The sequence below is a fragment of the Tachysurus vachellii genome, chromosome 5 (assembly GCF_030014155.1).
Source record: "Tachysurus vachellii isolate PV-2020 chromosome 5, HZAU_Pvac_v1, whole genome shotgun sequence".
In the NCBI taxonomy this organism is placed as follows: Eukaryota; Metazoa; Chordata; class Actinopteri; order Siluriformes; family Bagridae; genus Tachysurus; species Tachysurus vachellii.
Genome location: NC_083464.1, coordinates 19,651,908 through 19,703,551, shown reverse-complemented (window position 1 = coordinate 19,703,551; position 51,644 = coordinate 19,651,908). Strand labels below are relative to the sequence as shown.

General features: G+C 36.8%; 6 protein-coding genes across 7 annotated transcripts; 1 reads left to right on the top strand and 5 right to left on the bottom strand.

Annotated features, from left to right (window-relative positions):
• Positions 1-4,984: 4,984 nt before the first annotated feature.
• isg20l2 (interferon stimulated exonuclease gene 20-like 2) lies at positions 4,985-7,489 on the bottom strand. Its single transcript, XM_060870257.1, has 4 exons — positions 7,374-7,489; positions 5,985-6,732; positions 5,665-5,865; positions 4,985-5,300 (listed from the first exon to the last, which is right to left on the bottom strand). The coding sequence occupies exons 2-4, from the start codon at positions 6,588-6,590 to the stop codon at positions 5,193-5,195; spliced, it is 915 nt and encodes a 304-aa protein (XP_060726240.1). The 5' UTR covers positions 6,591-6,732; positions 7,374-7,489; the 3' UTR covers positions 4,985-5,192.
• A 64-nt stretch (positions 7,490-7,553) lies between these two features.
• On the top strand, positions 7,554-13,526 carry mettl25b (methyltransferase like 25B). The gene is made up of 8 exons (XM_060870256.1): positions 7,554-7,770; positions 7,942-8,060; positions 9,061-9,271; positions 9,354-9,416; positions 10,194-10,328; positions 10,423-11,294; positions 12,069-12,253; positions 12,428-13,526. Exons 1-8 carry the CDS (start codon positions 7,669-7,671, stop codon positions 12,619-12,621), a joined length of 1,881 nt encoding a protein of 626 aa, XP_060726239.1. The 5' UTR covers positions 7,554-7,668; the 3' UTR covers positions 12,622-13,526.
• Positions 13,527-13,923: 397 nt separating this feature from the next.
• Positions 13,924-15,640, bottom strand: LOC132845314 (protein S100-A1-like). Its single transcript, XM_060869260.1, has 3 exons — positions 15,517-15,640; positions 14,313-14,471; positions 13,924-14,126 (listed from the first exon to the last, which is right to left on the bottom strand). The coding sequence occupies exons 1-3, from the start codon at positions 15,583-15,585 to the stop codon at positions 13,977-13,979; spliced, it is 378 nt and encodes a 125-aa protein (XP_060725243.1). The 5' UTR covers positions 15,586-15,640; the 3' UTR covers positions 13,924-13,976.
• A 1,550-nt stretch (positions 15,641-17,190) lies between these two features.
• On the bottom strand, positions 17,191-18,919 carry s100a1 (S100 calcium binding protein A1). Its single transcript, XM_060869259.1, has 3 exons — positions 18,787-18,919; positions 17,504-17,661; positions 17,191-17,399 (listed from the first exon to the last, which is right to left on the bottom strand). Exons 2-3 carry the CDS (start codon positions 17,642-17,644, stop codon positions 17,250-17,252), a joined length of 291 nt encoding a protein of 96 aa, XP_060725242.1. The 5' UTR covers positions 17,645-17,661; positions 18,787-18,919; the 3' UTR covers positions 17,191-17,249.
• Positions 18,920-22,539: 3,620 nt separating this feature from the next.
• Positions 22,540-28,437, bottom strand: tlr18 (toll-like receptor 18). The gene is made up of 4 exons (XM_060870249.1): positions 28,359-28,437; positions 26,028-27,010; positions 24,732-25,908; positions 22,540-24,464 (listed from the first exon to the last, which is right to left on the bottom strand). Exons 2-4 carry the CDS (start codon positions 27,002-27,004, stop codon positions 24,033-24,035), a joined length of 2,586 nt encoding a protein of 861 aa, XP_060726232.1. The 5' UTR covers positions 27,005-27,010; positions 28,359-28,437; the 3' UTR covers positions 22,540-24,032.
• Positions 28,438-31,075: 2,638 nt separating this feature from the next.
• On the bottom strand, positions 31,076-41,851 carry si:ch211-113g11.6 (uncharacterized protein LOC559008 homolog). Of its 2 annotated transcripts, none has more exons than XM_060870250.1 (15): positions 41,757-41,851; positions 41,532-41,668; positions 39,488-39,627; positions 39,209-39,268; positions 38,812-38,907; positions 38,119-38,224; positions 37,825-37,932; positions 35,313-35,452; positions 34,860-35,035; positions 34,578-34,686; positions 34,191-34,392; positions 33,740-33,855; positions 33,366-33,538; positions 33,213-33,268; positions 31,076-32,752 (listed from the first exon to the last, which is right to left on the bottom strand). In XM_060870250.1, the coding sequence occupies exons 2-15, from the start codon at positions 41,611-41,613 to the stop codon at positions 32,406-32,408; spliced, it is 1,911 nt and encodes a 636-aa protein (XP_060726233.1). In that variant the 5' UTR covers positions 41,614-41,668; positions 41,757-41,851; the 3' UTR covers positions 31,076-32,405. The 2 variants fall into 2 exon arrangements, with proteins under 2 accessions (XP_060726233.1, XP_060726234.1); XM_060870251.1 differs by having other exon boundaries at positions 41,532-41,617; positions 41,757-41,820.
• Between the last annotated feature and the right edge of the window lie 9,793 nt (positions 41,852-51,644).

Sequence of the window (51,644 nt, the reverse complement as noted above, 5' to 3'; positions counted from 1 at the left end):
GATACTGACCCTCAGTCAAGAGATAACAGGACATCTTTACATCACACTGCTCATTACAAAACGATTTAACGTAAAGCAAAAATACTGACCTTACACTTCATACACTGGGATTCCTGCATCCGCTTTTTTGTGAGTGCCTTTCTTACGTGACACATTATCACACTTGCGTGAATGGAAATAACTACACGCAAGACATGAACTATTTAGAAGAACATGTTGGTAAAACACCTGTCTGGAAGCTCCCGTGTCATTACTGTGGTGGAAATTTCTAATCTAAAGATGTTTATAAGGCCTTGTCCTTCTACGCTTTTACCTTGTATCTGTAGTAACCAGAGACTGACATTGTCATCGGTTGTTTTCTTAAGATTATGACAAGGGCAGTAGGGTCTGGAGACGAGTTGTCGGGAATTAGGCATAAACAACTTCCAGTAAATCTTCTAGTAGGCCTTCTAGCAGACCTTGGCCTGGTCCAGATTAGCTTGATCAGGAGATGAGCAAGCGGTGATTTTGAGCAAATGATTGATGATGTTTTGCTTTTACATATCTTCTTTACTTGAGTTCTGTCTATAAAACCTTGATGTAATCAATGATGGTGGCCCTTCATCTCTCATGCTATATGCAGAGTGTTGGGTCCTGCTGCGCTGCTGAGCACAATAAATTGTGAAACCTTTTTTTACTCTTGCCTGTGTCTACCATTGTGATACTTTATACTTTAAATCTCTCATACCTCAGAACTTCCACGACATTACCTGGTCATTACTCTGGGTCATGAAGGGTGTCAAGTCTTGTTAAGGGGCAAATAGCATAGAATATTAGGGGCAATCCCACAAAAGCATAAAGAGTGTAAATCCTTCTGAGCAAGCATTCATTACATTAATGGCCCCTGTAGATCACCTAAAATCAATTAAACCGTTTTGGAAAAAAGAAAGAAACAAAACCAAGCCCCAACATTACAACAAAACAAATATTCCTACTTAAATCTCTGCCATTTCAAAGTATTTTATTTGTCATATGCACAGATTGACAAGGATATTGTCTGAGGTTAATTGCCATATGAATACACATACACATAAATGACAACAATCACCAAATACATTCAAAATACTTACCAAAACTGGTCGGTTAAAGACTGGAAAATCCACAGGTGACCAACTGCCCAGTGTTTCTTGAGCCTGTGCCCACTATAGCCTCAGATTCTTGACATGTCAGACAGGAGTACACCCTGATGTGGTCTTATTTTGTTTGCTGTGTTGTGCATTCTGGGATGTTTTACTGCTTTTGTGCCTGCAGCAATCCTGGGGACCCAGGAGCTGTGAAGTGGAAACGCCAACATTTGTGCCACCATGCTAATTGCAGTCCTTTTGAACAACTGCAAGTTTGACACTTAAGTTTCCTGTTGAGCTACAAAAACATGACCATGACAAAAAACAAGCAAACAAACAAACAGAAAAATAGAGCCCCTTGCCATTTCGTTTATTTGTCATGGGCTATTTAAAATTACTTGCCAGTACAACGTTATATAAAGTAGTCTCAAATCCTGCCAATGTCTTAACATAAGGTAAATACATGAGAAAATCAGTCATTGTTAGAGAAGCACACAAACCCTGACTATTACATCTACATGAGAGAAGCATGCACACATCTACATCTTCCTGTCCACCTACCCTGCCAAGCATTAAAAAATGTTACAAATCAACAGACATCTTAGGCATTAGGTAAGCCTATAATCCAATGATCTGTATGTAATTCACATTCATCCTGATGCCCAGCTGCTGACTCGTTTGAGATTCATGTCTGCAAATGTGGAAAAAAGAAATCCATTCGTGATTCATGTCAGTGGCAATAGAGGAACTGAGGTATCTAGTGGCAAATAGAATGAATGAGACAGCAGGGCGAATCTGCCTGGCTGCAGCTGGGTCATCCCAAAGAGAAGGAGGAGGGTGAATACAGCTTTGTATCCTTAATCTTGCAGCCTGAATATCAGACACTAGTGGAATTTAACATATAGGTTAAGCAGTGTTAGACAGGAAGGCTAACAGGACAGGGAAGCTTCCTTGCCAGCAGTGCCCTTAATCAGGCTAAGCAGCCAGGTGCATACTCTAAGGGGATCACAACCTCTACACTTTGAGGCTGGAAAAAGCTGAGTAATTTTTCATAAAGAAGTCGTCCAGCTGTATAAGCAGAGTGCTTCTGAATACATAAGAGGTGAAAGCAATTGCTGTTCAAGAGTAGCTGGTTAAGTCCATGGTTAAGATCTTGGGATATTTTCTTTACAAAGTTAGTTGTTTTACACCTGAGATTTCTCTGGGCTCTTCAGTCTCCTTTCACTTCCAAACAACATGCATGTATGCAGGATTGTCTAGAGTAGATTGCTCCTAGGTGTGTATATGTGTGCATGGTGTGCTATGATGGACTGGCATCAAATCCAGAGTGTATTCCTGACACAGTGATCCTAGGACAGGCTCCAGATCCATCATCACCCTGACCATGGAAAATGCAACTGCTTAATTATTGATTATAATTGTTGTTGCTAAAGTGTTTCACTGCTGCAGATGGAAAAAGAGGGACTCCTTACATCTAAATTGACAACTGACCACAAATGATACTGGGCCTGTAATTTGAGTGATTGTTACTACAATTTAAACACATCACTTCTTGTGTAGATAAACTATGTATTTCACTTTCACTGAAAGGTTCCTATTGTATTTTAATATACATTATAGTGAGAGATTGACTTTAATATTTGGAAAAACAATCTCCAGCATACTTTAGAGTTGGCATTATACATTGAGGTAGTGTGTTTGCCAGGCACCGATTAAACCCAGACTTGTACGGAAGACTGTTGCAGAGTGAAGCACTAGACCATTCATCACAGCAAAGAAATTCTATCCAATAAATCAGTGGCAATAATTTACACCACTCTGGCTCACATTTGGAATTGTACATGTTGATTTTAGGCTTCTGGGCAGCTGCTTAGCCATGGAAACCAACCTTGTTTAACTTCAGATGAACAGTTATTGCACTGATGCTGCTTGCACAAGCCACTCGGAACACAGTACTGATTGTTTCAGCTGAGGTCAGGCAAATTTTTTAGACTTTGTATTTTGTAACTGCTACCCTGCTCTGGACCACAATGTGGCTAAGTTGCTGTAACTCATAATAGACATTCATTATCTTTTATTGTTCACCATTTGCCACACTATAATAGCCCCATGAAATTACCAAGCTCCCCATTTTAATATTGATTTTAAAGTTTTTTTTTAAATCATGTCTAAAATTGTACACAATGCTATCATGCAGGGGTATACAGTAAATTATGATCTTAAATCAGTATTTACCATTAAGACATCCACTGTAATGTACATCCTGCACTGTATTTGATGAAAGACTCGTCACCAAGTGGAAATTCTGTTATATATGGTACACATGTTGGTGAAAAGTATTAACTTAAAAGACTTGGCATAAAAAAGTGTAGTTTTAAAACCAAAACACATCCTTAAATCAATTCTGAAGTAAATGTCAAACCTACCAGTGGTGTGCATATGAATGCTCTCACTCTCACTCATTTTCTACCGCTTATCTGAACTACCTCGGGTCACGGGGAGCCTGTGCCTATCTCAGGCGTCATTGGGCATCAAGGCAGGATACACCCTGGACGGAGTGCCATCCCATCGCAGGGCACACACACACACACACTCTCATTCACACACTATGGACAATTTTTCCAGAGATGCCAATCAACCTACCATGCATGTCTTTGGACCGAAGGAGGAAACCGGAGTATCTGGAGGAAACCCCCCGAGGCACAAGGAGAACATGCACACTCCACACACACAAGGCAGAGGCGGGAATCGAACCCCCAACCCTGGAGGTGTGAGGCAAACATGCTAACCACTAAGCCACCGTGCCCCGACACATATGAATGCTTAAAAACTATATTATTTAGGAGGCAACAAAGTCTAGCATTCATATACTAACAATCTCTGCAAAATTACTAATTAGGTAAAATTTTGTTAATTTCAGACAGATACCAAAGTCACACATCTGCACACCATTCGGGTTAGTGCACAGTTAAAAATAGGTAGTTAAGTGGTAACCTTTCCATCAGCACCCACTGTTTCCAAACCACTACTAGGAAAGTATGAACTTCCATCAAGTGCTTTGCTTTAGCACACCACATGCACAGTTCTGTCTGCCATCACCTTCCCCCAGATGTTTTCCAGGCAAAATCATTTGATTTCTCTAAAGGAAATATGAGACAATCTTCAGACATTCATTAGACAAACTTAGTGATATTAAATATATGATCCAGTTGTTCCCTCTTAATAGCTTGGCAAATAAAACTTACAATTTAGTGTAATGTGTGTTAAACAAAAATGCTGAACAGCCTTTTCTTTGAGACCACCCTCTTAAATAGATGGTCAATAGCTGACTCAGAATTCTATTTGCCAACTGTGAGGAACAGTTTAGCAACCACATTCTACACAAGCTAACTGTTATCCAAATATCAAAGCAGAAATGACAGTGATACATGATATGGAATGAAATATTAAGTGATGTATGAGTAGGATTTGAGGACAAGAAAGCTGCATGAATGATCCATTGAAGGATTGGTGACTGAGGTGTCTTGGGATATAGTTTCCTCCTCTTGTGCAGAATTTATGAGAGCTAGAAAAATGCAAACCAAGTCTTAAAAAAAAAAAAAACGGATGGAGAGGGTGTGGAGACAAACCCACCCAGACGTTTCCAAACATGCCATCTGACACGTTGCAGTCCTGCTTTCTCACCACCACCCCATTTCCAGATGTGCTAACAATGTTTCCATACCTGACCCCCCCAAACCACAACCAGACACCAACTGTATGCATGCGTTAATGTATTTTCCACAACTAGATTTAGCAAATCTTGAATGCTGACTGAAAACAATGCTCAACAGATCTTTACTCATTGTAGTTTACTGTTTTTTTTGTTTTGTTTTTTAAATAACAAATTCAACATGTGGATTAACAAATAGAAAAAGCCTTATAAACAACAAACATTTTAAGTGTGGAAGCATAAAAATGTTTAAATTTGGTTAGACAGCCTTTTTTTGCTTTTTTTTAATAATTAAAACTAGACAGCTTAAAGGCTTAAAACTCATTTTTAAAACATTGAACTTTAATTAAGAAAAACACTTGGCAGTTTTTTTTCCTTTAGAAAGTAGTTGAAGCCAAAGTCCTTTCCCATTCCACTGCTACTGTTTTATATAGCTCCATGGTGGCTTTTGCGTCTTCTACTGAAGAATGGCCCTTCTTTCCAGTCTGAGGACAAAAGAGAGGGTTTTTTTTAGTTAAAGCCTCAAAAGATAGGAATAAAAAGTAATTTTATATCAAATCTATACATTCAGCTGAATAAAGAGTTTTACCATTCCAGGTTAGCTACTGTAAATCTGCATCATTCACTTGGACTTAGGATAAGAACATCTGCATTTCATGAACTAGTGATAAAGGATAAAGTGGCACATGGAAAACTAGCAACACTACATAGACCCAACAGTAGCAAGGGTAGCAAATCTGAACAGACATGAAGCTGAAAGTGATTTAATTATAACTATTCCCCAAATATTTGCAAATCATCCTGATTATTTGTCAGGAATTCTGTTGATTTATTTAATATCCGACGAACCTGTATTTTCTTGTTTAACAGAAGCTTTGTCAGGGTCTTCAGGGAGGCAGGTTGGTTTTCAGGCAGACCTGCTTTCTGATTCAGAATGGGAATTCGTGAGGTGTCTCGCAATAAGTGGACAGGATGGGAATATTTCAAAACCTTAAAATCATTCTGAATAGCATGGCCCACAACCACTTTCCCAGTGAGGATGTTTAAAATCTGTAAGCAAATATTTATTTAGAATTACTTTTCTGCAGCTTAACAATTTAGGTGAAATGCACTGCATGTTGCCAATTATGATACAATTAAGAAAATATAACAAAGCTTTACTTCTTTACCTCTCTCTGGGCTTGTTCGAAGGGTGTTGCTTTATGAAGATCTTGCCATCTTATTCCACTCCACCGAGTGCGAAGATCTGTGACTGGATTAACCGGCTTGATGAATTTGTCATAAATTACATCCCCATCATAGGAGACTATGCTGCAGCGGGCCAGTTCACTGCAATGACCTTTGAGACCTGTCCCTACCATCTCACAGTCAAGGGCGACATATTTCAACGGGTTGAGCAACTCTGAGCTGGATCCTGTTTTAGATGTTGACTTTAAAGGCACTGAAAATTCCTTGATGGTTGCAGAGTTTCCATGGTGGGCCTGCATGGTAGTGGAGGGATTTGTGGACAATTCTGGCTTTAGAGTAGTAAATTTGGGGAAAACAGCACTGGCTTGTGCATGGTCCTTTCTTTTCCTTTCTTTTTGCAATTTCTCTCTTTTGTCTTTTCCTTTTTGCCTGTTATTTCTGTTTTGCTTGTTATTCAGAAACCCCTTATGTTCCAGGTAGCGCCTCTTTCTAAGAAATTGTTGGTGTCTGGCATTACCACTGGGTTTCTCTTGGCTCTCGTTATAGCCAGGGCCACTGAAGTTCAAGTTAAGAGTAAGTTCGGACATAGTTGAACAAAGAGCAAAATTCCACAGGAATAACTGCAGTGTTTTGAGAAGTTCTGTTCATTACAGGGTAGAGATGTTATATCCAGCTGTGACGCTTATCTGAACTGCTTATTTAGCCCTTGCATGTGGATGTCCTGTGCATCTTGAAAGGAAAGAGCGATACAATATTGATAAGAAGTTAATAAGTAGTTCATGTGAACATTAATATATTGTCGTTGTATTACTCGCTTGTCTTTTACCAAAAGTATATTCATTTGTTGATTTTGACCTGCTTTCTATTTCTGCTGCCTCTATCTATTCTCTTTAACCACCCACTTAAAAACAATTACTTATCTTGTAAATCACTGATTTTGTTCTACTTGTTAGACTAAATATTGTATATTATAACTAAGTTAACTTAAAAGCCTTAAAAGTGTCAGGTGTTACATCAGAACTGAACAATTCGACAGAACTCCATCACAATAAGTATTGATTTATTAGACAGTAAGTAATTACATAATGAATACTTTGGTAAAAGTTGAATGAAACATCAACACGTTTTTAGTTCTTGGCCCTTTATAAACCATAGAGTTAACTAGCTAGTTTTAAAGAGATAAAGTAAGAGAGTTAAATAAACAAAGTATAAACAGAACAAACTAAATTAGCTAATGGTAATTTTCTAGATAACAAATCTTTCGATTGCACTCTGTGTGTTTAACTCCCATGCTTCTGCTAAACGATTTACCTCACTTTTTATGTTTTACAATAAAATAAACACATAAAATTTAGCTATTTTAAATGTACCTTTCTTTCCATGTGCTCGAGTCGGGCTAAAGTACACTTCCGGGTTGGAGGGCAGGCTTCTCTATAGGCCGAATCCCAAATAAGCCTTTACTCTTGATATAAGTGCACTACATGTCTTGTATAAAGCATAGCCTTCTACACACTATGTAGTGCACATGATTGAGCCACTAGGTCACTATATCGGATTGAACCGTGGTTTTAGCAACTCGAGCTATGGTTCTCGGATATTAAACTAGATTCTTGATGTAAACTCCGTTCATTAAAAAGCAATAGAAGAAGAAGAGAAGAAGTGGAAATGTTTTCAGTTACACTTTCAGAGCAGCAGCAGAAAGTCTTAGCAAAGAGCCTTGTATCGTTCCTCTCGAGATATAAACACATATCCGACTCTTACATTATTGTAATTATCAATCAATTTATAACCAGTCTTATTAAAATCATTTTGAACAAAATATTATTGCTAAATGTAGCTCCAGTGTTAGAGCTATGTGGGATGTTGGCATTACAGGGATTAAGCTTTATAATTCCTCCAGTGTTTGGAACATTGTTTAACAGTATTATTTATTCTCAGGAGTTTTTCAGTGAGAATCTGTGGGAAACTTTACCTGAAGGATGGCAGAAAGCCTTGAGAGATTTATCACCACCTCAGGTAGCAGACCTGCTTCTGCACAGAGAGCCCCAGAACAGGGTGTAAGTATAAACTGGTATAAACCGGTATATACATATATGGCAGATGTAGTAGTCCCTGTCTAAAAAGGGGCATCAGTTTATGGACATCAGTATTGGCATCCACATTAACAGACTTCGGTCTGGTCCAGATTATGCACTTCTGTGTGAACAAGTGCAACAGCGCCACCAATGGGATTTTTGCAGAATTGTGTATTATCGGGATGCTGCACTCTTATGAGTAGTGATGTTGCGCATGCGCAGTCCAGCCTGTATTACGTTGTAATGTATACAAACTATCCTGTCTATGCATGGCATTTCTGTAGACGTGCAAACAACATTTAAAGATAAACACAGTTACAAGATGGTAGTATTGTGTACTACCAGTACACTATTGTGTACTTGGTTTGTGTCCTCACCAACCACACACGGTGGTGTTAGTGCTACTCACTATTTTCCTTTCTAGCACTTAATATCTCAAATGCATGCACATTGGCTGGCCTGATTTCTTTCTTGCCCAGATTGTAATTCACAGCTGTGTAAGGTGATTATACAGAATGAAATGTCATGTCATGAGTCCGTATGCTGACCGTGACACATCCTCAGAATTTATTGAGAAGACACATGCAAATTAGAGTCTTTCATGAATGAGGTGGATTATTTCATAGATTATTTTTTCCCCCTAAAATGCCTTTGTATATCTAAATGCATTCTTTATTTTTTGGTTTAAACAAAAATATTTTTAATATTTTGCCCTACCTCATTCCTAATTATGCTATGGATGAGATCTCATGACATAATGCATTGAGCATTAATAATTACTTCACTGCGGAGCTATTAATAGATATTATAGACAGATTTTATCCATTTGTTCTAATGCCGTGATCACAGAGTATAAAACATTTTTTGTAGTATATTCCGACTCAACTTCATAATAAAATAGCACGTTAAAGTAGTCCCTTAATAGAAAGAAAACATGTTATTGCTGCAATATTGTGTTTCATAACATTTTGATATTTTTAAGCTACCCTTCTGTCTGGCCTCTGTCATTGCTGGCACTAAGAGCCACAGCTCACACACTGGCATTTCCTCGGATGTCTTCAGCCCACCAGTCCAAGGACACAGTAAAGCTAGATGAATTTCCCTCGAACAGCAGTCAAAGCTCTCTGCTTGGCCATATCTTCCGCAAACACGTGAAACCCAAGAAACAACATGAGATTCGTAAACTTGGCATGGTACGTAATTTGATAATATGTCTTTATTTATTCATTATTATTCCATGAACAGCTAAAATTATTTTTCTCCAATTTATTTCAGTTGGTTAAACAGCTGTGTGACCAGACTCAGTGTAGCAGTGTGGTTGATGTTGGGTCTGGGCAGGTAAATCTTCACTTTACTTTGGTTTATACTGAAAAAAATGTGGATGCTCACCAAATATCTGGGGCATGGTTCAACACCTTATTGATAAGAGAGGTCAGAGGAAATTGTTAGGTGGGTCTGAACTGCCAGGAAGGATATAGTTATTCTATATCTAAGCTGTAAACTGTCCAGTTTAGGAACAACCTCATCTAAAAGCATTATGGTGCAGTTAAAATTTATTGCCAGTTTATACATCAAGTATTTCTGGTCCACTAATTTGACTGGACAAGCTGAGTTCTGAAATATCTGAGTGCTGACATTTAGTATGATACAATTCGTACATTTTGATGTTTGCATCATTATTTGTTTGTGTTTGCTACATAAAATTACAATTCTAGCAATAAATTATTACTTTGAAATCATATGCTAACATCAGTCTGTCCCTCTTTCATGTGGCTTTGTTACAAACTATTTTTGTTGACAGAGCAAAAATAAACAAAATATTTGCATATTGCATCTCAAGTGCCACTTACTTTTTTTTTTATAGAACTGTTGTATCAAAGTAATATCAAACTCACAGTTGCACTGTTGTTCTATATATCACAGCCAATGTGCTTGTGCGACATTAAGTGAAACAAAGCAATCCATAAGAATAAAACGTTCCAAAAAAACAACAACAAACAAACTATGTAGTAGAAATTAGTAAATAAGGTGTGAAAGCAGCCCTATAATTTGTTGTTTTGATTCTGTTATACTTTTGGACTGTTAACAACTATTAAGTGTCTTATTTCATCATAGGGCCATTTGACCCGTTTCCTGTCATTTGGACTTGGCCTGGATGTTACTGCTGTTGAGGCTGATCCCAGTCTAGTTTCCATGGCCTCTAAATTTGATGAACAGCTCCTGTTGACAATGGCCAAAGAGAGTCGTAAGGTATTGTTTTAACCTTCGCATTATGTTTCATCTATAATTAAACAAAGGGAAATAAGTACTGAGTAACTGCGTTTACAATTTTTCACTTTTTCAGACAGGCATCAGTCACACATCACTTGATCCTGTACCCCGGCATGTGGTTGGCTGGATTAACCCCAGAGACACCTGGGAGTCTTTCCTTCAGCAGTTGGGGGAGAGGAAGAAAAACAGTGAGAGTTACCCAGCCAAAGCAGGATCATGTAAAAAGAGACCGCGGGTATCGATGACATCAGACAAGGAACGTGAGCTTGAAACGGAGCTTGTTTGTGGAAGCCAGCACTTGTGCACAGGGGATTGCAGCTTGGTAGAAAATGTTGATGAGAATCCTGCTAGGTCTACTCTTCAGCAACATGAAAAGGAAAACAATGACTGTGTAGCTCGGTCAGACACTGTTATGGCAGAATTTCACCTACAAACTGGTTTTGGATGGAATTCATCCACGCATCCTGAGGTCTGTTCTAGTGTTAAAGAACCAGTGTGTTCAGATTTTGTACTGACTGGACTTCATGCTTGTGGTGACCTTAGTGCTACTCTTCTTCGCCATTTTGCTAACTGCCCCCATGTTCAAGGAATCACCTCTGTAGCCTGCTGCTATATGAAAATCACTACCGAGGAGAACCCTACACCTCCTGGAGTCATCATCCCATCTCTGTCTGATAACACAAATGAAGTATCACAAGCAGAATATGGCTACCCGATGAGTGATTGGGTGAGAAGGTTGCCCGGACATGAGCTATCTTATAAGGCTCGTGAGGGAGCATGCCATGCAATCGAGGACTATGTCCATAGGTTGAGAGATGAAAGCTCATTGCTGAAAACGCACTGCTACCGAGCTGCTCTGGAGAGCATAATCAGAGCAGAGAGGCCTCAGCTACGCAGAGCAGGCATCCAGACCATTAAAAAGGCCCATATGCTGTCATTCGCCGAGTCAGTATCATTCCATCTTTAAATCCTTAAAAATTAATGGGATTGTGTAAGTCAAGCAGAATTGATCTTGTTCTGTAACCTTTCTTCAAGATCAGTTCAGGCTAGATCAGCTCCTACACAACATGAAGAACTAATACACCGATGAAAAGTGATCAAACATTCTGTTTGCTTCTCTGCTTTGGTCAGAACCCACATGTTTAGACAGTGTAGTCCAGCCCATGGAGCTAACAGTTATGATGTAGACACTAGAAATGTTTACACACCCACTTTCTAATTATTTTTTTATTTCTAAGATAGAAATAAATCTTTTTACTCAGTGAGGAGTTTTTTTTTACTCAGTGAGCTTTAACTTCAGACATGCCAGCTTCTAGGCAATTCTCACTCACTCATTTTCTACCGCTTATCCGAACTACGGGTCACGGGGAGCCTGTGCCTATCTCAGGCGTCATCGGGCATCAAGGCAGGATACACCCTGGACGGAGTGCTTCTAGGCAATTGATTTCTAAAATGACAATATCAAAAGTGTCCTTTTACAACCGTCATCCTTGGAGTGATTTTATTGTTCTTCAGAGTTAAAAGGACCACCAAGTTTGTACAACAAATCCAGAAACCTGTAATATTACTAAAATAATCGTAGGCTAAATATATTTTTTATTGTAAAGAGTACAGTTAAGTTCAATCATATTTTGTCTCTGAGACACTGTGCTATATTTTTGGTCTAAGGTTTTTTTATCCTTTGAGACAACAGAGCTTATTGCTTACTTGTTTTTATAGGTATGCCCGTCTGGGGCTCACCCGTGTTGGCTTGCCTGCTGACCTCACATTTGACCCTGTAAGTGTGGAAGGCCTGCTGGAGCAACAGGGCAGAGTGGTGGTATATTTCAGCCTGGCTTTGTTGCTGGCTCCAGTTGTGGAGACTTTGGTCCTCCTCGACAGAATGCTTTTTCTACAGGAGAGAGGTGAGCATTTGGGAAAGACAGGGGCTTTAGCTAACTAGTCCAGTATATTTCTTTCTCAAATAATTGTTTACAATATTAATTGTCTATCATCATCTAATCATCAAAAAACCTGAATTAATTTCTTCAGTGGTATAAATGCAGTTTTATAGATAATGTGAAAATTAATATTCACAGGTTTTCAAAGCCATCTGATTCCACTGTTTGATCCAGCACTTTCACCACGAAACCTTGTGCTGGTGGCAGTGAAACCAAAAAAAGATGGAGAAGAGGTCATACAGCAGAACAGTTCACACCAGTCATCTGCAATCACTACTCCAGAATCCCCAAAATGTCCAAGACTGAATTTGCTTAAAGGGAAAGTGCACTGATGGATCTTGTGTGTTTATTAGTGACATTGTTTTGCCAAAATGCAGCCTTCTGAAATTTAAATCACTTTTTTAAACCTGATGACAAGTATTTTCTGCTGAGTAGTGCTGACATTTTATGTTTTTATCTGCTTTATTGACCAAAAGTCCAAGAGTTTGGGAATAAGACCAAATCTTGTCTTGAAAGGTGAAATCTCTCTAAATGTATGCCCATTGTCTGTTATGTCTAAATTGCATCTGAAGAGTGATTTTATTTTGATATAGCTTTTTAAAACACATTGTTGTCGCTGTCATTTTCTTAGCGATTATCTAGGACAATAATCTTGCGGGGAAAAAAAATAAAAATCCTCTTTGCCCTACAGAGGAACTGTATAGTCTCTAACAGCTTTTTCAGTTACCAGAGTGAATGTGTTGTACAAGTTGTTTTACATTAATGCCTCTGATTAATTACCAGGCTTGATACACAATTAACATATTGTGAGTACTTAAACCATTATCTGTGTATTCAGTTACGTAAGAGCTGCTGAGTGGTTGGCCTTTGACTAGCAGGCCTTGCCTGAGACCTAAAAGTATTAATGAAGGTATCAGAGCTCAGGATCTCTGGTACGTCTCATAAAACATTTAGAATGGCACAGATATGAACCTACTATAGCATTTTATGCAGAAATCAAAAATAGAAACAGCTTGACTGAAGTAGTGAAAGACTATATTTATTGAACTGTTTCCTCTTCCAATTTCTGAAGAATAAAAAAACTAATTTATTGTTCTCACTTATGCATGGAAGTGTGTCATAAGCAGCAGTATACTTCAACTCCAGGCACTGGCTCATTACAGGTGATTTGTATTATATGTTGTACAGTATGTGTAGCCAGGTGAATGTACTTTTTTTTTTTTTTTTTTTATTAAAAGCAGCGTTTCATCAGAAAAATGGCTACAGATATTTCATTTCCCTGATCATACACATTATATACATACACATGTTTGATATAATTACCCACTACTGATTGACATTCCAACAGTAGTTGGTGAAGAAAAACTATCTAGATACCCATCGGCTTTTCAGCATGTTAGGAGTACATGCTGCATCTCAGATTAAAGCTTTAAAAATGATATGATTTAACAAGTCAATTTAATTCTTAAGTAAAATCTAAATATCAGCCCACAGTTTTACAATTATATGTTACTAGTTGTGAAACAAAGCTTTAAAATGCAGAAAAGGAAGATTAAGCCTAATGCTGAAAAAAATGTACAAGTCATCAAATACATTTTAATTTTTTTTATAAGTAAAGAACACTCAAGTATGATACATCACATATGTTTCTGTGCAGGAGAGAAAGTCCACATGACCTGATCAGGCATCAGTTTTTCATACACTCAACAAAGAAATCATTGCATGCCACAGTAAGTGCTGCCACCAGAATTACAAATTCGTGGAAGTCCACCTCTCCATCTCGGTTCTGATCAAGATCATTTATTATCTTCTCCACAACCAGTGGATCTTTGCTTGCCTAGAAAGAAAGTATGTGAGAGTCAAACATGGAATCGGAGACAATCTAGATTTATATATGATTTAAATATTAAGAAACAATTTGAAAAGGATTTATCAAAAGGATGAAACATTTGGTTCACAAATAGCCTAAACTATTTGGTTAGTATGTTTCAGTGTAATTAAATTCTTTGGGAAATTAACTCACAGCCAAGAAAACACTTAGTTCTCCTTGGAGAAGACTCTTCAGCTCAGCTTTACTCAGTTTGTATTTGTCCCCTTCCTTGGACGAATATGCGTGGAACACTTTGATAAGGGTCTCCATTGCATTTTCCAACTGAGATGCCATGTTTTCTACTGTCAAGATCTGTATAAAACAAAGGTTAAAGGGATTTGGCTAATTCTGTAGCCAAATCAATGCACCATGCAGTTGTATGTGATGCTTTAGGACAAGGAATAGGTTTGGTCTGCCATATCTTAATCTTTTATGCAGTTGTCACCTATGGCCAAAAAAAAAACCCCAAATAAGCAAACAAATAAATAAATAAACCAGAGAAGCAAAATCATGCTTAGTTTTGCATTTGTTCAGAAATTATATAAAAAGAGACAACCATATTAGGCTGCTTTACAAATGGAACAGCTTTTCTTTGAAAGTGAGCCTAAATCTGCTTTATTAAATTCATGGATCATTCATGTATCAAAATACAAACCACAAAACATGTTTAACTAGCATAATATAATCAAATTCAAGTCAAATGTCAAGTCCAAATAACTGATGTTCAGTGGAGATATGAATCAGTAATGAACTTTTTTGTATATAGTTTAAAAGTTTAAGATTAACAAAGAAAAAAATTCATAAACATTTTATGAACAAATTGTGCTCCTGTGTAAGTGATCTAAAAGCCAGAAATCAAATAAAGACAAAAGAAAAAGATATCCAAGTTGGTACAGCCTAATTTAAACAAACAAACAAACAAACAATATAAGTTAAAGCTTTCCCCATTAACATCTATACATGGATCTTAACATTTATTAGTAATGGTGGTTTTATTAGTAAAACCATCAAAACATAATTATTTAACTGTATTATTTAAGCCACACTAAATTTATTTAGAAAAATGTCTCAGTTGTGCATTTTGCTGTCTAGACCACATTATTTTTAAGTAATGGACAACCAGCATTATTGTGCAGTTTACTGTAGTTTTTATTTTAAAAAAAAATGCTAGAAAGACAATGCCAAATCCTTATAATGAATGCTATGCAAATGTATTTGCAATTAAATTTAACTAATTAACTTCCACTAACTACTTTTTTCTATGATTCTAACCCATTACAAACTGGTTACCTTACATCTCTGAGTGTTATCTGGTCTATTGAGTTACACTAACAAATTGAGAAATTTGTTATCTTACCGAGAAAGGGAAAGCCGCAGTTGACACCTGAGGAGATTCACTGTCTCTTCTTTCTAGCATCTCATGCATTAAATGGCAGCAGCTTACAGTGTACCTCTGCCTTGGCTCCTTATAGGACGAAGCTCCTCCTACTGCCAGGAACAATTAAAAAATTAGAAGGGCTACAATCCTCTATGCTAAATATTTATGCTAAATTGTATAAGTAGAACTTGGCTAGAGTGAAGATTTAATCCTCGAACATGGTCATATATCAGACATTATTATAAATAGTAATAAATTGTAAAAGGCTCAGAAACTTATTGCTGTGCTAAATAGCATGCACAATGCTGAAAATGGATCGGGGGCTTTCCAAAATCATGTTCTACCTGAACATAGGCAATTAGAACTGCTACCCATTTAAGGGCTTGTTTAGATGTGAGGCACCACATAGACTTGTCTTTGTACAGTACCTGACCTCAGGTCACCTCATTTTTTCTCACACGTGTTGAGCTAGCTGAAAATTCTCCAGAAGGTGGAGCTATTACCACTCAAGCAGATTTTTTATGCCTTCAGTGTTATTGGAAAACCAGAACACAAATATACACCAGTTGGTATATATATATATATATATATATATATATATCAATTTATACATATTGAATTATTGAAATCTACTCACCTCACGTTTATCCATTTACTTGACACACCTGAATCCGCTAATCATGGCCTCTCAAACCATTTCCCAAAACAGATTCTTAAATCAACTTCATGCATTTATCTTCATGCATTTAATTCACTGATATTTGGTGTACCTGATCTGGTAAATGATTTGCAATCTATTCAAACATTGACTTAATTTCTACAAGAAGACTATTTTAGTAAAGTATTTACTGTATATTTTAACAATCTGCATTAGTGCAGTCATGAATCTGGTGTTTTAAATCATCCCTGAATATTCATTTTATGTAAAATTTTATGAGGCAAAGAACCTGTGTGGTATTTTGTTTAATTATGTTCATCTCAGCTACACCCACAAAAGTTGAGTTGTTGAGGCCATATAGATTAACCTCATACAAATGTTTACACAACAAAAAGTGTCTTTGACTAGTTCCACTTAGATGAATGTTGGACTCTGCAATGGTAAATTTTGCACCATTAGAACCAACATAAGGTATCTTGGCAGTGCAGGAAATTGACCCCTCAACCTTCCAATATCCTTAAGTACCTAGCCAGTACTGGTTTGCTAAATCGGTGTCTAATCACTCAGTTATATGCAAAATGTGCAAGTACTATGAGGTCACATTAGCATAATGGGTTTCATAGTACCCTGTTGAAAGTTAACATTTGGTCAGAAAAATTGTATGTAAATCTATGGTGCTATTAAATGCAATATTATTCTAACAGCTTTTCCTGAACAGGTATATAAAATGTAACAAAATAATTATACTTCCCTTCAAAATAACATGCATTTGTAAATCAGAGAGCAACTTTAAAAACAATGGCTACCTGGGTTCAAAGGTGGTTGTCCAAAGTCAAAAACCATGTTTTCTTGTTGCACTTTTTCTTGGTGGGAAAAAGCTGTCCAAGCAGCTTTTATTAAGATATACGAGGGATTTACACTCAGTCCCTTGAACAGCAATGAATGCTTTAAAGAATAAGTACAAAAATGGTTGTATACAAAAGAATGATCATATGCTCAGTGCAACACATTTTTATTAAAGCAGACAAAGTAGTTCAGATGACCTGAATAGGCATCAGCGTTTCATACACTCAACAAAGAAATCATTACACGCCACAGTAAGTGCTGCCACCAGAACTACAAATTCCTGGAAGTCCACTTCCCCATCTCGGTTCTCATCCAGATCAGACATTATCTTCTCCACAACCAGTGGATCTTTACTTGCCTGGAATGAGAATGCAGGAGTCTCAAACTTATATTTCAAGGAAATTTCAACCAAGATTTTAATATGGAATAAAAAAAAAAAAAAAAAAAAAAAATTTAACTCACAGCTAAGAAGTCATTTAGCTCTCCTTGTAGAAGACTTTTCATTTCAGCTTTACTCAGTTTGTATTTGTCCCCTTCTTTGGAAGAATAAGTGTGGAACACTTTGATAAGGCTGTCCATTGCATTTTCTAACTGAGAAACCATTTTCCTATAGTGATTCCCTGTGGAAAACATGAAGCATTAAGGTCTAATCACATTCTAAATCTAATAGAATAATTCTGATTTCTCAATGTCATCATTTTAAATTAATGAAAGCACATTAATACACCACCCATTTGTAATTAACTCCCTATGCAAAGTAACTTAACATTTGTAATTCTTTTTAAAGAGTAACGTAATTCCACTGATAATAGGATATTTGTTCCATTATTACGCACTCTCCTCTTCTACCCATTATGAACACCTGCTGACCCCTTTACAACGCCGATCCACTGACCAGTTTCTCACTTCTATGGAGATATCCGGTGTCTCCGAGTAACAAGTTGTTTGGCCCCAGTAGACTGATGATGTTCAGAGGGAATAGGAGGACTGGCATGCATCAAATATTTAACTAGTCCTTTTGTTGCAGTTTAAGAGGTTGAGAATGACCATCTAAAATTAAGTAAACGTTCTTAAAATGTTCTACTTCTAGGAAACATTAAAGTAGCAGAAATAAAATGACAACTATGGTAAGCCAATCATTTCAATACCTAATTCAATTTATGTTTTGAATAGGAAAACTATCCACAGGATGCCATAACCTAAAAACAAATATGATATCATTTAAGAATCATCTTTGCTTTGAATCTTTCTAGGCTACAGAGATGTATAGACAATATTATTGTGTAAACTAGTTACACAGCAACCATGAACATGAACTCTATATAAAGTGATAGAAAAAAAATTAAATAAATAAAAATGCTCATTCTTACCTTTTTCACTGAAATGGTAGAGTAAATTATAGCAAATAATTAGTATAGATCTTTTACTTAGAACGGGGCATGTAGTATAGATTGAAGCTGTGCTCTAATTGTGCTCTAATTACGCAACTTAATCGTTTTAAATAAATTACGCCATTTCCAAACAAAGTTTAAAAAAAAAAAAAAAAAAAAAAAAAAAAAAAAGTAGAACTAAAATAAATAAAGAGTGCAGCACGCTTTTCTCTGAGCGTTTTTCGAGTTTAAGTATAATTTAAATACAATTTAATACTTATTTTTATACTTTGCAAACTTTTTCTAGGCTAAAGATTATTTCTGTTCCTTGTCTTCCTAGCTAATTAAACAGAAAGGAGAATTTCATTAGCTTACCGAGAAAGCTGTAGCTGATATGTGAGGAGATTCAGATCTTCTGTTTCTCACGCATTAAATGGCAGCGGTTTATCTACGTGCTCTAATTAGCGTGTCAGACCCCATCCACTCCTCTCCCCTTATAGGCGTCCTCTAATGCGCCAAATAAAAAAGATATAAAGAAAAATAACATTATAAAGAAGTCACGATAAACACATTAAAAGACACATCATCATAAAAACAGATTTGAATGATTTCAAATATGAATTATATAGACGTAGTCCTAGCATGTAAAATTCTATACAGACAGCCATCAAAACATTTGAGTTTTAACCCTGAACCCATGTGGACCGTGATGTGAACCTTTATCAGTTGATTTTAATCTTGAGATGGTAAAGAGGAACATAGTTTGATTATTGCAGAAGATGATGGGGATGCAAGGAATGTACATTCATTGATTCTGTGTGGCTTTGCAGACAAATTGGACTCTGTAGCATAAAATATACATTTTAAATATAGGCTTGCCCAATGCACTCTTTCTACATCTCCTCTGTTAATAGAAATTCCAAATGCAAACCTTAACACTTTCTCATAGCCACAAATAAACTTACCCAGCCTCCTGAAAATGTTGTTTCTGGATCTGGTGAGTTATGTAAACCTTTTCCTACCTTCTTTCTAAATAAAATAATTTCTACACATTGCTCAGTCTGTTACAAGTTTTACTTTAACCAACTCATCATCTGTTATTGGGATAATTATTATGCAACTCACCATTTTGTCAGTTAGTTATTATCCCAACTATACTCCTTAAAATTATCTGAATGCTTCAGTTTCCTTCTTTTATTAATTGTTTGGTTGCCTTTGTCACAGTCCTGTTGGAACTAAATAAGTCAATAGATCCTTAAGTTCTTTAAAAACCTGAGCTGGATCCCATTTTGGAAACGGCTACAAACCCATCTCTAATCTGTAAATAGTTATTGCTTTCAAGCTACAAGTCCACCAAGTCTCCAATAATCACTATGAGCACTTTCTATCTGATGTTTGCCTATCTCAGCACTCAGGCAACAGGGTTGTTAATGGCCTTCTACACCACACAAATGATAACGCCTGATAGTCAGCCATTGTTATCACAGTTTTTTATCTCTCGGTTTAATTCCCACCACACAGACAGACACTATTTCATTTCAGTTGAGAAACATGTCCTCCCCTATTCCCTCTAAACTCTTTAGGGCAAATCTGTTCTTTGTCCTCTTCTCTTTATAATCTATTTTATTTCCTTATGGCAATATTATCCATCATCACAGTCTCAATTATCACCGTTAGGCTGATTGGACAAAGATTTACATTTCTGTATGCCTGCCCAGGTTCAAGTTATTATATAGAAATTATGTAAAGTAAGAATGCTTTCAAAAAATATATTTTTATTGTGATGTTTATTTTAATCAATATTCAAAATGCAAAGAGAGCAAAAAGAAGAAAAATCTACATACAATTTGGTGTGACTACCATTTGGCTTCTAACCATCATCTTGGACATTTTGTACACATGCACAATGAGTCAGGTGTATGATTAACCATTTATACCATGCAGGTGATAATGATTATGCCAATGATTATCAATTTTATATGTATGTTTAAAACTGGGCAAGATCCAGCTGAACTAAGATGTGGTTGTTGAAGGCAAAGGTCAGGCAAAGATTTAAAAGCAGACCAGTATTTAATAACGTGCTGTTCAATGTCTTTTGAAGAAGCACAAAGAAATTGAGTACTGGAGATGCAGTGTTTGGCCAAGGAAACTTGCATAACATGAATGACACATCATTCGTACTTTGTTTCAACATTGAAAGATGTCCAGCAGTAAGTGCTATCAGCAAAGAATTGGTAGAAAACAGTGAGACCCAGATACAACCATCTACTGCCCAGAAATTTCTGGCCAGAAGTGGTCTTCATGGAAGAACTGTGGCCAAAAAAACCATACCTCTGACATGGAAACACGGCATTCACAAATACATAGGAACTGGGATGCAGAAAAATGGCAGCAGGTGTTTTGGGTTTATCAGTCATTTTTTTTCTATTTATCCATTAAAAAACATTTGGCTGTAGCAGGAGGCAGGTTGTTCATCAAAGGGCTGGAAAGTGGTACAGTAATGAGTGTCTGCAGGCAACAGTTCAGCATGGTGGAGTTTGGGGATACAGTTCTGCAATTAGTGTTGGAGATTTGTCTTAATTGTGTCCATAGTGCTGAAAAATACAGGAAAACACTTATCCATCATGTGATCCCATCAGGGAGGTGTCTGATTGGCCCCAAATTTATTCTGAAGAAGGACAATGACCCCAAACAAACAGCCAATGTCATTAAGAACTATCTTCAGTGAAGATAAGAACATGGGGTCCTGGAAGTTATGGTTTGGCCCAATACAAAGCTCTGACTTCAACATCAAGTCTGTCTGGGATTACGTGAAGAGACAGAAGGATTTGAGGCAGTCTACATTTACAGAAGAAGGTTAGTTCTCTACATCCAGAGTTCCTTCAAAAACTGTGAGCAAGTGTGTACTTATAAGAATTGATGTTATTTTGCAGGCAAAGCGAGGCAACACCAAATATTAATTTGATTTGGATTTCTCTTTTGTTCATTTACTGTTTTTCTTAGTAGGTCATTTTGTTATTGAATAAACAACCTATTCATATTTATATTTACTTTACATATATAATTTATTTGTATTTCTTTACACAGTACTGTTTGTGATTCCACTTTGTTTTAAGCATAAGCAGTGGCTTTCAACCTGTGGGCTGGGGCCACCCAGTGAGTCATTGCGGTACTGCAGAGCTCAGAACTAGGTTAAATACATTTTTATGCATTTTAGTTAAGCAGCTCTTGTAAAATATGGATGTTGTAAATGGCCTGTTACTTGCCGATTATTCATAACTTGTAGGTTTGTAATGTGTTTAAAATGTCCTGCACACTAATTCATTTTGCACATCAATTTATATTTTTTTTTAGATTATATTGTTTTTAAATACAGGATTCCAAATGAATCAACGACTAAACACATCTTCAGATGGTTTTAACATCTTCAAACAATTTAGCAATTTGGAGTATCATCAACTAGAATACCTGTTAAATTTGATTGTCTAGATGTGGGATGGTTTTCTTATTCACATTTTAATCTCTTTGTTAATGGGTGAGGTGTGAGTCACTTCAAACACTGTTAATACCAGATTATGCAAGTACTTTGAAGCTTGTGTTTGACCATTCAGTGGTAGGCACTATTTAAAGGATGGTTGAAATATGAAAGGGAAAAACAATTTAATTCATATCCTTAATATCAGAAATGCTGCTCATCCCTCCGGTACAGTTCCAGAGCTCTAAATCTAGAGCATATAAACTATTCTATTCATAATGATAATGACACTAGGTCTGAATTAATGTGTAGCCAGTTTAGGGTAAGGACAAATATGAGAGAATTGAGAAAATTTACAAATCTTTCTCAAAGCTGCCGATCACTATACCAAGTCATTATAAAATTCAATAGCTCTTTTGTAAAATACCAATAACACATACAGTAGACATATAAGTGCATTTTCACTGAAGGGCTCTGCTTATCTATATCCTGGCCATGATCGTGTCCACACAAATGAAAGTACTTGATATGCAAAAAAGCTACAAAGAAACAAGCAATCATTCAGTGGCTTTGCCCGCATCAAAATGCAGCCAAGTGTGTCAATACTTTAATCCATATAATCCATGAAAATACAGAGAAATTGGAGTGCAAACATTATTAAACACAAGGAACATGCTCACTTACTGACTACTTTATTATGCACACCTGTACATTTACTCTTTAATGCAATTATTTAATCATACAATCATGTGGAAGCAGTGTAGTGCATAAAATCATGCAAATACATGCCAGCAGCTTCAGGTATTGTTGACAATATACAAGACTTTTGACTAGTACATACTTGTTGGAGCCATATGGGCTGGTTTGAGTATTTTTAAACTGCTGACTGCCTGGGATTTTCAGACACAACAATCTCAAACACCTTATTGAGAGATGTCAGAGGAGCATGGCCAGACCGGTTCAAGCTGACAAAAAGACATAGTACAGTACTGTAGGTCAGATAACCAGTCTGTACAACTGTGGTGAGCAAAAAAGCATCTCAGAATGTACAACACATCAAACCTTGAGGCAGACAGACTACAGCAGCAGTAGACTTCCACTTTTGACAGCCAAGAACAGAACGTTGAGGCTGGAGAGGACCAATTAATACATGGCTACCATAATACCTGCTGCTGATGTGCATTCATTCCTGGACACAATTTCCCCATTTTCTAATGGCAACTTTCCGCATGATAATGCACCATGTCACAAAGCAAAAGTCTTCTCAAACTGGTTTCATCAAGGAATTTTTCCAATATCTTGTGGAGTCCATTCCACAAGTATTGAAGCTGATTTGAGAGCAAAGGAAAACCCTACCCAATATTTGTATAATGTTCCTAATAAACTGTTCAGTGTATTTTTCTGTGGCTGAATCTCATTAATGATTCCTGATAGAACATACTATGTAGGGCACAAGATGGGGTTTAATTATATTCTGTTTTACTTGTATCTCAAGTAAGAAATGTAAAATTTTACAAATTGATTAATGACAAAAAAGACATAAATTTTTACATAAAACTGTTACTTAAAATGTATTTTAAAAGAGGAAGAAACTTTGATAGTCACTATTAGAAAATTCTGTGCTAGAAGAACAGTGATTTTTCATTTATCAGGATAAGTCAATGAATCTGGTGTTTGACCATTCAGTGATAGGCACTATTTAAAGGATGGTTGACAAATGAAAGGAAAAACAATTTAATTCATATCCTTTGCAGAAATGCTGCTCATCCCTCTGGTACAGTTCCAGAGACTTATAGAATCTGTGCCAAGGAACACTGGACCTGATCTGATGACTAGTTGTTTGTGTTGTTTTTTTTTTTCCTTTTAAATTGACATCTCTCTGTATATATATCAACTTGGCCTGCACTGTATGTGGGCAAGAACAGTAAACAAATTCACCACGGGTTATTAGATGCAGCATAGCTTGCTTGGCAGTGGAAAAATGAATCATGCGGGATCATGGTTAGTTTTCTGCACTGAGCAGTGCCACAACATCCAATAGAAAAGCAGTAATAGTAAAGACTTTCAAGATCACTGTGACATGCACTTAGCCCAAAAACTTATTCACCATCACACAATGTCCATTATTCTTGATCTGAGATTATTCTTAAAGACCTTCGGCCTTTCCTACAATCTGAAGTTTAATCTCTGATGCCTTATCTACCTTTGGCCCAGAATCTGCAGACTCCTGATTCTCCTGGGCCAGCTCAATCACAGACAGAGTGTTCAATCTTATGGAATGTTTCCGCATGGAGGCTGAGAACTGCTGTGAGACCATAGGTTTTCCCATGACGCTCCTTAGCTGTGCCCAGAAGAAGGCTTGATGTTTGGGTTGTGTAGGCCACTCTAAATAGGTTTTGTTGCTCAGCATCTTTTTGAGTTTACAGTACTTGCTGGGCAGGGAGTTTGGATCGATGGGTTCCTTTACCACTAGTATGACATCACTGAAGTTCTTGCCCATGGCTCGCTGCTGGGCAAAGTAGAGCTCGTAGTTGCACCACTCACTGTTCACAAAGTGCTGTGAGATGACAAAGATAACCTTGAAAATGAAACAGGAGGTTAGAAAATTTCACAAAATGATTAAAAGTCTACTCATGCATGTGACCTGTCAATTTGACAGGGATGAACGTCTTACAGTTTAGACAAACATTCTATTGCATGTCTATATAAGTTCATAAATGTCTATATAACACAAATAAATTAAAAATTACATATAGAATCTATTATTTTACTTTTTCTATGGCATTACATTATTTGGACTATTTTGTATTCTCTCCTCTGTGTACTTGAATTTATTTTTACATACCTTCCGACTGTTTTCAATGTTCTCAATTATGTTATCAATGATCCATTTTCCTGGCATAAAGTCTCTTTCATGGATGCAAAGACGGTAAGGGGGCTTGGAGTTCTCCAGACATGGTAACAGCTCATCCCTTACCCAGTCTGCATCTGAGTGGCTGTAGGAAATGAAGGCATGAAATGTATAGTCCCAAGAATTCGCTAGTCCCTCCTTATGAGACCTATACTTGGACCTGAGAATTTTGCATGTAGCTTTGGCATACCATGGAACATCAAAGAAATAACATATTAGCATGAGTGCTAGCACAGTTCCTGCTGTTGTGACTACAGAGATTATGATGACCAGCCTGATATCACACACTATCTGACCAGGGAGATAATGAGATACCATTGTATTGAGCAGGTCTTGAGGGTGGTAACACTTGTAGCTTTCTGGCCAGTCTGTGATGTTGACGTTTCCCTTGACTGCAGTTTCCTGTATGAAAGTATGGAGCTCACAGGTACAGTGGTACGGATTGTTACCCGCTCTGAGTTTCTCCAGTTTAGGCAGTCCTTTGAAAGACCTCATGCTAATAACCCCAAAAGAGTTTCCGTCCAAACTCAATGACCTTAAATTCTGACTCTTCCAATCAAATGGAATAAATTTAATTTTGTTACCACTGAGGATGACCTCCTTCAGATAAATTGCTTTCCTGAAATAGTTCACATCTATCTGGTCTAAATTACAGTAGGAGAGATCAAGGTACAATACAGTAGTTGGGAGACATTCGAAACTGTCAATAACCATACTGTTGTGGTTAGCGATGACTGTGGTTATGTCCTGTATCCAAGAGCAGGGGCTGTTTCCTTTAAATCCAAACTGGTTGTAACTGATATCAATGACCTTTAGGTTTCTGAAGTTCCCAGCAAGAGATGCAAAGGAGCTAAGGCTGGTCAGTTTGTTATTGCTGAGATTAAAAGTGTGAAGTGCTGACATTACATCTGTGTAGTCACATTGCTGGTTAAAAAGGAAGTAGTCCTTAAGATGGTTTTTGGATAAATCAAGTATTTCAACCCCTCTCATCTCCTCCCATGCATCACAGGGTACAATGTCAAAATTCACGTTGCTTATGCGCAGGTGACGGATGTTGTTCAACCATGTAAAAGTCCAGTCAAAGCGTAGGATGTCTGGGTTGCTGATATCCCTGCAAAATCAAACATATCAATCAGGGGAACTGTTCATTCTGGCAATTTTATATGATCTTGGGATATTAAGAAGTAGTAGATGTCCTTGTTCATATAAACAAATAGCTGAAATACTTACGACAAAACCAACATATCCAGTGTTAGGTTTGTCATACTGGATCCCTCCTCACTACTCACTATCGTTTGTGACCGGGCAAAGTCAATGAAGAACAGTCCTAGTGTTTTAATCTCACTTTTTTCTAAATTCACAAGAACCATTCTAAGCAGGTCCTCACTGAATTTCCCATGGTGAAAGGTCAGTTGCTTGGAGTTTATATACTTTAATCCATAGAAAAGATCCTCTGTGTCAGTATAGTACTCAAACTCAAAGAGATTACGGAAACGAATGGCTTCAAATGTTTTGTTTTCAAGGTCTTTTAGTATTAGAGGAAGAGCCTGTGTCCTGTTATCCACGGCTATATTCATCCACAAGTTTGCGGTCTGGATGTTCTTGAGATATCCTGGATCATAAATGTCCAAGCTAGAAGCAGTTTTAATAGCAATCCTCTCCAGAGATATATTCGATAACACATCAAGATCCCCATTTCCCAAAATGCTGAGTACAGGACCACCCAAAGACAACAGTTTTAAATTATTGAAATTCAAAAACACATCATCCAGTGTTGACTCAGTGTAGAGATTATTTGCAAGCTCTAAAATTCTCAGCTTGCTGAGTGGTGCAAGGGCTATTGATGGAATAGTAGTCAATGAGTTATTGAACAGATTTACTTCTTCAAGTAGTAGGTTTTTGAGAAAAGCCTCATCCTCAATCAAAGATATATTGTTAAACTGAAGCCAGAGGACTCTGAGGAGAGGCAGTTCAATGAAATCATCCTTTCTGATAAACTGTAGAAAGTTATAAGATAGATCTACGATCTCAATGGTAGAAGGTAGTTCTCCTACAGGCACTTTATCCAGTCGCTGGCCTCGGCAGTCTGCAGTGCGATAGTCAGCAGATATCAGACAGGCTTGTTCAGCTTGAAATGGTAAAATGAGGAGTGATACTTGTAAGCCAAACAAAAGCATGAAAAATGTAAATACTCTCACATCTGCCATTTGGATCTGTGTAGAGATATAAAAACAGGCTGTTATTGCCATGGTGTATACCTTTAATTTGTATAAACACAATGATAGTGTTTGTAATCACATGAAATTATGTATCATTTTGTATATATTTTAAATAAAAATGTAACATCTTACTTTTATTACAAACAAAGGTGGGTGACTTTTGTAAAAAATGTACTGCCTACATTTGATTTCATCATTTTCTTCAACCACTTCAACCACCTTTTTCAACCACACATTTTTGACAGAATTAAAGAAATTAACTGATCTGCCTTTAAAATCCTGTATTTTTAAATTCTGAGAAATAAAACAAATTTATAAACACATTAACTTTATACTGTAATACATAGTAGATGGGATAAATACAAACACATTTAAACATATCTAATATTAATCTTGAATTTTGTATTCTATTGCTCTTTATATTATTCTTTATAATCACCATTTGTTCTATGTTTATGTTCTGTAAAGCTGCTTTGAGACAATGTCAATTGTACAAAATAAACTTGGAGGTGAATTGAATTGAATAGTATACATAAAAATACATTTTTGTTAATATCACATTATAACACCACTGTAACCTGCAGTCAAAAACCTGCCTAGCATCTGACACCTATCAACTATAATGTATAAACTTTACAAAAATTAAATATTTTGTTTGATGGAATTTTGCTAAGTCGATGTGATCATCTGCACTGTCTTATGCTATCAATGTCTCTCTGTGTCACTCACTCTCACAGTGTAAATGTTTTCATTTTATGCATTCATTAAAAAAAGATGAGTGCAAGCTTAGATTACAATATTCTATACATTTTGTATTTTGTTTACAAGATATTAATTGTGTCTAAATTAATACTAAATATTTTGCTCACACAGTTCAAGCATTTAACCATGAATAAATCACTTACCACCAGCAGAAACAAATGCACTGTTAGTGAATAATTGCAGTAGAAGAGAAGGTTAGGTCAAATTTAGGTTATACACTGCGTTCATGGTACAAAATAAACTGTATAGATATTTATAACACTCTGAGTTTTGTATAGGTGAGCACCATGTTCACTCATAGACGCCAGTACCAATTTATGCTCCTCCTTTTTGGTATAGTATAAAAGACACTCATGTATATGTTTGAAAAATTAATTACATTTTGAATCACTATATAGATTTTTTTTTAACTTTATGACTTTTATAAATGGCCCAAGTGATGAAATTATGGTCATAAAATATATTTCCCTTTTCTCGTCTTAAACCTTGATAATTCTACTCATTCCTCTGATAATCAAACAAATTTGTCATTTACCTTCATGCTAAACAAAACCTTTTGAATCATGAACAAAACACTTACTTGTACTTACTCCCGAAATAGTCGATCGGATGAGGGAACCTTTTGCATTCTTTATATCCTTTTGTGAAATAAATATTTGGCTGGACACACCTAAAATACTGCGAAATGCGAAAAGAATAATTCCTTCCAAAAATGTCACATATTACAAGGATTAAGTAAGAGTAAGTGCAGTCTTGTAAGGCAGTGCGTGTATGCTGTGTTTGTGCACAGGGTGTAATCCTTCTCCTCCCATCTTAGGTCAAACGGCTGAGATCTAGATGTAGATATGAATCTAATCGAGGTGCTATTGGTCAAAAGTACACAACAATATAACAGATGTGTCCTAAAAAAAAAAGATCTTATCTTTGACGACAGCCACCTTCAACAAAGCCTTCTAGTTTATCTCTAAATAATGAAACATTTAACCCATAATGTAGAAATGGGCATGAGTTGGCCCTTCTGGCAGCCACTTCCATCCATCCACACATTTTCTCTGCTGCTTTTCCTATGCAGGGACACAGGGCACCTAGAGCCTTTCCCGAGGCACTTGGGCACCAACAAAAGGTGGTGGATGGATGGGATGGAGTGCCATCCCATTGCTGGGGTTCACACAAACATTCACACACCTTGGACAGGTTAGAGATGTCAATCAGCCTACAATTCATGTCTTTGGACCAGAGTACACAGAGGAAAGCACAGGTTAAACATGCCGCCATGACAACATTTCCTATCAGTATCAACTCATGACGTCCTAATCACTTGAACTTTTGGCTAATTCTGATTATCACCATTACATAAATCCCAAGTTTCAGTGTCTGTCAGGTGTTTGATGTTGAATTGGTCTTGTGTTCTTGTGTGTGCCACAGTATGGTCCATTGTCATGGCTGTGACTTATTATATCTACTTTGTTAAGATGTGTATTCTCTGCCCTGTACTTGGCATCAGACATATAGCAGCACATCTTGTGGCCTACTGTAGTCATGGTGACAATCAGTATAAGGTTTTGTCAATTGTTTTCCTGGACTTTGACAAATAGGTGCTGTATTTTCTCTACAGGTTACCAAACACACATACACAATCATTTTAGATGCTTCATATTTCTCTTACCTCAGTGTAATTTGATGCAAGCCATGTCAGCATGAACTTCAATATTTTGTACACTTGCAACTCATTGTATGAGAGAAAAAAAACCTCTAATGACAATTTGGTGTTTGTTGAAATCTGGAATTGGGGCATCTTTATGTCTACAGTAGATGTATATTGTTTACTATTCACTTTCCTGGTTCACAACAGTATTTTCACTCTATTCAATTTAGATTTGAACTTTTTTCTCAAAGTTTTACCCCACCTTCTGAGAAGGCAGTTAAGGGTCTGGATTTAACATAAAGTTTCCCATTTGGAGATCCCTAACTAAACAAACAATTGGTTGCCCTTTGTTTTGTTTTTTTGTGTTTGTTTGCTGTAGGTACATCATTGAAACCTTTGTAGGTATGTCATTGAATACAAAAATGTTCTTGGTAACTAAAATATTTATCCAACTTTGCATCTTAAAATGTATGACCATACCTGTAGCACTCACATCAATGGATTTCAATTTTGTTTGTTTGTTTGTTTTAGAATATGTATTTCATTTGGTTTGATTTGTTGAATTACATGCTTAAAACAAACATTTCCTAACCATCAAATTACTGCCCATGACATTAATCCAGTTAAGCCAAGATCAACAATTCTAGATGAAATTATAAATAAAGTCAATGAACAAATAAATGTTACACACACAAGTTAAATTGTTATTCATGATGCACAGTAAAAGGAAATGGTGTTGTATGTAAGTTGATCGACTGCTAATATTTTACATGTTTGAACTGAGTTTAAAATGTGCAGACAAATGTATTACTGAAATTCAGAATATAAATAGATAATAGCAAATGGACATGAGTGTAAATGAATTGTCCATGGTAGGAAGCTAAACTTAACAAAATTATAGACTTGTTGAATCACACAGATGATGCAGATGGGCACCAGCTATATAAAGTTAGCTCTGTACTGATCATCTCAAGGACACTGTGTCTAATTCAAATCTGGCCCAAGACAATCAATCTATCTTACTAGTTACAAATATCAAGGTCCTGCGATTGACTGGCAGCATATAAGAGGAAGCCCAGAAAGCATGCAGAGCTACTCTATCTACTCATGCAGAGCTAACTAATCGGTGACTTGGTGGCAGACATGGCTCAGCTGAAATTAATAACTTAGAAGCTGAAACCTGAGCTTCTTAACATAGCCCTCCATATAGGTCAGTGTGCAATCTGATCAGAGGATTGCAAGGGTACTATGTTTACAGACACATTTGTGAGGTTTATCCTCTATGATAATGATCTAACAGTTGGGCAGCAATGAGCACTGTTTAGGTGTGCCTACTGTGAAATCCAGCATGTTTTTATTTCAATTTGATTTAAGTATGTATTGAGGTTAAATTAAGGTGTAGGGCATTTGAAAGCTTCTTTCATGTTTCAACACTGTGGGGAACAAAACTGTTTACTCCATATTTTATAAATTTAGGTTAAAAAGTAAAATCTTTCCATTTAACAGGTTTATACATTAATTATACAATTAATGTATAAACCTGTGAGAATTAAAAGTAAACAACTTTGCTGGATTGAATTGGGGAGAAAATGCACTCAAATATTCTTTTAATAACATTTATTAATGTTTAGTTCAGATAAGGTCAGATTTGTGTCTTGAGACATGTCACTTGTAGTTGAATTATGTGAAAATGTAGTGTTTTGTTAGAGAACGTGAAAAATGTTTAACATAAAATAAACACATCAACCATAAAAGTTTAATCAAATTATAGTAATCAGCACACATCATTTTATTTTTATATTAGTAATTCATTTTAGTATTTCTTGATCTCTGAGACATAACTGTTAAAATGAATGAAGTTAAATTCATTTATAAATGGCATATGGGGTCAGTTGTTTTAGGAGAGACTGAACTAGGAATGGGACAATGAATGATGTTTTGTCTCTCTTCTTCTCTCCTATGACTGTTTGTCTTTTGAATGCTTATAATAATCACAGTCCCACATGAACAATAGATCAAACATTGAGAAGTTCACTTCAACAAAACAGGATATTCTCTAAAGACATTACTCACATCACTATAAAACTGTCAGGTGTTCCCTCCATTTACATAGGCAGCAATGGTGGAGATCAGCAAATGCAGAGCATTAAATTTACATCAATATAAGATTAATCACAAGCTTTTTGTCCACAGCAACTACAAAATGTAATTATACTATTCAAGCATATTTGGCCATCATATCATAACTTTTGAAAATTCAATGCTTATTGTTATTTAAAAAAAATGATCACAGGTGTTCACACGAGTATGAAATGCTGTATATCTCTGTATATATCTAAGAATGTATAGATCTGAAGTGATGTTGTTTTACACAGTAGCAAATTTGGGTGATCAGTCTTCTGCCTTTATAGTTTAATTCCACTTGCGCAGGAAAATGATGGCACACATTATAAACCAAGGCAGATCCTGCAGCTTCTGCTCAAATGGTAAATTGTGCTTAGGAAAATCCCCAGTACTGTACATGTTTTACGGCTTTGTATATGTCATTTCAGAGTTGTTCGCAAAATAAAAATAAAAAAAAGAGTAGTATAATTAACACTGAACAGAATATCTGAGTTACAGTGATACTTCAGCTTCAGATCCATAATTTAGAAGTATAAATCATCTGGTGTATGCAGAATAGACAGGCCTGCTGCTTGTTTCCCAGATTAGGTTCACAAAGCAGTGAGACCATTGTGTAACTCAGTGCATTACGTTATCCTCTTAAACTCAGTCATTGATACTGTACAAAATGACATTCAGATATGTTTTCAATCTTTCTGATGCTCAAATATAATTGCTTCACCTGATGTAATTAGACATTAAAACCTACATTCCTTTGAATAAACAGACCTTGTAAAGATTTGTTTTGTGAACCTAACCTTGGTATCAAATAGTGCTCCAATCATCTCTATTACAAGCCGGAGGTAGTGTGTTAGCAGGCTAATGTAGGCAGAAGCCAATGATGGTCAGCAGTAGAGACAGAGCCAGTTTGATAGCCGATGAAGTGGCAGAAGGCCCAGCATTAAATACCAGCTTGTATGACACCAATTCCTGTTTCAGGCCGCTCTCTGTGGCCATGCAACGGAATACACCGTCCTTCAAGGGCAGATCAGGATTTGAGCCAAGCACACAGGATGAGCCAGAGATGGTACAGGGGTATCGCTTAATACAGTTGTCCTTCTCCCAGCTGTACGTGGCGTGGAAGGAGCGAACGGGACATGGCAACAGGACTGGGCCATCTTTGTGCATCCGCACTTCCTTAGGAATTGTACTGCGTATCTTTAAAGCTGATACATAATTAGAAGAGTATTTTAAAACAAGTTATTAATAATTAGTTAATAATTGTACTGCTCTAATTCATTACAAAAAACCTAACTGATGAGCCAGAGATGGTTCATATAATCTCAAAAACTGTATTCATTACCTATGAATTAGATTTAATTAGCCTGTGAATAAAAAGTCTGGGAAAAGTCAGATTTCATTAAAGTTTGTGGTGGAACCTCAGATCACCTCTGAGAAAAAGTGATGACTCCAGAGAGTTTACTGCAAGCCTGGTTTTGCCTAGTAGGCACTAAATATTTTTTGCATTGTAAAGAAAGTGCATGACGTAAATGATGTTTTATCTACAACAAAAAGAAACCCTTAAGCTCCACATGAGGGCAATCATAACGGCTTATATGTGTTTAGCAGCAAAAAAATAGGCAGCTTTTATGCTAAATCATGTCTTTTCATTTTTCTATTGCTTACCTGCAGTGTCCCCACAAACTGAGGCATTAGATTTGTCAAGACTCTGTAGGAGTCCACTGTGTGAAAAATAAGATAACATTTACTAAACAGATAAAAACTGTCTTGTGAAACATGTTTGGTATTTTCTTAAACAAGGAGAAACAATAACCATACCCAGTAGTGAAATTGTAGTTTGCCGGAATAGCCAGGCACCGCTTTTTGGTCAAGTCCCATCCACAGTATGGGTCTCTGGAGAGAATGCACTCCCTGCAAGTATCTCCATATCGACTGCAGTCAGCCAGTGGTAGGCGCTGGACTTCCATCGCAGTGCCAATGTAAAGGTGACCCTGGAAGCAATTAAGTATGAAAAAACCTTGCAAGCCGTTTCAAAACAGTTCTCACACAGTTCACTCATCTGCTTGAGTCAAAAATCTCTCTCTCAGAATCTTTCACAACACTCTCACCCTGCACTAAAATAACTTTTTTTCTGGGTAGAAATGTTGGTCAACAAAAGAGAAGAACACATAGGAACACAAAGGAACACATACTTTCTGTGAGTCGATGGCCATGTTAATGATGGGCCCCTCATTATGGAACAGAGAATACTGCGATATAATAAAAACTTCTTCATGGGTGTGAAGCACTTTTAGAATTTTTCCCTGTTCTGTAAAACAGAGGGAAGCATGCTCATTGTATTAATTGTTCTTAATCAGTGAGTTATTGATGTCCATAAAGAAACCATCTTTAAGTAACTAGACAACACAAGAAAAGTAACACAAGAAAAGTAACACAGGAAACAATAACATTCAGATGCTTAAGACGAATTTTTCTCTAGGGTTTTAAAAATGTTCTGCATTCTGAAAGTCAATGCTTTGTGGTCTACAAGGACAATACCCTTTCAATATTACAGATAATTTTCAGAAAATAAATAGTCAATTACTTTTCTTTGTGATGACTGCAAATCTGTAAGAGCATTACAGGTTTGGTCTTTTCTCCCACCTGTGCCCAGGTAGATGACGATGTAATGTTCTTCATTGACTGTGAGCACACTGTCTGCCACAATGTGTGTGAAATGGTCTTCAGTGGGCAGATCCAGAGGAGCATCTTCCACTGACAGTATAATGTCCTCAATCTCAGGATAATCTCTTATCACTTCCAGCATTTTTACGTACTGAGCTGTTGTATGATTCCTACGACCACACTGGAGGCAGAGATCGTTTTGATGAGATTCAAATTGGAAAGTATAGAATGAGATTGGCATGCAATGATATAATCTTTTATAAGCATCAGCTTGGGTAAGATACAGTAAAACTGTGTGCACATGCAAATATTTGTCAATACATAAACTTTGGAGTCATTGAGGATGTAAAAGTGAACACTGTGTACCATTCCATGTAGATTTCGAGTGAATGGGTCGTTGTACCGTTGGAGCTCTGTTTTAGCAAACGCCTCGTCAATTTCTGAAATTGAGTACGCACAGACAACAGTTGTGCCCCTGTTGCAAAACGACACATACAATTGTTATGAGTTGAGATGAAACGAATAAAATATTTGGCATTTGTTCCAAAAAATGTATTTAATTTAGAAATACATGAGAAGTATGTGGGATTTTATTTTAATTTGAAGTTGTTTTTAAAAAATGTATTAGTGCAGGGCTACTTCACTCACCATGCATTGGAGAAAAGTCCATACGTGACACCTATACGTTGTGGGGATATGAGCACAAATGCTCGCTTGATGTTATTGTAGTGCTGAGGGGTGCTGCCTGTCCCACACATGACACGAGCCTTCAGAAATGTAGTCCAAGAGTCAGGCAGCACTGTCCTTGTGCCACCATCATCGTTCTAACTCACACACACGCGCACACACACACACACACACACACACACACACACACACACACACACACACACACACACACACACACACACACACACACACACACACAAACTTTTAACCATTAATAGCTACATTTAAACCCTTTAACACTTAACATTTTTACATTTAAAATTACAAAAGTTGTCTTTGATGGATGACATGATGGATATTACAAACATTTGCTGGTTGGAACAAACACAATATTTCCAATAAACCTAAGCAAATAACGCTAGACTTGGTTACCATGCAGATTCGCCCTATCCGAGCCCTGTATGGTTCTTCATCCATATCAGCGGTCTTGTTGATTTCACTGAAGAAAATATAGATCACCTCATTGAATTTGTTTGTTGCTGGAATGACAGCAGCCCCTGCAAACTGAGGGTCTAATAGAGAGAGAGAAAGAGAGAGAGAGAGAGAGAGAGAGAGAGAGAGAGAGAGAGAGAGAGAGAGAGAGTAGCTGATGTTTCCATAAACTAAAGCGTTTTAACCTTCACTACTGTTAACTGATCGACATTCAGACACATACTTTTTGGACTTCTCTACAGGTATCTTCTTCCAGATATCTAGGAGACCCATTTAAGTAATGCTCACCTGCTATCTAATCCTCTAGCATGAAGGATTGCAACAAATATTGTAAGTGATGGACTTTTTCAGGGCTGTGGTCAATCCAAAGCAGAGACCATTCTGTTTTTTCCAACAGGCTATACAAAGTAGCATACTGTATAATGACAAAGCAAAAAGAGGTTTTTATCTCTTTTTTTGGTTAAATTATTAAAAATCAAAAACTAAAATCTCTCAATTATACAACTGTACAGACCCTTTAAGCAGTACTTTGCAAAAGAACATTTGGCAGCAATATACAGTTTGAAATTCTTCATAGATAAATCTCTACAGGTATGGTATCCTTCACCATCACACTCCCTATCCTACCTAAAACTAGCTCTCATGCCCCTCTCTAACCCTCTGCAGCCTCCACTCTGTCTCCCCTTCTTCTATAGCTTCTGGCACTCTTTTATCTCTTCCTGATCCTCAGTCATTTTCTTCACTAACCTTGGACTCAGCCACAGACACTTTCCTCTCCTCTCTTTCCTCAACCATTTACTTTCTCTGCCCTTTGTCCACTAAACCCAAGAAAACATCTTGTTCTGCTCCTTGGCTTTCAGGTGTGTTCCGCAACAATCGAATAAAGCTAAGTTCATCTGAAAGAAAGTAGAAGAAATCACAACTTGATGCAGATCTTGACTATTACCGTACACTTCTGCCAAGATGTCCTTCTACAAGGAAAAGCTTAAAGCTTTGGCACAAGACCCTCGTAAGCTCCACAACATCATCTCTTCTCTACTCAAATACCCGAATCCACCTGCATCATCCTTCCTGACTGCAGAAGATTTTACTTCTTTCTACCACTAGAAGATTGAAGACCTACTTTATTCATGAAACACTTCAACTAGCACTTCCTCCCTGTTTGTTGTGTGTGTGTGTGTGTGTGTGTGTATATATATAATAAAAATTAAAAAATTAAAAATCTTTGAACAGTGTTTTAGACTCATGGTATCTTAAGTATGTAACCTGGTGAACCAGAGTTAATGTATCCAAGAGACTTAAGCACTTTTGTATAAGCACTTAAGCACTGGATAAGGGCGTCTGCCCAATGATGTAAATGTAAACGTATGTAAATGAAATCCTACCACCTCCCCATTGTATCCACTCCCTTCCACTATGCTCCTGACCTCTCAAGACCTTCTGCCCTTCATTACCACTATCATCAATGGATCCATAACATCTGGTCAGGTACCAACTACATTCAAGAGAGCAAGGGTTATTACCATCCTAAGAAATCTACTCTGGATCCATCATACATCAGTAACTACATGCCAGTATCACTTCTCTCATTTCTTTCAAAAATTCTTGAACGCATTGTCTATAATTAACTGTCTGTCTATTTCTCACAAAACAACCTCCAAGATCCCAACCAATCTGGCTTTAAAGCAGCACATTTGACAGAGACAGCCCTTTTGCATGTCTCTGAGAAACTACATGCTGCTAGATCAGCCAAGCTGTCATCCGTCCTTATCCTCCTCCACCTTTCAGCAGCATTTGATACAGTCTACCACAAGATTATCTTGTCCACCCTCAGGAGTCTTGGGATTTGCGGATCAGCGTGGGAATGGTTGCTTTCAACCTGGAAGGACGCTCATATCAGGTAACATGGAGGGGAGTGACATCCACTCCACGCAGATCAGGCTCATGGTATCTTAGGTATGTAACCTAGTGAACCAGAGTTCATGCATTCAATGATGAAGACTTAAGCCCTTTTGTATGTCGCTCTGGATATGTTTGCCAAATGCTGTAAATGTAAATGAATCGACATTTTGATTCTTGCTGGCATATTCTCATAATCTTAATCATATTGCATGCCATCTTAGGTCAGGTCTCTTCACAGATGTTCTAAGGGTTCAAGTCTGAGTTTAGGCTGGGCCACAGTATATTTAGATACTTTGTTAAATGTTTTGCTATAAGGTACTAGTAATGGATATATGAAAAAAAAAATTCCTGCAGTTTGTGCAACATGGTTTATCAGCATAAATATTGTAAATTGAATATAATAACAGTATCATGAACTGTGCTTGGAATAATGGTCAATGCTGAAATATTGTCTTTGTATTAAGCAGTCACCCGGTTGTATGAGATCTTTAACTGCTTGTTTTTTCCTCAGGACTTTTTAATACAGTTTGTAACACCTTAGCCCACTCACTCAACAGCCATTTGTTCTCAGTCTTCAGCAGCTTGTTAGTGCTGTATGTGCGACGTATAGAGCCAGGCTGTTTTCCCATAGCTGACAAAGCAGAATACAGGCTTCCACCTGAGAAAGGCAGAAAAACACAAAGAGAGAACTGTGCAATAGCAACATTGATTATGTAATGCTCAAAAGAAATGCTGGGCATTTAAAGATGTCTAATAAAATAATACTACTATACAAATCTTCATTAACTTCATTAATTTGTTTGCCATTTCATTCATGACCAGTGAACACACACACCACTTTTACCTGCTGAGACACTGACAGAGCGTTGAGAAGGAATGGTCGGGGAAATATCTGAGGGTGATATCCTCTGTGCATTATCAGACATGTTGATGAGTGCAGAGTTATTCACCTAGAGATGTACACCAGAAGATGTAAACTGTAAGTCAAAGCATTTTAAGTGAAAGCAATTGCTTATTTTATACACATTCCTACTTGGGCCTTGCATCCCTCCTGAAAAATACAAAATTTTAACATATACTGTATATTGCACTCACAACACCTGCACCACATTAGACTATAAGATGTTATGAGCTTTCTCAAGGTGGTGTAGTGTCAGCAAAAACCACAAGTGAAACTCCAAATGTATGACCAGATGTATATAAGACTCATTAGACACTTTAAGTAAATCAGTAAAAAATTCACCTTACTTTTTACCCAAGGTTTTGTCTCTTATTACTGTAAACTGTCAACATTTTATTAAATATTAATTATATAATATAACATCTAACCTGGAAATGTGAACTTTTGAAAAAATAGAAATATTATTAGGATGAATTCACTTTAAACATATGAATTTGGTAAAAGTACATTTTTTTCTTGATACAGTAAATCACAGAATGTCAACGTACAAGTCATAGTGCAGTATTAATAAAATAACCAAATAAAATGATTTTTTCTAGAATGTATTTCTGTGTGCATAAATATTTAGCACCTTACCAATAACCAACATTTCGGGGTGCCTGCATTTGTCCCACACACCACAAAGGTGTCATTGACTTTCTCAATGACAGTGATGAAATTGTCACACTCGATCTTTGTAGAAGGAAAGAGCACATTACAGTTAGAATGTTACTTTTATTGCACAGATTTTCTTAAAATATTTGATTGATCATTGTAAAGAGACTTTATCTTTTCAAGCAAAACTGTGTCTGCCATTGACCTTAAAACATAACCTAATTCAATCGACTGTGAGTGATGTGCTTCCCATCACATAAGACTATTTCTGTCAAATGAGAATTAGGCCACTGTTCACTAAACATTCACATGCTTTCATATATATATATTCACAAATGCTAAAATGTAAGCAGCTTGTAGTTGTATGAGTCTCTTTTACCTTAGATACTGATTTGGCAAGACAGCTTTGTCTGGAATTTTCATCAGCCACTGCAGTTATCTGGTGAATAAATAACATTATAAATAGAGCTAAAAAATAATACTGGCTTCGTTTTTATTTTCTCTCTTTTTAAATGAACCTAATCATCAGTAATCAGTAATCATAATCAGTCTACATTCCAACATCTAATTTCTATAGCCAGTGTTTCTACATATAGTTATATGTTTAATCACATACATAGGGGAGTGTTTGGGTTCAGTGTCGGTTTTAGATCCATACCTGTTTTTCTTGCACTCCTTTCTGGGTGAAGTTGATCATATAAATAACTGCTTGCCCCCCCACATACAGAACATTGGTCCCCTGCTGGTGGTATATGGTCATGTAGTTTTCAGGCTTTGTGAAGTGAAACCTTGCCGGCTCTGAAAGATTATAGAGGGTCAGGGCCGTATACAAAGTGTACAAAGTGCACACACCCATCTTAAAATTACAGGTGTTTTGTGTATAAAACAATTTTAGACTTGTAAACTTTTTTTTACTTTATTTTTTCTTAAATATTCATATACATACATACATACACACACACACACACACACACACACACACACACACATACACACACTATATATATATATATATATATATATATATATATATATATATATATATATATATATATATATATATATATATATGAATCAATGCAGTGCTTCTTATCTAAAAGTACTCATCAACAGGTCTTGCTTCTTGCCTGTGTTTCGTGTCAGAAGTAACAACTAGAGTGTTAATAAGGTCAGTAATAGAATGTTTTCAGCCAATCTTATATATATTTTACAAGCCATCGCATCGCCCCTCTTTTGTGAATACAGACGTGCTCTGAATAATAGAGAGGACGAACAGAGATCGATAGTCGCTCTCCATTTGCCGTGACAGCCACGAAACAGATCACATACTATACTAGGCGACAAAAAAAAGAGAGATGGAAATACAACACAAATCTGTATTCTTATTAAAGTGGACTGAACGACGCTAAAAACAGCGCAGAAAAGTCTCTATAAAATAATAATCCAGGATAACATTTATATCATGAAGATTAATATCATATATCTCATCACCGCGATGGCTGTAAAAGGACTTGAGCGTGCACAGAATATGTAATGTGTGCGTGCGTGTGTGCACGCGTGCGCGTGCTTTTACTAGGTCGTCTGAGCTTCTATTTTGTCTATGAAATGCCTTTTCTCTGCTGCAACGGCATCATCTGCAATAGCTCGTACTACCTGCAATGCAGCGCTGCAGCTTGCTCATCCACTACTCATAGCTTTAACAGCATACCGGAATTAAAACGGTGTAATATTGTACACACAAACACATAACGAGTCTGAACCTGACCAGTAGCTAGCTGATTACTGAATATGATTTTGCAGTCAAGCCACGACCCTCTTCCTGTCCTGTTCGTGTCAGTAGGTCGCATGTACTGTAGGCTGGTCTGGCTTTCATTCTCATTCCGACATCATCTAGGCTATTAGTAAACACCAACGCATGTCAAGATGTCGTTACCATGGATACGAACGCATAAAAAATGCGAATCATCCCGTTCGTCTTTAAACATGTCATGACTACAGGATTACAAAGCACAAGCCGCTGTGTTAAAGCCCACACACGCACAACACCTATTTATTTATGTCTACACAAATGAACACTGCATGAGTGTATTCAGCTTTTTACTTGTTTTTAATTAGACGCAGTGTGCGTAGTGTTTTTCTGTGATTTAGTTTTCTAAGCTTCAACTCACTACACGTTTAAACATCATTAATGCAGCGGTGTCGCATGTGACTGCCACCTGTGCACGTTCTATCGTGGAGAAATAATGTTTACAAATCTAAATAAGTATTGATTTAACACTGGGCCCATGGAAGAGGCTTCCAAGCTCATGTAGTATCGAACATATCTCTACTTGATTGATATATTCAGGGTCTATACAATGCAAACATGAACTAGGGCCAATAAATCAATTATACATAAGCTCCAGAAGTATGTTAACATCAGCTTGGTACACCATCATTCATTTACCCATGTATTCATTTATTTATGAGCAAAAGACCTTTCGCTATACTTGTATATCTTTTACGTAGCAAATGATAAATATGAGCACTGTTTATGAGTTTATTAGTGTACTTCACAAAACAAAGGAAATGATGGGGAAAACAGGGCGTTTTTGTCCGCCTGCAGCACGCGACGTTTCCATAACGGAACCAGTTGACGTTGCTTATCATGTTTACCACATAACGACTTGAAAACAAAGTGGGAAAGAAAAGCAGGGTCTTACCTTGCACGGTAAATTTCAGTCGAGGGGATTTTTCAGCCAGAACAATACAAATCAGGGTTGCCCAGAGAACGGTTGGATGCATGATGCTGAAATGCGTGAGTATCAAATGCACACAGAAGGAAAGTTTGTCCTGAAAACTACAAGGATACAGAAATGTGGAAAACAGCCGTGCTGGTCTGAAGTGTGAAGGTCTGACAGGGTTATGCTTTAATACGCAGTACAAACCTGGGTGCTGATGTGAGTGCGCGAGTCTCTTAGCTCTCTGAGAGGACGTCGGGCTGCACGTCACATTCCTAAACAGAAAGATGTGTGAGTGAGTAACAGAGCGAGAAGGAGACACACACAAATACACACACACACACACACACACACACACACACACACACACACACACACACACACACACACACACACACACAAAGTGCAATGCTCTCATATACACAAGTGAAAAATTATTGTTACACCCATTAGTGAACATCATTTATACATTATATTTTAAAACCTCTTACACACACAAGTAAAAATCAATAATGCATTATACTGAACAACTGTCTCACATGCGAAAGGTACCTCTCACACACTTGTGAAAATCATTCAAACATTATACAAGAGGATATCAGTTGACCCTGAAGACATTTCAGTAGAACCAGTAGGTGGTTGACAAATAAATGTAAAAAAAAAAATAAAATAAAATAAAATACAGCAACTTTTGTGTCTTCTCAAGAGCCTGCTATTACTTAACTTAAAAAATCCACTGGCCTCAGTGAGGAATGATAACCCATTATGATTTTGTTTATACTGTATGCTTGTGTTTAATCCAATTACTTGTAAAATATGAAAGGGCAAACTAGTAGTAGTTTTGTAATTGTGTTGTTTAAAATCTATTTGGTCATGAGAAGTAATATGTCACCTTGGGCTGTGGAAGAAGAGAGGAGGATTGATGAGGAGTGACTGGTAGTATTTTGTTCTTGTCAAACATGCCATACTTAAGATACCTATGTGACCTGACGCTTAGTGTTTTGTACAAGATTGCATGATGTTCTATTTCTGTTGTCTCTGACTTAAAGTGTATTGTTTTCATGTGGTCTAATAGTTACATACGTATTTCAGAGCTACTGTAGGGCACAGCAGCATGACCATTCCAGAAAGGACATAATACTACTCCCAATCCATCATGGAGAGTAGTTTACAACAAAGTTCATAACTATGGTTACAAAAACATGGGTACATCTTTAGTACCTTTGAATTCCAGAAGGCCTGGGATCACCAGACAATTATAAAATGATTCAGGGATGGCTTTGGTGAGCACAATTCAGAGGAAGTCTGATAAAGGCCTATTTCATTTCTTCTTACTGTGATTAGTAAATAATAATCTTTATTAATTTACCACAAAAACAACAAAGAAACACAGGTTTGCTGTCATGTTACAAACATGTAACAATATAACCAAATAATTTGTTTTAAAATGTAGAATTCACTCACACACCTCACAGGAGCAAGAAAACAGGAAGATACACATACACATACACACTCTCTAACAACATTGTACAAAACATTTATTATTGTTGTAATATGCACATTGTCTTTTCTAGCCTCCAGATTCTAATGACTTGTGGTAATTAGTGTCCCCTAAGCTCCAGGAGTGTCAGAAGCTGAATGGGATGCTAATCCATAAGGTTTATAAGACCATAGCCCTATATTTGAAACCATCAATGACCATTTTAGTAAGTTTGCTTTTTTTTAATCAAAATTTATATATGTAACATATGTAATAATGCATACTGTTTATTGAATGTATCAGTATACAGTAAATATTACTGAAAGCAAAGGTTTTAATATGGTTATTTGCGGTAATTAAACAAAGCTGTAGTTTTTGCCTCTGATATTTATTTTTGGTCTTCTTTCTTTCTCTGTTTAAGATTGAGCAACCATGGCAACAGAATTGCTGTTAGAAGCTTTAGCAGTCACAATGAAGAGGGCAACCTTGGCACTACTAGTGATGAAAACAGCTATGGCATCAACCACATTGCTAGCAGTGCTTTTAAAAGGTGAAGAGTAATACAAGTAAGTGATGGCTACTGTGGAAATAGTGTTCATGATGGAGGCTGTCTTACAAAAAGTGATGTGGACTGATGATGAAGACTTCTCTTAATATTTAACACTCATGGCTATATATGAAGAGTGTAAAGACTCAATTGTGAGTAGCACACACAGAATATAAGCTTGAGAAATCAGAATAAATATTAGGAATGACAATTTAATCTTTGATATTTGGATTATTATTATTATTATTATGGCATACACATTTTGGATTAATTAGTTGCTTACAATTGTCCAAATTACAGTAGGGGTTGTTACAAATTATGTCCTAGCACCACATTGTCATGTCTTTATACTGTAGCACAGATAGGATCCCACTCCTGAGATATTGATGTAACTGTCAAGCAAAATTAACACAAACCAGCAGTGCAGATTTAATATAAATCATTTTGCAGTATGTGATGGAGCCATGCAGAGTTTCCAAAGGGTATCCTATTACCCCCACTCAATGTTCTGTGTAAAATTCTCAGATAACGTTGTAAAAAATGAGGTAGGGGTTGATTTGGGGGGGACAAGTATAATTTTTGAGGCTGCTGGCAGTTGCCATGTCACCCATGTTTGAAAGAAAAGTAAAAAAGAAAAAAAAAACTTGGCCCTATGTAGTATTGGTAATGACTTGTTTTGCTAAAATGAACAGATTTCAAGTTATGGTGATTTTTACATGCAACTGTTAGGTTTTGAACAGATTTACAAGTATTTAATAGCACAATGAAATGTATACTTTTAGGTAGTTTATAGTATTTATGTGTCTATCAATATAATTTTCCTTTTATACCATTATGTTTAAGCTCTAAGAGGGGACTGGTACTACACAGCTGGTAGAGCCATTGCAGAAAGCTTGATAAATGGAGGTCCACCACCAAACTTTCTCTAACCTGTAGAATTTTCCTTCTGATGGATGGTATAGCAAAGCCACTCCTAGAAGACATAGCCGACACTTTTGGAAAAAGACAGAAAGGACATTTAATAGTTGGATTCTTAAAGTTATATTGCATTAGTTAGTTGGTTGTTTACTACAGTGTTAAGTTGCTGTTTTCCATTTTGAAAGGGCGTATCACTCCAAGGTTTATATTATTGTAGTAATATGAGAAAAAGCTGCACTGTTATGTACTGGGAGGACATCAAGTTATTATTCAGATAATAAGTAACCTTGAAAATAGAAGGAGTCTCTTCTGCTGCTCCTTGTGCTGCTAGGTATCTAAAAGAGCCTAAAACACTTGAGTTATTAGCACCTCTGTTTGACTACTTGGCCAATGCAGGGTGTCTGAGGCCTGTGCGGTCAGTAAGAGAAAGGGATCTGTAGGTATTCTGTGTTGGTTGTTTAAAATGAGGTTCATCAGAATAGTAATCAGAATTATACCTATTCACCAACATGGTCTTAAACAAGCTTCAAAAAATCAAATATTTTTGTATAAAAGAAACAAATTGTCAATGCACAAATGACATAGAAACCCAAGTACATGCTAAGTACAAGGGTTAGGCTATTTCTATACATACATTCATTCATACATTCATCCTATACATTCAGTACAGGCTGCTCAGGTACTTGTTGAGTCTCTTGTCATTTTGAGACTAGACTACTGTAACTCGTGGGGGGCACAGTGGCTTAGTGGTTAGCATGTTCGCCTCACACCTCCTGGGTTGGGTGTTTGATTCTCGCCTCCGCCTTGTGTGTGTAGTGTTTGCATGTTCTCCCCATGCCTCGGGGGTTTCCTCCGGGTACTCCGGTTTCCTCCCCCGGTCAAAAGACATGCATGGTAGGTTGATTGGCATCTCTGGAAAAATTGTCCATAGTGTGTGATTGCGTGAGTAAATGTGTGTGTGTGTGCCCTGCGATGGGTTGGCACTCTGTCCAGGGTGTATCCTGCCTTGATTCCCGATGACGCCTGAGATAGGCACAGGCTCCCCATGACCCGAGGTAGCTCGGATAAGCGGTAGAAAATGAGTGAGAGTGACTACTGTTACTCACTGCTAACTGCTAACTATGAATGCAATTCGTCCCCTGCAAATGATTCAAAATGTAGCTGCACTACCTGTTTCCTGCCTAACCTATCAGATTCTTGCCTACAATGCCAAAAATGGACCAGCTCCCTCATACCTCAAAGCTCTTGTCACTCCTCACACTGTACCACGCTCCCTCTGATCTACTAGCACTGTTCGACTGGTCCCACCATCTCTCACAGTTAGAGTGAAGTATACAGCAAGACTCTTTTCTGTTTTGGCACCGAGGTGGTGGAATAAGCTTTCCCTAGATGTCCGAACAACTGAGTCACTGGCTATGTTCAAATGCTGGGTAAAGACCTACCTCTTCCTGAAACACTTAAACTATTGCTTATTTTACCTGTTTGCTTTATGTGTATATTTAAAAAAATTGAACAGAGTTTAGTTAGGTTGATGGTATTCTAGGTCTGTGACCTAGTGAACTAGTGTAATTTATTAATTGATAGAGACTTTTAAAGGACCTTTTGTATGTCGTTCCGTATAAGGGCGACTGCTAAATGTCGTAAATGTAAATGCTGCTTGTACAGATTGTGCAAATAGCTGAAAAAACTTGGAGTTTGGGAGAAAATCTTAAGGTATCCAGACAGCTTTCACCCCAGTTCTGCTATGAACCCAATAAACTGACTGCTAACCAGGTAGATGGTCTTTTTAGCATTCATCTGTCTCCAGAAGGGAGCAACGTGAAAGCTGCTAAGGAAATGGTTGTACAATTAAACTGATGCATCCATTTATTTATTTAATTTTATTACTTTTTATTTTATTACAACAAGAGCAATATAGATTAAACTTACTTATTCAATTGGTTGTAATATCACTTTAGCTTGTTTAAAGACAAAAATAATTTTTTGATTCATTGCTATAGATCATTTAGTTTTATTATGTATTCTGGTTTTGAGAAGTAAAATACTCTATTGGGCAATACACATACATATTAATTGGAAAAACTGGCACTTACAGTATGATTTTCGTTTTGTATAAGAAGGGCCATCAAAACTACAGAAGATTTTGGCCTTCACAATTTGGACATGTGTGGTACCACTATTGGCTTTTCACCAACTTTTTCCATCCAGTTCATTCATAAAGGATATGATGACATCTCCTCTACACCAATGTTCCCTATTGCAAAACACGTGTTAACTGCATGAAGTCGCCACTACATGTGAAACACCAATTGTTCAGAGAAGTTTGACTTGCAGAAACACATAGGGGTTTGGCAGGGCATGAAGATTTGCTCTGTATTGTTTCATTTGATCTTTTCTTTAGTTGTCCCAGTCTTTGAAACTCATACACAGGGAGGCAAATTGAGGGTGAACAACAGCAGTGATATTTTCTTTTCTTTCCAGCTTAAAGCACCAAGAAGCTCAGTTTAAAGTTCAGTGAGGGTACTTCTTCCAAGTGTCCAACAAGAGGATTTTTCAGGCTTTATGTATTTAAACACCTGTAATAACACAGTTCAATCCCATTCTTTCCAACATAAAATGAGCAACATGAATATTTTCCATACCTTGATCACATTTGACCCTTTGTCACAACCGGGGATGGAAGGAGACAGACCCGTACGCAGGATAGCTTCAAATGAAGGGGGTTTAATAAATAAAGAAGACATAGACAAAAATGACGATAAATGAAACAATACAACTGACGACATTTAACAGAGACTAGACATGACAAGGGGTACACGCAACTAATGATCCGCGCTGCATTCAGCAACGTGGCTAACTTAAATACAATTAAGACAATGACAACATTAGGAACAGGTGAAGAAACAGGGAGGAGCAGACGAAGGCGGGGCAGACACGTGACAACAACAACAGCACATGGCCAAAAGTCCGGGCTGAATCCTGACACCCTTAAGGGCAAACTAAAGATCTCTACTGTCTCTGAAAATAATGGCAAGACACTCAAGGCTCTGTTGTTAGATAGGCACCATAAATTATATCATATTCCAAATGAAGCCATCACTACAGCCTGAAAAACAATCCGCCACCTAACCAGTTTATGGCTGCTGTCAAAATGCCTGTTGGGAGATGAAAATCACAATCAGTTTCAGTGGCAAAGAAAGTGGACAAATACATTTTTTACCTTTTTTTTTTACAGTCATAGGATAGACATAACAACAAAGAAGAATGATAAAAAAAAAAAAAAGCTAAACATTAGTAACTAAATATAAGAGTTCCATCCATGCATCCATTTTCTACCGCTTATCCGGGGCCGGGTCGCGGGGGCAGCAGTCTAAGCAGGGACGCCCAGACTTCCTTCTCCCCAGACACTTCCTCCAGCTCTTCCGGGGGAATACCGAGGCGTTCCCAGGCCAGCCGAGAGACATAGTCCCTCCAGTGTGTCCTAGGTCTTACCCCACGGGGCCCGGCCGGGCTCAGCCCGAAGGAGCGACGTGGGGCCGATCTCCTGTGGGCCCACCACCTGCAGGAGGGACCGTAAGGGGCTGGTGCAATGTGGATTGGGTAGCAGTCGAAGGCGGGGGCCTCGGCGACCCAATCCCCGGACACGGAATATAAGAGTTTGTGTAAGTAAATAATATTTTATTTATTACTCCGATCTACACGCACTGCTCGACTGGTTCCACCATATCTCAGGGTAAGAGATAAGTATACCACAAGACTCTTTTCTGTTCTGGCACCAAGGTGGTGGAATAAACTTCCCCTAGGGGTCCGGACAGCTGAGTCACTGGCTATTTTCAAACGGTGGTTGAAGACCTACTTATTCAGGAAACACTTCAACTAGCACTTCTTTCCCTATCTTCTGCATTTATTAAAAAAAAAATTTGAAACTTTTTCTTTGTAACTTTGAACAATGTTTTAAACTCATGGTATCTTAAGTATGTAACCTAGTGAACCAGCATTAATGTATCCAATGAGAAAGATTTAAGCACTTATGTACGTCGCTCTGGATAATGTTTCACCTACATTTGAAGTGTTCTGCAGCATATGAGTCACAATACCATACAGGTCTTGAATTGACAAGCACTGCAAATATTAATGTCTTAAGTCCTAGGTTTTGCCTGTGTTTGTATAAGGTTCTTCAAATGATTAAAAAAGATAAATGCAATTCTCTGCCATGTCATACCAAATGGCACTCAGTGAAAAAATCTGCTGTGTGGCTATGGTTAATTGTGGCCGACCTGGAATACCAGTCAAGGTTGTTGGGGGAGCCAAATTGTTGGTCATCATAGCGGATATCTGTCTGGCCTCATGTTCATGCAGCAGGTTATGAAATCATCTATGCAATGATCCTAGTGGGTTACTGACATCCCTAGCATCATGATCATATCTGGCCAGAGCATCAAGATATGCAAATAGAGTTTGTGTATGGTCATCCAGCACTCTATAAAGCCTCTCCTGATGAAAATTGTCAGAGTCCTCATTTTCAGTGTGTGGTTTCAAATGTCTGTGAGAACTGTGTCTGTGTTAGCACCAATAAGATCGAATTAATAATAACAAAGAAAACTAACACATATAGGACCTGAAGTTGTTAAAATATTAATGAAATGCACAAGACTTGATTAATGTTCATTCTTTTTTCTCAGCTCAGATTTTATCCGGTTAAAGAACATAAATATTTTAATTGAAGTGCTGGGTAATATTGGTCTTTGTGGGTCCAGTTTCAACATTGGTTAATGTGGGTGTAATGCAGCATGCTTTATGTGTTTACTGCAACATTCACAAGCTTAACTTTGTTTTAGTGGAGACTAAACAGCTATAGTATTTTAATTGCCGTTTTAAAGGCTGTTTACATTTATGAGTGGTTTGTATATAAACCAGAAACTTAGAAAGGCATGTTATTCAAGACTGAAGAGACTTAGATTATTATATATTATAGATGTATATAGAAAATAGATGCACAACACACACAGTTAACGAAGGAGAAACGTTGTCTCATTTCACAACAGCTATATATGGTTAAAATGACAGTAAAAGCTTCTTGACTTGACTTGACTTGACATAGGAAGCACTTTGTCTGTTAGGACTTTAAAGGTTTTATCTTGTTGGACAGTAGAATCAAATTGTGAATGAGATGCCAGATCTCACTTTTATAGCACTTCTGGTGGCTTTTAAATAAAATACTATTTCTTTTTGACCAATTGCACCGATCATCACTTAGGAGCACCTCCTGATCTTTTTCAGTTCTTATCTGATAAAAATCCACAGTGTATGAATGGTTATTTTTTGACATGGAGGAAACTGCAGTGAAATGCAGTGTAACATTTGAGAAACAACATTAAATGGTAGCCTGCAGGGGTGCATTATTACATTTTTAAGATAACAAATAATACTTTTTGAAACATGTATCTTCTAATCCTGAACAGTACTTATGAGAGCCAAAATGATAGAGAGGTATAGGGGTATAAAAGTAACTAAAAGCAAACAGCAGTAGTTGTTGCATGAGGACTGCCTTTTTGTTTCTGCTGAGACATTTCTTTATTTAATCAAATATTACTGATTTGACTGAATCCATGACATTCTTGGAGCCATTTAAGAAAGCTTTCCATGAGTGTTTAGCCAGGTTACTGTTACCTGTTATAAGTTCTTCGTGTGAATGAGGCTCTTGTATTCTTTTTATGCTTGCATATATGCTGCTTGTATCTCCTAGCTATAAATTAATCTGTCCATATATTGCTTGAAGTTGTGAAAATACTTGAAAGTTATGATACATGAAAATGTTCCTTGATGTCTTATTTTATGACTTATTTGTCAGACTAAAGTTAATAAAATGTTGTTTTATATAGTACACTGACATTGTTTCCTATTGTGGAATTGTACTTCACACTGTATTCAGATGGGCCCCAATAATTTACATGTAAATAAATCTGATTTGTTTCATATTTTTAAAAAACAGAAAGTCTACTTTCAGTTTGAGTTGAAATAAACAATCAAGCTCTTGATTTAATGCATTAGTAAAATGCTCGCTGCAGTGAGGTCAAATACCGATTGAATGAAAGATCTAGGGATATAAGCCATAATTTTGCATTTGTGCAACGACATAATTAAGTGGCCAGTGGCTGATTCTTCATGCATTTAGCGCCACTCAGTGGATACTACTAATAATGACAGGGACCTCGTAAAGTCTTGGCCCAAATCTTATCAACAGTATTAGGAAAAGTGCCCATAACTCATAGAAACAAAGACAGACACGCATGAATATTTTTTTATGTAAACTTCTCTGATTGAATTGTATTAACAAAATATGAATGCAATGTTTTAGATGTAATCACATTTTATTTTTATTTATTATTTTTTTTTGCATTTTTTATTTGGAAAATATACTTTTGTATTTAATAAATCATTACACTTGATGATCCATGTATAGTCTTGGCCTGTCTGCAGCCAGACCTATATAACAGATTAAGTGTTCCAGAGGTAATCCTGAAGGCTTTAAACAGCTGGTCATACACACATTGTTATTCTGGGCTATTTGTGGCAACTGCATGAGCAAGGCCTTTTATAGCAGAATATGTATTATATATAGCCATCAACGTCTTTTACCTTCATTATCTGGAGAAGTAAATCTTACTAAATAAAAAAGATAAATAAAAATAAATAAATAAAAATAAACAAATAATAATAATAATAATAATAATAATAATAAGTATTATTATTATTATTATTATTATTATTATTATTATTATTATTAAATTAATAAATATATCCATAAAAAATAAATATAAATAAATTGCATCTAATAAGTTAAAAAAAAAAGTAAAACATTAAAACATATGTTTTTGTTATGTTTGAGGATTTATTTCTTTTTCTGTATTTAATACATGGCTTTGTATATTTACTTAGAGAAACAGGTGACTAAAGAATAAATAAAACTTACATATTTGCCATTTAAATAACTTTGTTTATTTATTTATTGACTCAAATATACAAATTAGTCACCATAACAGCATCAGTGCACTAGATTCCACAAGCTTCTGCTGCTACACTGGAGCAGTGGATGAACATTCTTTTAAAATATATTCCTTGGTGTATTGATGATGGTGATGGAACTCAC

Coding starts and splice junctions, on each gene's coding strand:
- isg20l2 (XM_060870257.1), bottom strand. CDS start 6,590: ATGTCCGAACTTACTCTTAACTTGAACTTCAGTGGCCCTGGCTATAAC. Junction 5,866..5,984: donor TCGAACAAGCCCAGAGAGAG/GTAAAGAAGTAA, acceptor ATTTGCTTACAG/ATTTTAAACATCCTCACTGG. Junction 5,301..5,664: donor TGTTAAACAAGAAAATACAG/GTTCGTCGGATA, acceptor TTTTGTCCTCAG/ACTGGAAAGAAGGGCCATTC.
- mettl25b (XM_060870256.1), top strand. CDS start 7,669: ATGTTTTCAGTTACACTTTCAGAGCAGCAGCAGAAAGTCTTAGCAAAG. Junction 9,417..10,193: donor TTGATGTTGGGTCTGGGCAG/GTAAATCTTCAC, acceptor ATTTCATCATAG/GGCCATTTGACCCGTTTCCT. Junction 12,254..12,427: donor GCTTTTTCTACAGGAGAGAG/GTGAGCATTTGG, acceptor TAATATTCACAG/GTTTTCAAAGCCATCTGATT.
- LOC132845314 (XM_060869260.1), bottom strand. CDS start 15,585: ATGCATGAGATGCTAGAAAGAAGAGACAGTGAATCTCCTCAGGTGTCA. Junction 14,472..15,516: donor CTGCGGCTTTCCCTTTCTCG/GTAAGATAACAA, acceptor TGTTTTATACAG/ATCTTGACAGTAGAAAACAT. Junction 14,127..14,312: donor AACTAAGTGTTTTCTTGGCT/GTGAGTTAATTT, acceptor CTTTCTTTCTAG/GCAAGCAAAGATCCACTGGT.
- s100a1 (XM_060869259.1), bottom strand. CDS start 17,644: ATGGTTTCTCAGTTAGAAAATGCAATGGACAGCCTTATCAAAGTGTTC. Junction 17,400..17,503: donor AGCTAAATGACTTCTTAGCT/GTGAGTTAAATT, acceptor TTCTCATTCCAG/GCAAGTAAAGATCCACTGGT.
- tlr18 (XM_060870249.1), bottom strand. CDS start 27,004: ATGGCAGATGTGAGAGTATTTACATTTTTCATGCTTTTGTTTGGCTTA. Junction 25,909..26,027: donor CTGGATATGTTGGTTTTGTC/GTAAGTATTTCA, acceptor TTGATTTTGCAG/GGATATCAGCAACCCAGACA. Junction 24,465..24,731: donor ACATTGAAAACAGTCGGAAG/GTATGTAAAAAT, acceptor TTCATTTTCAAG/GTTATCTTTGTCATCTCACA.
- si:ch211-113g11.6 (XM_060870250.1), bottom strand. CDS start 41,613: ATGCATCCAACCGTTCTCTGGGCAACCCTGATTTGTATTGTTCTGGCT. Junction 35,453..37,824: donor TGAGAACAAATGGCTGTTGA/GTGAGTGGGCTA, acceptor TCTCTCTATTAG/ACCCTCAGTTTGCAGGGGCT. Junction 33,539..33,739: donor TGGCCATCGACTCACAGAAA/GTATGTGTTCCT, acceptor AATTGCTTCCAG/GGTCACCTTTACATTGGCAC.